Below are 72,089 nucleotides of genomic sequence, written 5' to 3'. Positions count from 1 at the left end.
CCTCGACCTCGAGACATCAAAAAAATCGCCACAGTTAGTGAGCATTCAATTGGTGTCAGATCCGGAAAGAATTAGAAGCAGGAAACACAGAGATAGAGAAAGAAAGAGAAGAGGAACAGGAGGTGGTCATTTGGGCCCACAGCATCATTCAACATGACAATGGCTAATCATCTATGTTGGTACACTATTCTCAGCTTCTTCTAATGTCCCATGACCTCGATGGCATTTGGAAATCTACTTCTTTGATAATGGAATGACTTTGGGTGAAGATACTTCTCCTAATCTTGCTTCTAAATGGCAGAACCATATCCTGACCTCTGGTTCTGGTCTCCCCCGCCATCGAGAACATCCATCCTGTTTCTGGTAGTCCCATTAGCATTTTAAAAGCTTCGGGTAAACCCCCCACCCCTAAACTTCTATAATCCAGTAAATCCAGCTAATAGACCTATGGAAGAACTGTGGATACAAAAGCAGAAAGACAGATTATTATCCAAACCTCAGAGTAAAAGAAGGAGATGAGTATATGAGGAGGAATTTCTTTAGCCAGAGGGTAATGAATCTGTGGAATTCATTGCCAAAGATGGCTATGGAGGCCATGGCTTTGGATATTTGTACAGTGGAGATTAACAGGTTTTTGATTAGTAAGGGTGTTAAGGGTTACAGAGAGAAGGTAGGAAAATAAGGTTGAGAGGGAAAGGTAGAACAGCCATGAAAGAAAGGCGGAGTAGATTCATTAGGCTGAACGGCTAAATTTTGCTCCTATGATTTATGAACTTAAGAACTACATAAGTTTCATACAGAATTACTTATTATTTTTTCCATTTTACTTTTTATCATTTTGATTCCTACCATCGGCAAGAAAGTGCAGGAGCTTGAAAACCTGACCACCAGGTTCAAGACCAGTTTCTTCCCGACAACTATCAGGCTCTTGTACACTACACAACACTAACCTCAGAAACTATGAACTTCTGTGGACTATGTTTTTGATAGCATTAAGAACTGTGGTTTTGCATTAGTATTACTGTGATTCATTTATTAATTTTTAAATAATTGTTATATATTATCTGTGTATATTTCATTTATGGGCCTGTTAAGCTATTGCAAGTAAGAATTTCATTATTCTGTTGTTGATTCATACAACAATTAAACAATCGTGATGTACAAAGATAATAGATCAAGTGAACAGTTTTTTTAACCAGAATGCCGCCTGGATTAGGAGGTTTCAGCTATAGTGCGAGGTTGGATAGAAACATAGAAACATAGAAATTAGGTGCAGGAGGAGCCCATTCGGCCCTTCGAGCCAGCACCGCCATTCATTTCGACACCTCCTCCTACCTTTCCTTGGATTAGTCATCAAACCCACTGACAAGAGAGGTGCTGTGGTAGTCTGGCGTGCTGACCTCTACCGGACCGAGGCCAGACGACAACTCTCAGACACCTCCTCCTACTTATCCTTGGACCATGACCCCATCGACGAACACCAGACTTTAATCATCAACACCATCACGGACCTCACCATTTCCGGCGATCTACCCTCCAATGCCTCCAAACTTATCGTTCCCCAGCCCCATACGGCCCGATTTTACCTTCTACCTAAAATCCATAAACAGAACTGTCCCGGCAGACCCATTGTTTCTGCCTGTTTATGTTCCACCAAACTTATTTCGATCTACCTTGACTCCATCCTATCCCCCCGGTCAAATCCCTCCCCACCTACATCCAAGACACCTCACATGCTCTCCGTCTCCGCGATAACTTCCGGTTTCCAGGCCCCCACTCCCTCATCTTTACCATGGATGTCCAGTCACTCTACACTTCCATCCCCCACAAGGATGGTCTTGAAGCCCTCCGTTTCTTTCTCGACCGTAGAACCAGCCAATCCCCATCTACTAACACTCTCCTCCATCTAGCAGAGCTGGTTTTTACCCTTAACAACTTCTCCTTTGACTCCTCCCACTTCCTCCAAACCAGAGGCGTAGCTATGGGCACTCGCATGGGCCCTAGCTATGCCTGCCTCTTTGTCGGGTACGTCGAACAATCCCTATTCCGGACGTACACTGGCCCCATCCCCGAACTCTACCTCCGCTACATCGACGACTGCATTGGTGCTACCTCTTGTACCCATGCAGAACTCACTGACTTCATACACTTCACTTCCAATTTCCATCCTGCTCTTAAATATACTTGGACTATCTTCGACATCTCCCTACCATTTCTGGACCTCACCATCTCCATCACAGGAGACAGACTAGTGACTGACATCTACTATAAATTCACTGACTCACACAGCAATTTGGACTACACTTCTTCCCACCCTGTCTCCTGCAAAAAAGTCTATCCCCTACTCCCAAATCCTCCGTCTACGCCGCATCTGCGCCCGGGATGAGGTGTTTCACACTAGGGCATCAGAGATGTCCTTATTCTTCAGGAAACGGGGCTTCCCCTCTTCCATTATAGATGAGACTCTCACTAGGGCCTCTTTAAAATCCCGCAGCTCCGCTCTTGCTCCCCCTCCCCCCATTCGTAACAAGGACAGAATCCCCCTCGTTCTCACCTTCCACCCCATCAGCCTGCGTATCCAACAAATCATCCTCCAACATTTCCGTCACCTCCAACTCTAGATAGTTCCTCTGTCCCTCTCTTCCCCTTCCCCTTCCCAGTTCTCCCTCTATCTTTCTGTCTCCACCTATATCCTTCCTTTGTCCCACCCCCTGACATCAGTCTGAAGAAGGGTCTTGACCCGAAACGTCACCCATTCCTTCTCCCCTGAGATGCTGCCTGACCTGCTGAGTTACTCCAGCAATTTGTGAATCAATACCTTCGATTTGTACCAGCATCTGCAGTTATTTTCTTACACCGCCATTCATTGTGATCATGGCTGATCATCCTCAATCAGTAACCCGTGCCTGCCTTCTCCCCATACCGCTTGATTTCACGAGCCCTAAGAGCTCTATCTAACTCTCTTTTAAATTCATCCAGTGAATTGGCCTCCACTGCCTTCTGTGACAGAGAATTCCACATATTCAGAACTCACTGGGTGATTCACAATTCTCTAGAATTTCACTGGAATGTTGCAGGTTGAGTGAGATGATAGAAGTATATAAAATTATGAAAGGCATAGAAAGGTTAGACAGGCAGAACCTGTTCCCAGAGTTGAAATGCCCAACACTCCAGGGAAGAGCCATAATGTGAAAGGGGGAATGTTTAGTGGGGATGTGCGGGGTAAGTTTTTTACAGAGAGGGTGGTGGGGTGGTGTCAGGGGTGGTGGTGGTGGTGGCAGATACAACAGTGGCATTTAAGAGGCATATAGATAGGCTGGGAATGGGGAGTTATGGATCATGTGCAGGCATTTGAGATCAGTTCATCTAGGAATCATGTTTGGCTTAGACATTGTGGGCTGAAGGCCAGGTCCAGTGCTGTACTGTTCTATGTTCTGTATTTCCTACAAGTACTGTAGATGAGTACTGTGATAATGCCAATATACAACCACAGTCCTAACTTTAGAGCGGATGACTAATTAACAGTGAAGCAATTAGGGTGGCACGGTTGGGCAGCGGTAGATTTGCTGCCTTACAACGCCAGAGACCCGGGTTCAATCCTTACTACAGGTACTTGCCTGCACAGTGTTTCTAGGTTCTCCCCGTGACCTGCACGGGTTTTCTCCGAGATCATCGGTTTCCTCCCACATTCCAAAGGCATCCAGGTTTGTAAGTTAATTGGCTTGGTATAAATGTAAATTGTCCCAGGTGCGTATAGGATAGTGTTAATGTGTGGGGATCACTGGTCGGCATGGACTCGGTGGGCCGAAGGGCATCTTTCCACGCCGCATCTCTAAAACTAAAAATCTAAAACAATGCTTATCTGCTTGAGGAAGCATTTGGAGATACTTAGCGAGATCCACTTTTCAAACATCACACCACTAGTTACAAAGTATTTATCCTTTCCTTTCTGGGGTTGTAGACAGGGCGAACCCTCGACTCACCGCAACAACATCAGTGCATTGTAAATGAGTTCCACCGCCTACATTTCCCATGTAGGGAGAGACTTGATGCATCAATCTACCAAATGGGAACAGTGTGCTCACTTGCCGCTGCTATTCTGTCTCCCCAACAAATATCTTGTACAAGATATTTTATCGCCATTATAAAGAGGGCATCTCAGCCTGCATTCCCAGGAGAAGGGAACAGGCAGCCACAGCAGACTTGCAATCAGCAGCATCAATGGAACCTTTTCTACTTCCTTTAGTAACATTTTTCATGATTTTATTCTCTGCTTCCAGTTTAGTTTAGTTTAGTTTAGAGATACAGAGCTCAGAGTCCGCACGGACCAGCGATCTCTGCACACTTACACTATCCTAAACACACTAGGAACAATTTACAATTGTACCGCCAATTAATATACAGTGTGGGAGGAAGAAACATAGAAACATAGAAACATAGAAAATAGGTGCAGGAGTAGGCCATTCAGCCCTTCGAGCCTGCACCGCCATTCAATATGACCATGGCTGATCATCCAGCTCAGTAACCTGTACCTGCCTTCTCTCCATACCCCCCTGATCCCTTTAGCCACAAGGGCCACATCTAACTCCCTCTTAAATATAGCCAATGAACTGGCCTCAACTAACTTCTGTGGCAGAGAATTCCACAGACTCACCACTCTCTGTGTAAAGAAATGTTTTCTCATCTCGGTCCTAAAAGACTTCCCCCTTATCCTTAAGCTGTGACCCCTGGTTCTGGACTTCCCCAACATCGGGAACAATCTTCCCGCATCTAGCCTCTCCAACCCCTTAAGAATTTTATATGTTTCAATAAGATCCCCCCTCTGTCTTCTAAATTCCAGCGAAGCCGGAGATCCCTGAGAAAACCCACCCAGGTCATGGGGAGAATGTACAAACTCCATACAGACAAGCACCCATAGTCGGGATCGAACCCAGGACTCTGGTGCTGTAAGGCAGCAGCTCTACTGCTGCGCCACCGTGCCACTCTCTCAGATTATCGTATTTTTTCTTCCTATGTCTTCTGCCTCTCTCTAGGATTGAAGGACCGCTCCAATTCTATCACAACAATAAATTATTTAGTTCAACAATTTTGCGTCAAGATTTATGTTTGACAGAACCTTTCTTACGCTCCCCTTTCTCCAACACAATTACCCAACCCTGCACCCCACCCAAGGCCCCCTGTCATCATGTGCTTATTTACATTCCGCTTGAATATATCTCTGCTATTTGACTCAACCACAAAAAGCAGAAGAATGTGTTCCATATTCTATCTATACTGTGACTGAAGAAGCTTGACTGGAATTTCCCCACAGGATTTGTTAGTGCCTATCTTTAACAGGTTCTGGTCTCCTCTAGAAGTAGAATTCTGATGCCCATCACTTTAGCTTACTTTGTGGTTTTAGAGACACAGCATGGAAACAGACCCTTCGGCCCACCAATGATCAAGTTCTATCCTACACCCCAGGGACAACTTACAGAAGCTAATTAACCTACAAACCACATCTTTGAAATGTAGGAAGAAACCGGAACACTTCAAGAAAGCCCTTGCGGACACGGGGAGAACGTACAAACTCCGAACAGACCGCACATGTAGTCAAGATCGAACCCGGGTCCCTGGCGCTGTGAGACAGCGACTCTACCATTGTGCCACTGAGCCGTTACACCCTTTTATAACCTCAATCAGTTGGCCCTATAAATGTCATCTTTTATAGAAAGATTATTCAGTCATTTTTGAAGTGGGGAGAAGTAAGAATTAATGTACTATAAACCCTCAGTTTATTGATGTTGTGGGAGATTAAGCTGTGCTGCATCAACATCAATATTCAGTGTAATTGGTTTCCTGGTAAATGATGCAAGTATCAGAGGCATATCTTTTGCGAAAGGGTTCTTAAATTGTGCACAGCCTATAATTACAAAAACAATAGCTGGGGCTACACAGAGAATGTGTTCTAGAATTCTCTTCTGCCGAAAAGGTGCAATTAACAGTTGCTGCAGACTGGGCCAGTGACTATTACAGTCACGTACCTGCAACGTAGGAATCCAGTGTTGCTGAACATCCATAGATGCTTATATAACTGAAGAAACCAGGCAAGAAGGAAGGGATTTCCTCAGGGAAGGGGGTGAGATAAATTCAGGCCAAGGCCACGTCAAGTGAGTTGCAGAGGATAGAAGCAAGAGTTTGAGGAGAGTTTGGACAGATCCGTTAGGATCATGGATCGAAAGTTGGGACTTCTGTGGAGGGAGAGTGGGTCACTGGAGGTAGAGTGGGTGAAGTGGGTCAGTGGAGGTGGTGGGTGAAGTGGGTCACTGGAGGTAGAGTGGGTGAAGTGGGTCACTGGAGGTAGAGTGGGTGAAGTGGGTCACTGGAGGTAGAGTGGGTGAAGTGGGTCACTGGAGGTAGAGTGGGTGAAGTGGGTCACTGGAGGTAGAGTGGGTGAAGTGGGTCACTGGAGGTAGAGTGGGTGAAGTGGGTCAGTGGAGGTAGAGTGGGTGATGCTGTGCATTCACCCATCAAAGAAGTGATGTGATGTGATGATGTTTCTATGTTTCTATGTTTCTATGTGGTGATCAATGGGTTAGAGTGGGGGACAATTAGTTGGTCAGGATCTTATAGAGTCATCGATCTAGACAGCATGGAAACAGGTCCCATGCCCCAAGTCCTCCATGTGGACCAAGTTGTCACACTGAGCTAGTCCCACTTGCCTACATTTAGCCCATATCCCTCTCAGCCCTCCCTAACCATATTTTTGTCCAGATGTATTTTAAAAGTTATAATTGTACCCACTTCTACAGCTTCCTCTGGCATCTCATTCCAGATACCGACTGTCTTCTGAGTGAAAAGGCCCCTGAGGTTTTGTCTTAAATTGCCCCCCTCTCCCCTTAAGTCTTTGCCCTCTACTTTTACCATCCTGGGGGAAAACACTGTGACTGCTCACTTTGTTTATGCCCCCGCAGATCTTGCACGCCTCAATAAGGTCACCCCTCAGTCTCCGACGCTCCAAAGAAAAAAAATCCCAGCCTATCCAACCTCTCCCGATAATTCAAGTCCACAAGCCCCGGAAACATCCTGGTGAATCTCTTCAACACCCTTTCAACTTAATGACATTAGTCAGGTGGAATGATTACTTGGTGGAAGAATTATATGATGACCAGTGACTGAGAACTTCTTGTGCCCAGTGTCTGGTGCCCAGTGTCTGATGCCCAGTGTCTAGTGCCCAGAGTCTGGTGCCCAGTGTCTGATGCCCAGTGTCTGATGCCCAGTGTCTGGTGCCCAGTGTCTAGTGCCCAGTGTCTGGTGCCCAGAGTCTGGTGCCCAGAGTCTGGTGCCCAGTGTCTGATGCCCAGTGTCTGGTGCCCAGTGTCTAGTGCCCAGTGTCTAGTGCCCAGTGTCTGGTGCTCAGTGCCTGGTGCCCAGTGTCTGATGCCCAGTGTCTGGTGCCCAGTGTCTGGTGCCCAGTGTCTGGTGCCCAGTGTCTGGTGCCCAGTGTCTGGTGCCCAGTGTCTAGTGCCCAGTGTCTGGTGCTCAGTGCCTTGTGCTCTGTGTCTGGGTGGTTGAATTCAGTATAGTTCAAAAGGAAGTCAGTAATCAAGGAAGGACAGGGATCCTGGAATATCCTCAGTGTTACACTGAACCAGGCACCACTGAAGAAACCTTCGCAAAGTTGGAATAAGTGGGGGATCATGGAATAAGTGGGGGAATCCCACAACAAATGAAAATCATGTCATCCAGATATGTGTTGCATGTGGATTGAGCCCTTTGAGCTTATCTGGTGTCTTCTGTGCTCCCTAGTCATTGCTTCTCCCCACTCCCATAACACAGAAGATACAGAAGCTTCAAAGCACAAACCACCAGACTCAGGAACAGCTACTCTGTTATCAGGCTTCTGAACGGTCCTTCCATAAGCTAGGATTTAGTCTGATTCTCCTCTATCTCTTTGCAGACATTGGGGGACATTGTCTCTGGAACTGTTAAGCTACAATGCTGAGAACTATAGTCTGCATATTTCCCTTTGCTCTACGTGAGTTTGGCTAGTTTGTATTTTTGTATAGTATTATCTGATTTAATTGGATAGCATGAAAAACAAAGTTTTGCACTGTACCTCAGAACAGGTGACAATAATAAACCTAAGTCACCCAAATTACCTACGTAGGCTTCACTTGTGAAGAGAATTGCCGATTGAATAGCAGGGTCTTTGTCCTAGATTTTTTTTTCTCATTGAAATTCAATTGCATTGTGCAAGAAAACGTCGTTTTATGTACTTTCTAAATAAGTGCAAGTAAAATAGTGACACCTAGTGGGGTATAGGACAGTTTAAGGGAAATAAGTTATCCCCTTTAACCAATAGATAATGAGAAATCTCCCTCTAAGATCTACCTGGAAAAGTATTTTTGTCCGTCAGAAGACGGTGGGTAAAAGTTTCTGATAGGATTTTTTCTCCCAGAGTAGGGGAATCAAGAACCAGATAGGTTTAAGGTGAGAGGAGAAAGATTTTAATAAGAATCTGAGTGGCAATTTTTTTCACACAGAGGGTGGTGGGTATATGGAATAAGCTGCCGGAGGATGTAGTTGGGGCAGAAAATATGACAACATCAAAAAGGCATTTGGACAGGTACATAGATAAGAAGGATTCAGAGGGATACGGGCCAAACGCATGCAGGTGGGACTAGTGTTGCTGTGCACCTACGTCAGCAAGGGCAAGCTGGGCCGAAGGGCCTGTTTCCGTGCTCGATGACTCTATGCCTCAAAGGGCCTGTTACCGCGTTGTATCTCTAAAATAAAAGAGCAAATTTGTTTCACAGAAAGTGAAGGAGAATACTCTATTTCCCTTTCCTCAGATGCTGCCTGACCTGCTAAGTCCCAGACATCCAGAATTATCTGGATATACCGACAATATATCAAACATTTCTGTGTTTTTGTCTTCATCTTGGAGCAAAGAGGTCCTTCTACAGTTGTACCGAGCCCTGGTGAGACCCCACCTGGAGTACTGTGTGCAGTTTTGGTCTCCAAATTTGAGGAAGGATATTCTTGCTATTGAGGGCGTGCAGCGTAGGTTCACTAGGTTAATTCCCGGAATGGCGGGACTGTCGTATGTTGAAAGGCTGGAGCAATTAGGCTTGTATACACTGGAATTTAGAAGGATGAGGGGGGATTTTATTGAAACATATAAGATAATTAGGGGATTGGACACATTAGAGGCAGGAAACATGTTCCCAATGTTGGGGGAGTCCAGAACAAGGGGCCACAGTTTAAAAATAAGGGGTAGGCCATTTAGAACGGAGATGAGGAAGAACTTTTTCAGTCAGAGAGTGGTGAAGGTGTGGAATTCTCTGCCTCAGAAGGCAGTGGAGGCCAGTTCGTTGGATGCTTTCCAGAGAGAGCTGGATAGAGCTCTTAAGGATAGCGGAGTGAGGGGGTATGGGGAGAAGGCAGGAACGGGGTACTGATTGAGAGTGATCAGCCATGATCGTATTGAATGGCGGTGCTGGCTCGAAGGGCTGAATGGCCTACTCCTGCACCTATTGTCTATTGTCTATCTTCTAGCATCTGCCCATTGAACATCAAATGCAATTTAAACTTGATAGAATATTGAGGAATGGAAGCGTTGTAGCAGTTGAATGTGTAATGGAGAAGACTGATACTAACATGCAAGGTGATATTGACGCTTTCTCTGTAGAGCTACCTGTCCAAGCTTTGCAATAATTTATTTTAAGCGCTTAATTCTCACTGCTATCAAACTTACTACATCATCACATAAGGTCATATGTGATAGGAGTAGAATTAGACCATTTAGCCCATCGTCTACTCTGCCATTCAATCATGGCTGATCTATTTCTCCCTCCTAACCCCATTCTCCTGCCTTCTCACCATAACCTCTGACATCTGTACTAATCAATAATGTATCTATCTCTGCCTTAAAAATATCCACTGACTTGGCCTCCACGGCCTTCTGTGGCAAATAATTCCACAGCTTCACCACCCTCTGACTAAAGAAATCTCTCCTCATCTCCTTCCTAAAATAACTTCCTTTAATTCTGAGGTCCTAGACTCTCCCACTAGTGGAAACATCCTCTCCACATCTACTCTATCCAAGCCTTTCACTATTCTGTATGTTTCAATGAGGTCCCCCCTCATTCTTCTAAACCTCAGACCAGTGCCGACAAATGCTCTCCATAGTTTAACCTACTCTTTCCTGGGATCATTCTTGTAAACCACCTCTGGACCCTCTCCATAGACAGCACATCCTTCCCCAGATATGGTGCCCAAAATAGCTCAGAATATTCCAAATGCAGCCTTACCAGCGACTTTTAGAGCATCAGGGGTTTACAAGCTCAACATGTGTGTTTAAATCCAATTCCAATAGCATTGTGAGGTATTTCAAGTATCAAATGTGAAGGATTCTCTCTTGAGATGGCAGCAGGGAGCTGGCAGATGTCCAACAGATGTGTGTGGGCAAACTGTTCAGAGGTCTCTTGGCCAACTTCTCATTCACACATCACTGCTGTGAAGTTTCTGCCAGAACTCATGGGGGCAAACATGGAAAACAGGTGAGAATACTCGAAGGACATCGAGAGCCAGCAAAATAAAAAGTCATCCAAAGGTGTTTCTACCAATTGCAACCGAGCAACAGTGGCTGCCAGGAATGCTGGTGCATTCAGACCGTGCTGGGTCATGCTGTTAGAATTCAGGTTATCAGTCTGCATCAATAGAATGATGAAAATCATTGAAGAGTGAAGCAGAGAATAAGGCCATTTGGCCCGTTAAGGCTATAATGGACAGCACAGTGGTGCTGCGGTCGAGTACAGCACCAGAGACCCGGGTTCGATCCTGACTACGGCTGCTGTCTATACGGAGTTTGCACGTTCTCTCCCTGTGACCACATGGGTTTTCTCCGGGTGCCCCAGTTTCCTCCCACACTCTGGGTGTGCAGGTTTCTAGGTTAATTGGTTTGTGTAAATTATCCCTATTGTGCAGGATAGAACTAATGTACAGGGTGATTGTTGATCGTCGTGGACTCGGTATGGCCTGTTTCCACACTATATTTCTAAACTAATCTAAACTAAACTATTTTGGTTCTATTGTAGAATAATCTACTTAGTCCCATTCTTGTGTTCTTTTTTCTATATCTCTAGATATCCTCCCCTCCCAATTGTTTAGCTAATTCCTTTTGAAGTCAACGAATAAACCAATGTCAGGCTGACATAATGCTGCTCAACAAAGATTTTCCAGTCATTTCTGGCCATCCTTCCATTTACAGATGATAGATATGCCCTCATGCTATCTATCTGTCAGGCCCTGGAGAGCATTTTCATTTTTTTACTCTATCTAAACCCTTCACGATATGAAACACCACGATTACATTTCCTCTTAGCTTTTTCTGCGCTAACTTCTTCAGCAAACTAAAATGGCAAATGCTGTTAATCTGAAATAAAATAGACTGAAAGGAGTCAGTAGATCAGGCAGTATCTGTGAGAAGAGTATACTCCTTCAACTGTGCTTTCACTTAAAATTAAATAATTTTCTTTTTTCTGTCTTTGATATGAAATGTTAACCCAGTATCCCTTCCCACAGATGCTGCATGACATGATAGTTTGATTGATTGAATGATTCAGCATGAAAACTGGCCCTTCAGCCCACCAAGTCCATGTCGGCCATCGATCATCCGTTTACACTAGCCCTATATATACAGAAGGAATTGCAGTTGCTGGAACAATGTGTATAACGCAAAGTGCTGCAGGAACTCAACTAGTCAAGCAGCATCTATGGAGGACATGGATGGCAACAATCCAGTCTGAAGAAGGGTCCTAACCTGAAACGTTGTCTATCAATGTCCTCCCGAGCCTGTAAGTTACTCCAGCACTTTGTGTTCTTCACGCTGGTTCTCTGTTATCCTCACTTTTACATTCACTCCCTAGTCAATAGGCACACATCTGACAAGGGGGGGTCACAGGAAATGTTCAAAAATGCCGACCTAAATTTAGTAATTTAATAATTTGTTCGCATATTTTGCAGAAACTATCAGTCCTCTGCATGAAAATTTCTTCTGACAGACACAAATTGAATCTTGGGCTGTGTCGAGCAAAGTATTGTAGCTTGCTCTCAATAAGAAACCTAATCATCTGAGATATTCCAAAACAAAAATATAAACAGAAACAGAATAGTTCATGTAATTTTAAAAACCAGGGAAGCATTAAAGTATTTTATCTGATCAATAATCTGCCATGGGCAGTATTCTTACTGCATTTAGAGCAAATGCCATTATGGTAGAAAGAATAGGAGAATGTTTTTATTGGCGACATTATAACAATGAATATGATAAGGAATACTTCCGGCAGGAGCTCCTCTCTCCTGTTTTACCACCACAGGTAGTTCTGCTATAACGTGATAGTTGTATTCTTAAGAAACCTCCTGATATGAACAATCACTTTATAAAGACAATGGGGTTAGGAGCTAGTAGACTCATAATGACGATTTGCCCTGCAGGATTTTCAAGAATAAAGAAAGGTCTTTTCAATAGCAATAAGTTGATTTTTATGATTTTTTGTTAGTTTATTTATTTTTAGTTTATAGATACAGCGCGGAACAGGCCCTTTGGCCCACCGAGTCTACGCCGACCAGCAATCCCCGCTCATTAACACTACACTACACACACACACTAGGGACAATTTTAATTTTTTTAAAATTCCAAGCCAGTCAACCCACAAACCTTTACGTCTTTGGAGTGTGGGACGAAACCGAAGAACTCAGAGAAAACCCATGCAGGTCACGGGGAGAAGGTCCAAACTCCGTACAGACAAGCAGCCATAGTCAGGATCGAACCTGGATCTCTGGTGCTGTAAGGCAGTAGCTCTACCACTACTCCACGGTGCCACCCAATAAATTAAGTTACTACAAGCGAAAAATATTAAAGACTGCTTGTTACATTATTTAAAAGAGTTTCATTGCACGACTGTCAATGGAAGCTATTGCTTATCTGGATCACCTGCAGGTAAATGAGATTAGTTGAGGTTGGCTTTATATTTGGCACAGATATTGTGGAACTAAAGCCCATTGCTGTGCCGTACTTTTTTATGTTCTACGTTCTTGTCAGTTTCAATGGCTACCCATGGTGAAAGTAGCAACTGTGGTCTTAAGAAAGATAGACACAAAAAGCTGGAGTAACTCAGCGGGTCAGACAGCATCTCTGGAGAAAAGGAATAGGTGACGTTTCGGGTCGAGACCCTTCTTCCGACCATTCTTGACCTGAAACATCACCTAGACCTTTTCTCCAGAGATGCTGTCTGACCCGCTGAGTTACTCCAGCTTTTTGTGTCTATCTTCAGTTTAAACCAGCATTTGCAGTGTGTTCCTACACACATGGTCTTAAGAAACAATGCTGTCTGATTTCTGGAGATTTTTTTTTACCTTATATTGTTTAAATCCAAGACAGCTTTTTTCCTGTTTCTCAATTTCCAAAGTAACGTTTAACTGTACTCCAGCTGCTGATTGAAATCATGTTATAACTAAATCGGCCAGCAGAATATAAATAGTATTCTCTGATTCATCAATTGCATTATTTCCAATTTGTTCTATGGAAGCAAGTTATAGCACTGATGCCTCTGTCTATTTGTGGAAATTAGATTTTCAACTTTTTTTGTGGACCAATGGTCAACCGCCTTGTCAAGATATTTGCACACTTGAGAAAAAGTGGATTATTTTACTGATTTGAGTGCTGGCACAAAGAAATAAGTATTTGTGCCCATATCATAGAATCTGAAAACAAATCAAATGAACGTATGCTGGATATTGTTATAAATAAATAGCTGCATTGTGGTGGGCTGAGCCACTTTGGTATTGAACCTTCGTTTGTCGGGCTTGAACTCTCGTGTGGACCGGGCGTGATCTGGGCCGACCAGTCACGCGGTCAGAGGGGCGGCAATCGTGTGCCAGGAGAACAAAGGATTTGGCAGTTGGGATTTGAACTCGGGCACACGCGGGTGAGTGATGGAACTCGGGCACGCGCGGGTGAGTGATGGAACTCGGGCATGCGCGGGTGAGTGATGGAACTCGGGCACGCGCGGGTGAGCGGTGGACACGGGAGCGGAGGTCATCGATTTGCCCCCATCAGGGGGCCGACACTCGTTCCAGTAAGAGGGGACCTTCTCTGGCCTCTGTCAATGGCAGCAACGACAGGACATAGGGAGTCCGCACGATCCCACGCACTTTTGGCGCCTGTCACTATACCAGGTCCTGGACTTTCACTATTGCTGGGCGTCGACTTCCCACCGGGCACACTCCCTGCTGGCTGACGTGAAGAGACAACGTCTCGTTCATTCTGAGACGTTCGAGTCGATCGCCTTGCGCCACGCTGACTGGACTACGCTGCATCTCAGCTCTGTGACTTCCTCCGTAACGAATAAGCCCGCATTTTGGCTGATATCGCCGACATCCTAACCCCCCCAGTTCACAACGGCCAGCCCAAAGCATGGGGCAGAGCACCATATTCCCACCACCGGACCGCCACTCCACGCACGTGCACGCAGGCTCCCGCCCACAAAGCTCCAACTGGCCTAGGACGTGTTCCGCAGGATGGAGGAAATGGGCAATGTGCCCGTGGGCATCTCCGCTTCACATGGTCCCAAAGCGTCTGGGGGCTGGAGGTCCTGTGGAGACTACCGCCGTCTCAACGACATCACAACGGACGACCGGTGCCCTGTCCATCACATCCAGGACTTTACGCCCCATGTGGACGGCGCCACGTTTTTTTTCCAAAATCTACCTGGTACGTGGCTACCATCAAATTCCAATCCCCCCGGCTGCTCTGCCAGCGGCTCAGCGAGCATGGCCTGGCCATCAACCTTGCCAAGTGTAAGTTTGGCCTCCCTTTGATCAGTTTCCTCGGCCACCACATCAATCGGCACGGCGTGCTCCCGCTCCCGCCAAGGTTGAGGCCATTCGCCAGTTTGCCAAACCCTCTATAGTGAGGGGACTCCAAGAGTTCGTCGGCATGGTGAATTTCTATCACCGTTTCGTGCCAGCAGCCGCCAGGATCATGCAACCACTGTTCAAGGTCCTAGCCAGCGAGCAGAGCGACCTCCTTTGGGACGATGAAGCCACGACCACTTTCAACAACGCCAAAGAGGTGCTGGCAAAGGCGACGATGCTGGTCCATCCCCAGGCTAACGCGCCGACCGATCTTACGGTTGCCGCATCTAGCACAGCCGTGGGCTGGGTGCTGGAACAGCCGATCGATGGTAGCATGCCTTTTTTAGTCGTCACCTGAGACCCCCCGAGCAGAGGTACAGAGCTTTTGACCAAGAGCTCCTCGCGCTCTACCTGGCCATCCGCCATTTCCGCCACTTCCTCGAGGGCAGGGATTTCACGGCTTTCACCGATCACAAGCCACTCACGTCTGCCTTTGCGAAAGTATCTGATCCCTGGTCATCCCGGCAGCAGCGTCACTTGGCCTACATCTCAGAGTACACGACTTGCGTTCAGCACATCGCGGGCAAGAGCAACCGGGTCGCAGATGCGTTGTCCCGCACCGCCATCAATGCCATCCATGTTTTGGCCCCAGGTGTCGACTACACGGCCCTGGCGGCCGCACAGCGAGAGGATGAGGAGACGCTAGCCTACCGAACCGCCATCTCAGGCCTGTTGTTGGAGGATGTGCGATTCGGGCCTGCTGACATGACGCTCCTTTGCAACGTGTCATGAGACATGGTTTGGATCACCCTTCCATACGGGCAACAACGTCTCTGGTGGCAGCCAAGTTCATGTGGCACGCGTTGTGCAAGCAGGTCGGCAACTGGGCCAGGGCGTGCATCCCCTGTCAGCCTTCAAAGGTTCAGCCTCACACCAAGGTGCTATTGCAGAATTTCAACCTGCCGCACTGGCGTTTTGACCACATCCACGTTGACACCGTGGGACCGCTGCCCCCATCCAGAGGTGTCACCCACCTTCTCACCATCGTGGACCGATTCACGAGATGGCCGGAAGCCGTCCCGCTCTCAGATACCTCCGCTGCGACGCGTGCACGTGCCCTCACTGCCTACTGGATCGCCCACTTTGGTGTGCCGGTGGACATCTCTGATAGAGGTGAGCAGTTCAACTCCGTGCTGTGGTCCGCAATGGCCCGGCTGCTTGGCGCTCAGCTGCACCACACCACGGCCTACCACCCGCAAGCCAACGGCCTAGTGGAGCGTTCTCACCGTCACCTGAAGGCGTCCTTAAAGGCACGGCTCAAAGCCCCAAACTGGATGGACGAGTTGCCGTGGGTACTGCTGGGAATACGCACTGCCCCGTACTGCTGGGAATACGCACCGCCGTGGGTACTGCTGGGAATACGCGGATCTGGCAACTTTCTCGGCCACTTACGGACACAGGAGGCTTCATCCGGCACCACGTGGACATCAGGAGCCACCCTCTACTGTGCTGACGTACTCCGCGAGAAGGTGGGCACGCTCTTTGCCGTCCCGATGTCCTGTCACGGACTCGCCCCCACGTACGAACCACCGGCCCTCACAAACTGCCAGTATGTTTTCGTTCGCCGCGATTCCCACCATACGCCACTGCAAAGGCCTTACGGGGGATCCTTACAGGTACTGCAACACGGTGCCACGACTTTTGTCATCGACATGGGCGGCAGGCACGAGACTGTCTCTATGGACCGTCTTAAGCCGGCACTCTTGGACATTGACCAACCAGCGCAGGTGGCATAACCCAGCCACAGAGGGCGTCCACTGTCACTACCGCACCCGGCCTCAACTCTGCCAGCTGTGACCCTGAACACAGGAGACGCGTACACGCGATCAGGCCGTCTTACTCGTCAGCCAAACCGCCTCCATTACTCCGGTGTCTGGGGGGGGGGGGGGGGGGGGGGGTCATGTGGCGGGCCAAGCCACTTTGGTATCGAACCTTCGTTTGTCAGGCTCGAACTCTCATGTGGACCGGGCGTGATCTGGGCCGATCAGTCACGCGGTCAGGTGGGGCGGCCGTCGTGTGCCAGAAGAACAAAGGAGTTGGCAGTTGGGATTTGAACTCGGGCACGCGCGGGTGAGTGACGGAACTGTATTCGGTCAATGATTAAACAGAGTGTTTACACGACGTGTGGACCTCCTCACCATCTTAATTGTTTGTTGTCTGCGAATCTGGGAGCCAAGCATGATAAATAATAGTCTGAAGAAGGGTCTCGACCCAAAACGTCACCCATTCCTTTGCTCCAGAGATGCTGCCTGTCCTGCTGAGTTACTCCAGCTTTTTGCGTCTATCTTTGGTTTAAACCAGCATCTGCAGTTCCTTCCTACACATGATAAATAATGATTGACCATGCACAATTTGCTTTGGTCAAAGTAATCTTAATAGATTTTTACTTAATATGTGATTACATCACTTCTGGTAAATGTATTCATCATGGAGGTTTTGTTATTGGTTTATATTTTATCACATATTTTGTGAAATTAAACCGATGTTTCACTCATTATCAAACAGCAAACTAATAGTGTAACTGTAACAGATAATCTAATAAAAATTGTCAATGAACATTTTGAAAAATATATTGCAATACATATTGAGAAGTGGCACAATTGTAAACTGGTAGAACTACAGTTTACTGCAGCACCAGAGACCCAGGTTTGATCCTGATCTCGGATGCTGTCTGTGTGGAGTTTGCACATCCTCCCTGGGACAGTATTGGTTTCCCAAAGATGTACGGGTTTGTAGGACCTCTGTAAAATGCCCCTAAGTGTGGTGGGAGTGGGTGCGAAAGAGGCATAACATAGAATTAGTGTGAACGGATGATCAATGGTCGGCGTGGACTCGGTGGGCTGAGGGCCTGTTTTCATGCTGTATCTTTCAATCAATTCAATCTATCAATGGGCCTACATTCCAAAGACAGCCTTACAAGATTGTCCATTCGAAATTGACAGACATGGTCCCACTATTTTTTCGTGCATGTTAAATATTAATGTATGTGAATACCCTCTCCATGGATTAAGGTGTGTAGTGTAGTCAACTCAATCTGACTTTATAAACAGCAGAGCAGATGGCACACAAGAAGTGCCTCCTAATCCACTCATGATGTTGATCATCTTAATAATCACACTGTTTTGCCATATCGTCACACTCAAAGGGTGTGGATTTGATGAGACAGCCCTTTCTCAAGCTATTTTCCTTACCAGCCCAAAGCCTGGCAATTTTCACAAAGGACAAATGCAACAGGGGACTCACCATAAAGCCTCAATATCGTGTACAGGCCATCCCCAGGATACAAACACCTGCTTTATGGACACCCCCGCATACAAACAAGCCCCCATCATAAATTTATTTCAAAAGTCTGATGGGAGTGCATATGTTAATTTCTTAGATCCCCAGAACTAATTTCCTCTGTCTTTATCTGTCTCTCTGCCTCTCTGCCTCTCTGTCTCTCTGTCTCTCTGTCTCTCTGTCTCTCTGTCTCCCTGTCTCTCTGTCTCTCTGTCTCTCTGTCTCTCTGTCTCCCTGTCTCTCTGTCTCTCTGTCTCTGCCTCTCTTTCTCTCTTTCTCTCTCTCTCTGTCTCTCTGTCTCTCTGTCTCTCTGTCTCTCTGTCTCTCTGTCTCTCTGTCTCTCTGTCTCTCTGTCTCCCTGTCTCTCTGTCTCTCTGTCTCTGCCTCTCTGTCTCTCTGCCTCTCTGTCTCTCTGTCTCTCTGTCTCTTTGTCTCTCTGACTCTCTGTCTGTCTCTCTGTCTCTCTGTCTCTCTGTCTCTCCGTCTGTCTCTCTGTCTGTCTCTCTGTCTCTCTGTCTCTCTGTCTCTCTGCCTTTCTCGCTGACTGCCTGTCTCTCTGTCTCTCTGTCTCTGTCTTTCTGTCTCTCTGTCTCTCTGTCTGTCTCTCTGTCTCTCTGTCTTTCTGTCTCTGCCTTTCTCTCTGACTGCCTGTCTCTCTGTCTCTCTGTCTCTCTGTCTCTGTCTCTCTGTCTCTCTGTCTCTGTCTCTCTGTCTCTCTGTCTCTTTCTCTCTGTCTCTCTGTCTCTCTGTCTCTCTGTCTCTCTGTCTCTTTGCCTCTGTCTCTCTGTCTTTCTGTCTCTCTGCCTTTCTCTCTGACTGCCTGTCTCTCTGTCTCTCTGTCTCTGTCTCTCTGTCTCTCTGTCTCTCTGTCTCTGTCTCTGTCTCTCTGTCTCTCTGTCTCTCTGTCTCTCTGTCTCTCTGTCTCTGTCTCTGTCTCTGTCTCTGTCTCTCTGTCTCTCTGTCTCTCTGTCTCTCTGTTTCTTTGTCTCTCTGTCTCCCTGTCTCTCTGTCTCTCTGTCTCTGCCTCTCTGTCTCTCTGCCTCTCTGTCTCTCTGTCTCTCTGTCTCTTTGTCTCTCTGACTCTCTGTCTGTCTCTCTGTCTCTCTGTCTCTCTGTCTCTCCGTCTGTCTCTCTGTCTGTCTCTCTGTCTCTCTGTCTCTCTGTCTCTCTGCCTTTCTCGCTGACTGCCTGTCTCTCTGTCTCTCTGTCTCTGTCTTTCTGTCTCTCTGTCTCTCTGTCTGTCTCTCTGTCTCTCTGTCTTTCTGTCTCTGCCTTTCTCTCTGACTGCCTGTCTCTCTGTCTCTCTGTCTCTCTGTCTCTGTCTCTCTGTCTCTCTGTCTCTGTCTCTCTGTCTCTCTGTCTCTTTCTCTCTGTCTCTCTGTCTCTCTGTCTCTCTGTCTCTCTGTCTCTTTGTCTCTGTCTCTCTGTCTTTCTGTCTCTCTGCCTTTCTCTCTGACTGCCTGTCTCTCTGTCTCTCTGTCTCTGTCTCTCTGTCTCTCTGTCTCTCTGTCTCTGTCTCTGTCTCTCTGTCTCTCTGTCTCTCTGTCTCTCTGTCTCTGTCTCTGTCTCTGTCTCTCTGTCTCTCTGTCTCTCTGTCTCTCTGTTTCTTTGTCTCTCTGTCTCCCTGTCTTTCTGTCTCTCTGTCTTTCTCTCTGACTGCCTGTCTCTCTGTCCCTTTCTTTGTTCTGCTTCTGATTCCTGGCCTATCTCCCCCACAATGAAAGCACACATTGTTCCAGCTGTAGGCTGCAGAAAAGGATTGGACCAAAATCCTACATGATGCCAGAGGTGTCAGATCAGAAGTGAACTTGTGATGTTTAGACAAAGTACTTAAATCCTGAAACCACCATTGGCACTTTTTGCCAGTGAGGTTTCGGAGCGGATGAGGAAGCACTTTAGGCAGTATCATCCTTAAATCATAACATGCTGCTCCTTGAAATGATTATTGTTTGGCATATAATTTTACCAAACTAAATATAACCTTCCATTCACCAATGACGTGATAGATAAAACACTTCCAATTCCATCATTGTAATCATGAGATTTCCCTTTATAATTTTAAGGTAGTGTTTTGAGACACATTTGCATCCCAATTAAACAAAGCAAAATTAATATAAACGCATCAATGAAAATGCGGGACATTCACGTTGACTTCGGCCATGAAATTACATCAATATTGTCAAAGCTCAAAATGTAATCAAAAATAATTTACTATCTATCATATTGTAAAACTCTGCAAAAGCTATAGGTATAGTTTTCAATTTAGTTATTTTCTGATTAATATACTTCAGAGAGTTATAGGTTTAGCAAGCCAATTAAATTATTGCTATAGGGGATTGGATTTAATTAGTTTTAGCACTAAAACGAACATGGCTTAGTTCTCGCCTCTTGTGTATTCTCGATTTTAATGTTGTGAAATTGGTGGCCATGCCCTCATCCGAACTCTGTATCCCTGCCCCACACCTCTCCCTCACACCAGTTCCCTTCCTCCTTTATATCATTAAGCTGAAAAGAGCTGGAAAGTGCAGCGAAAATTAACCAGTATGCTGCCAGGACTTAACCTGAGCTTTTGGGAGTGCTGGCAGGATAGGATTTTATTCCTTGGAGTGCAGGAGACTGATGTTATAGAGGTGTTTAATATCATACAATAACATTGACTTCTCCAACTTTAGATAGTTCCTCTGTCCCTCTCTTTCCCTCCCTCTCCCAGTTCTCCCTCTATCTTCCTGTCTCCACCTATATCCTTCCTTTGTCCCGCCCCCCTGACATCAGTCTGAAGAAGGGTCTCGACCCGAAACGTCATCCATTCCTTCTCTCCTGAGATGCTGCCTGACCCGCTGAGTTACTCCAGCATTTTGTGAATAAATGTGTTTAATATCATGAGAGGAACAGATAGCGTGAATGTGCGGAGTCTTTTTTACCCAGGATAGGGCAAATCTAGAACTAGAAGATATAGGTCTGAGGTGAGACGGGCAAGATTTAGCAGCAACTTTTTCATACAGAGGGTGGTGGGTATATCAAACAAGCTACCAGAGGAGGTAGTTGAAGCAGGTACTGGAAGAGTATTTAAAGACACTTAGAAAAGTACATTGATGGGAAAGATTTAGAGGGATATGGACCAAACAGATTCCTAGACCCACTAAGTCCACGCTGACCATTGATCACTTGTTCACACTAATTCTATGTTACCCCACTTTGACATCCACTCGTTGCACACAAGGGCCGATTTACCGGTCAGTTAACCCACAAACCCGCACATCTTTGGGATGTGGGAGGAAACCGGAACACCCGGAGGAAACCCATCGGGTCACAGGGAGAAAGTGCAAACTCCACACAGACAGCACCCGGGTTTGGGATCGAAGCTGGGTCTCTAGCCCGATGAAGCAGCAACTGCTTTGCTGCTCACCATTGAAACTTACAAAGATGAAACAAATTGTGTCAATTTATTTATACACAGCATGAAACACTTTACTTTATCTTGCTTCAAAGCAGATTGCTTGGTGAGGGTTAAAAAAAAAGAGCTAGTTCTTAGCAGAAGATGCTACTTGTGAGGCACATGCTTGAGAGAAGCACAGCTGTATGTAGAATCAGTCCATCAACCTCCAATGATGCCCCTGTTTCCTTTGTTCATTTACTGAAACCCTTCTGTGTTTCTTGCTATTAGAAGTGGCCTTTCACTCAGCTTTCTTTCAGATTCAGTTGCACAAGCAGGCTGTTGCTGGGGACAATGACAAATGAAGTCTTTCGGGAATTTCTTACCATCTTTCAATGCTAATCTAAAGCCCTCTGTGGCTCTTACGCCAATATTCAACATGCACCACTATATTTAGCCACGAGAAAACAAGCAACCCCAGAACAAAATATTGGAAAAGGTCAATTGCATTATGCGATTCCAAGACATGTTAATGCTCAAGTTAATCTTTTACAAAATGGAGTAAATTGTGTACTCGATGAATGTCTTCTTTATAACTAAAAAGCAATTTCACTGTGATACGGTTGAAATATTTGTAAGAGTCTAGATGATTCTTTCCTTTCAAAGAATCAATTTGAAGATGCTTCGCTCACTGCAAACTATTTAAAGAAAGGTAGTTTTCACCTCAGAATGTCCTTTGACGTGTGGTAGCAGTTGTGATGTAATGCAGGAACAGCACAGCAAAATTATGAACAACAGCACGAAAATGACGAGACAAAGGCCATGAAATTTGGTTCCGTGGGACCCTTTGTTTCAACTTGATGGGTTTTTCTTTTCCATTTGCTTCCAATTTGCTAAACAGTGTGCACGCATGCATTGTGGAGAGCATTGTGCAGTCTGCCACATTGCAAAAGAGCAGGAACAAATGCAACGCTTGGATTAAACGGAAACGATGCTTTGATGGACAGATAGTGATAGCTTAATTAGTGACCGTAATTTGTCCCTGGCGTGCAGGTGAGTGGTAGACTCATGTGAGATTTGATAGGAGTGTGGGGAAAATAAAGTGGGATTAGTATAGGATTAGTTTAATTGGATGCTAGATGGGGCATGGACAGGTAGTGCCAAAAGGCGTATTTCTGTCCAGTGTTCCTCTGAGACTCCAAATGAATAAACTGCTTTAGCCTTTAGAGATACAGTGTGGAAACAGTGTCCTTCAGCCTACCGAGTCTGTGGCGACCAGCGATCACCCCGCCCACCAACACTACCCTACACACGAGAGGCAATGTGCAATTTTACCGAAGCCAATTAACCTACAAACCTGTACTCTTTGGAGTGTGGGAGGAAACTGGAGCACCCGGAGAAAACCCACGCAGTCACAGAGAACAGCACCCACAGTCAGGATCGAACCTGAGTCTCTGGTGTGGTAAGGCAGTAACTCTACTGCTGTGCCACTGTGCTGCCCATGTGCTTTGGAAACACCTTGCCATATACAGCAGTGTTGCTACACAAACCTGTGGTGCTTAGTTCAAAGCACAATATTCTTGTGGTCTTTTCTGAGGAACAAAAGGAGGAAATAAATGTGTGCCCAAGAATGGTGGTGGAGGCAGATAGGATAGTGGCATTTAAGAGGCTTTTAGATAGGCACACGGATATGCAGGGAATGGAGAGGGATATGGATCATGTGCTGGCAGAGGTGATTAGTTTAACTTGGTATCATGTTTGGCAGGGACATTGTGGGCCAAATGGCCTGTTTCTGTGCTATGTTCTACATTCCAGAAGTGGGAAGCGGAGGAAAAGGAAGAGTTTGGGAAAGACGAGGAAGTGCGGAGACAATGTTAAAAGGTTAGTTATGTCTGAATATTCAGAAATTTAAAGGTTGGACTGCACTTTTAGCAATCACAAACCAAATTCTCTGACCCACAATGGTTTACCTTCCTCCAAGTTTGAAAATAAGAATAGAGACCAATATCAAATAACATTCTAAATCTTTGATCATTAATTCACATGCACACACACACAAAGAAATGACCTTTATACATTTTGTTGATGACTGCCTTTGCCAGACTTAATGATCCGGTGTTTCCCAAGTTTGCTACAGTAAGTCTGGTGCATATTGCTGTCTCGTAAAGAACCCGAGATGGCCTTAAAGTTCAACCAGAGACCGCCCTGAGGCTTTGCACTACTAATGATCTACCTGGCTGATGTGTAATTGTGTGGACCCTGGTGAAGTGACAAGGGTGTGATCGAGAATGTTGCAGGTTCATCTTCTACAGATCGAACACCAAAAGTCCTAGTCACAATGTTGGAGCACACATTAGGGCAGCACAATGGTGCAGTCCTCCATGTCCCCTTCCACCCATATCCCATCCTCTGATGTTACATTTCATCTTTCTCGTCTTTCCTTATATGACACCTTTTCACCTCTTGCCTTTGTCACTTTCTTCACCCATCTGCCATGTAGCCCCACCCCTCACCTGTATCTCCCTATCATTTGCTAGGCTTTGTCCCACTCCCACCTCTCATTTCCAGCTTTCTCCCCCCTCCCCGCTCCAATCAGTCTGAAGCAGGATCCCGAGCCAAAATGTTGACTGCCCATTCCTTCCACAGATGCTCCCTGACCCATTGAGTTCTTCCACCACTTTGTGTTTTGCTCAAGATTCCAGCATCTGCAGTTCCGTGTGTCTCCACTGATCTGTAGTTCTATGTGGATCAAGTGAAACCTGATTGATGACTTGTTTCCGAAAGGCTAGTGTGCAGGCACATAATAATTAGAGAATGTTCTTGTGTATTGTGATGGGAATTGAACGCAAAAGCAGGAAGGTTACCTATGGCATTGGTGACATTGTATCTGGAATCCAGTGGGCAGTCGAAATGTGTAGGAAGGAACTGCAGATGCTGGTTTACACCGAAGATACTCAAAATGCTGGAGTAACTCAGCGGGCCAGGCAGCATCTCTGGAGAGAAATGATAAGTGACGTTTTGGGTCGGGTCGGGCTGGTGATGTTTCGGGTCTGAAGAAGGGTCTCGACCCGAAATTTCACCCATTCCTTCTCAGCAGAGATGCTACCTGTCCCGATGAGTTGCTCCAGCATTTTGTGTCTAACCTATGGGCAGTATTGCCCTCTTAGAAGTATATTACTGCATTGGAAGCAGTTCAGAGACAGTTTACTTGACTAATACCTGGATTGAACAGATTGTCCTGTGAAGATTAGTTGGATAGTCCTGGCCTATATTATCTGGAGTTTAGAAAGATGAGAGGGGACTTGATTGATTCTGAGGACTATTGATGGATGTGGAAGAAGATGCTCCCTCGTGAAGGACATTCTGGAACAAGGGGGCCACTGTTTAAAAATAGGTGACCTATTTCAAGCAATGATGAAGTGATTTTTTTTCGTCTCAGAGAGTTTTGCGTCTCTGGAACACTTTTCCTCAATCGGTGGTGAAGCAGTCTTTTGAATATTTTTAAGGCAAAGCGAGATTGATTCTCAATAAACAAGTGCTGAAAGGTTGCTGCAGGGAAAAAGCACTTTTTTTGGTTACAATCTGATCGGCCACGACATCATTACACGTGAGAGAACGCTGGACGAGCCAAACAGCCTATTCCCGCTCTTAATATGTACGATGATCAGCCATGATTGATGGGGCAGACTCGCTGGGGTGTACAGTTTAGTTTAGTTTAGAGATACAATGCGGAAACAGCCCCTTTGGCCCACCGAGCCCGCGCCGACCAGCGATCCCTGTGCATTAACACTATCCTACACACACTAGGGACAATTCACTATTTTACCAAGCCAATTAACTGACAAAACTTGTACGTCTTTGGAGTGTGGGAGGAAACCAAAGATCTCGGAAAAAACCCAAGTGGTCACGGGGAGAACGTACAAACTCCATACAGACAGCGCCCGTTGTCGGGGTCGAACTCAGGTCTCTGGTGCTGTAAGTCAGCAACTCTACCACTGCACCATCGGGCCGCCCTGAATGGGGTGAATGGCCTAATTCTGCTCTTATGTCTAATGGTCTTACGATTGGGTCTAAAGTTTTGAAACGGTTCAATGTTTCAATCGTTCAATAGTATTTTATTGTCTCATGTGGCGAGGTACAGTGTAATTCACCCAAGGAAGGAAAGACTCCAGACTCAGTAGAAACCCTTATTCCCTGGATTGGGATAATGTTCTGACACAGGGGGAAGAGTGCTAACATTGAGACACAGTTGGCGCCATGACGAAAATGACTCACACTCTTCAATTACTTTACAATCTACCCAGCTCGCTGCCATGGCCTTTGTATTTGCACAGTAGTGAAATCAAACACACAACAGAAGTGAAACGCATTTGATAGATCAGCGTCAGGCTAAAATGAAAATATAAGATCAATCCTCCGCTCCCTTGCTGGTCAGCCCACTTAGTAGTGTCTGCAATAAATACAGAGAGCAGCAGCTTGGTTAGTCGCCAGTGTGGTCGGGTCAATGTAAAAGTTTAACAGCTGTGTACTGAAGGCAGGGAAAGGTTGGGGGTAGGAAGTGTGATTAATGACCACATAAGAAAACATCTGCGTGGACCAGTTCCAATCATCTCAGTTTAATGAAATGGAACTCAAGGGGGGCAGGGGTGCAACTGATTTTCGGTTGCACTGTCGTGGTTCATGGACATATTCCCATGACATTTGGGGGTCTGCTTCATGACATCTTGGAAGTTATAATTATTCCAGAAAATAACTCAAAAATTGTGAAAGACAATTGGGGCATTTGAGCCAGGCAGTTAGTTGTGTGTGTAAATGTTACCTGAAGTTGCGGTGCAATGGTGCCGCATAATTTCCACTGGCAAAGACTCTGTGGTCAGCAACAAAGCAAAGGGACTAACTACTGACCTCGAAGCAAGCTGCCAAGATGAAGTGATGCTATGGGCTGTGGTTTTCCCTCCTCCAGCAAGCGGTCGTGGTCTGTTCAGAAGGACACCGTCACACTCAGCAACAACGGTGACGTCAAATTGTTAAAGCAACCATTCACGCAAAGTAATTCCCTCAACCAGGTAAAAGTGCAATCATTATCTAACATTCTAAAGATGTCAGGTTGAAACCGAGACCAGAACATGCATATAAATATCATGATATTGTACATCAAATATCACGAAGAGATATATTGAAATATAATGAAATTACAAGAGCTATATTTAAGGGAATTAGAAACGACATTTTTTTAAATTAATTTTTAAGGACCAAGAAATGGTTTCATGGACCAGAACATTATAAATAATCTGTTTACACCTCAAGAAACAAACAAAATATTTTCCTGGTCCATGAGGGTAAGAATAGCTTGCTAGCTCACTCATATCCCTTCATGATGTCAGAGAATGAAGCAAGACACAGTGTTAGAGTATCCATGGAGACACAAGGAACTGGAATCCAGAGCAAAATACAAAGTGCTGGTGTAACTCAACAGCTTTGTTTGGGAAAGAGCTCAGCTTGGTTGGCAAACAGTCTCCACTTCACGCTGCCTCGGAAAAGCAGCCACCATAATAAAAGACGTCCCTTTCCGATCATTCCTTCTACTCCCTGCTCCCATCCAGCAGAAGGTACACAAGCTTTAAAGCGCACACCACCAGACTCAGGAACAGATTCTTCCCATCTGTTATCAGGCTTATGAACATTCTTTCCATAAGCTACTGTCCTTTCATAAGGATACTATTTTACTCCACCTCATTGAGGATATTGGACTTTATCCATAGATCTGATGAGCTTCAATGCACTACAATGCTGAGAGCTATATTCTGCATTTTGTATCTTCGTCTTTGGTCTACCTATAGCACTTAAATTTGAATTTATTGTATCTAAGGGCGGCGGTAGAGTTGCTGCCTTACACGCTTACAGCACCAGAGACCCGAGTTCGATCCTGACTACGGGTGCTGTCTGTAGGGTGTTTGTACATTCTCCCTGTGACCTGCATGGGTTTTCTCCGAGATCTTTGGATTTCAATAGACAATAGACAATAGACAATAGGTGCAGGAGTAGGCCATTCAGCCCTTCGAGCCAGCACCGCCATTCAATGCGATCATGGCTGATCACTCTCAATCAGTACCCCGTTCCTGCCTTCTCCCCATACCCCCTCACTCCGCTATCCTTAAGAGCTCTATCCAGCTCTCTCTTGAAAGCATCCAACGAACTGGCCTCCACTGCCTTCTGAGGCAGAGAATTCCACACCTTCACCACCCTCTGACTGAAAAAGTTCTTCCTCATCTCCGTTCTAAATGGCCTACCCCTTATTCTTAAACTGTGGCCCCTTGTTCTGGACTCCCCCAACATTGGGAACATGTTATCTGCCTCTAATGTGTCCAATCCCCTAATTATCTTATATGTTTCAATAAGATCCCCCCTCATCCTTCTAAATTCCAGTGTATACAAGCCCAATCGCTCCAGCCTTTCAAAAGACGTACAGTTGTAGGTTAATTGGCGTGGTATAAATGTAAGTTGTCCTTCATGTGTGTAGGATAGTGTTAATGTGCGGGGATCACTGGTCGGTGCGGACTCGGTGGGCCGAAGGGCCTGTTTCCGCGCCGTCTCTCGATACTAAACTGGACTATGTATGGTATATCTGATCTGTTTGGATAGCATGCAAAACAAAGCTTTTCACTGTACTTTGGTATGTGTGATACTCTTAAACCTAAACATAAACAAGGTCAGGGAGCGTCTGGGCAGGAAATGGACTGGTAATGAAACTATTTGTGACCTTTATTTCAAAGCCTGGTTGAACAGATGTTTCCCGATAATCACTGAATGTTTTGAGACATAATGGGAGCACCGCAGAAACTCAAACAAAATAAATTCCAGCTCTCAAATTCTGTTGAGGGTTTGAGTAGATTAATGAGGTTATGCATATTAGTTCTACACTGCTATTACTGCTCTTGGATTGCACACTAAAATTGGACCACCCTCCATTTTGGGAACACAATGGCCTAATTTTTCAAATTCAGGTCACCGCTGGTGAAGTCCCATGCTGCTAATAGGTCCTAGAATCTACTGCTGTAAAGGAGGATTTAACAGCGTGTTTTATAGCTCATTCCTTTCTTTTATGTGCACGAGTAACAGGATGGGCCGATATTGTACCAGAATTTATTGGATACAGATGTGTTGCGGTTAATAAGAAAGTGCTTGTGGAAGCGTTATCCCTTTTCAGATAATCTTAAAATGATCTCATTCATGGTTTTCACTGTTATCTGTTATCAAAAATATCACTATATAACCATTGCAATCTAAAATGGCAAATTAAGATAACAACAACAAACATTTCAGTCACAATGGAAAACAGAAGTGCGTAAAAAACTGTTGGCTACTCAAAAATGTTTGTAGTTCGACTTTGTGTAAACTCTCTACTCTATGTTCTTTGTGCCATCAAACATAAAAATAATATCAGTGGTACTATACTACCCAGATCCTTGTCAATTGAGATAGTTTAAAGGGCATGAATTTTTGTCACTAATATTTTTAATCACAATATCTCAGTGATTTGAGGATTAGCAACATTCATTGCAAATGTGCATTTTGTAACACTATTAACATTTATTTATATTTACCATGCTAGTCACAAGACAGTGTCATATCTATATACTAAAACTCTCGTTTGTTTGTTTATTTGTGATCGAACTACAGCCAAAACGGTACACGATAGCTTGACAATTTTAGGCCCACCTTACTCACCGTCGTCACCTTAATGGTAAAGCAAGTCGTTTTTATTAAAATCGGTGTTATATTTTTAAAGTTATTCACATTTTAAAGTTTAAATCTATCTCCTAGGGAGGGAGGAGGGAGGGGGTAAAGGGGAGGGAGGGAGGGTGGGGGGAAGAAGAGGGTTGAGGGGGAAGGGGAAGTGGGGTGGGGTGGGGAGGGGAGGGGGAGGGGGGAGGGGGGAGGAGAGGGTGCTGCACCAATGCAGGAGAGTTTTGGGCCCAACAGGTCCACTTGGTCTAGTGTGCAATAAAAGGGAACTGCAGGTGTTGGTTTACACCAAAAATAGACACAAAATGCTGGAATAACACAACGGGTCAGGCAGCATCTCTGGAGAAAAAGGCTAGCCGACATTTTGGTTCTTTAGACTGATTATTGGGAGGGGGGGGGGGGAAGGGATAAGGAGGGGGGGAACTCTCTCTACAGCTTTCCATTGAAAAGGCACCGTGGAACAGTGACAGCCAGAATTTCACTTTGGACTGTCTAGAATTGGAAACAAACTTCTTGCTACCAAATGTATAGCTGTCAAAATGGCTGGGGGAAAAAAAGCTTACAAAAATAGTACAGTGACAGAACGCCAGCCACACTGAGTGTTAGAATGCGGCAGCTGCTATTAGTGTGTCACCCTTATGCTGCTGTCCGTCAAACTTCAAGCACTTTCTCTTTACCTTGTAGAGGAAGATGGCGAGAGTCAGAGTTTGGATGTTTGCTTCAGCAGGCAAGTGTGTGTTGCATTGTCAGGATTTTCCATCAAGACTGGAAGTAACAGATTTATATATTAGAAAGTATATGTAAAAGCAAGTATGTTTTGTATACCAACGTGTATCTTTGCCATGTTGTCTACCATTATATCCTATTTTTGAACAATAGAGATTCAATATTGTCTTTCCTGAAATTCAGACCAAAGTCAAAGATACATTTGGTGTGTTATTTTCTTGTATTTAACATGAGTAAAGTATAGCTTGATTGATTTCTCTGTGAGCATAAGGCCAGGATGTGCCATAGGAAAAAAAGCCAGAAGTGTTTTTTTAATCAGCTGTTACTAAATTTCTGTTTTGCTAATATTGTGGCACATGTATTTTCAGCAATCCTTAAAAATGGGCTGCGAAAACTACAAGAGAAAAATAATGTAATTTTGCAACACAATTATGACTTTTATGTCTCTCGTGGTTTGAGATATCATATTAGTTAAATATGAAGCAGTTTGGAGCAACAAAGATGAACTAGTCACTGTGCATATAGATGGTCAAGCCCAAAGTATCCTAATCCTTTTTTTAAAAAAGGTGTTGGAATTTTCTTTCTTGAGTAATTGAGTAGTTCTATTCTTTTCAATGGAACTTGGACTTGGAACATGAATGGTACTGCTTTAGGCTGTTAATGGCAAGCCACCAAACAACTTTCCCCTGCTAAACACTGAAGCAGGTGAGAAAGTTTGGATTGGGAGATTGAGGGTTGCAGGGGAAAATGGATGAGGTTTGCAATCGTGGTGGGCTACCACATGAGAATTGATGGTAACGACCTGAAGTGCTAGGTATGTACATACATGAAGGGAGATCTTCCTTAGTTGAATTGCAGGCATTGGCCCGTGACCTTTTGTGGCCTCTTTCAAAATGTAGAGATCCTCTGAGAGAAAACATTTTACCTCATCTCTATCTGAAAATTGGTGACACCATGTAAACAAAAAATTATATCCCTAAGTCCCATATTCTGGTGCTGGTATTGGTATTGGCTTATTATTGTCATGTGTACCGAGATATAGTGAAAAGCTTTTGTTTGTGTGCTATTCAGTCCAACCAAGTCATATTGTGCAGAAATAAAGACCTGCAGATAGACACAAAGTGCTGGAGTAACTCAACAGCTCAGGCAGCATCTCTGGAGAATAAGGATGGGGAGACCCTGGCAGACCCATTGCTTCTCTGCTCCTGCCTGCCCCACTGAACCATACCTCACTTCTATCCTATCCCCCCCTTTGTCCAATCTCTTCCCTCCTACATCCGACACCTCGAAAATCATACGATACCTGAGTACCATCAAGCCATACACAAGTGCAACACTAGTGGAAAAAGAAAAGGGACCAGCATGCAGAATGTGGAGTTGTAACATTCTGATGTTACAGAGGAAAGGTCCAAGGACCTCAATGACCTCCCTCACCCACAAGGGGTGGCACGGTGGCACAGCGGTAGAGTTGCTGCCTTACAACACCAGGGACCTGCGTTCAATTCTGACTACGGGTGCTGTCTATACGGAGTTTGTACGTTCTCCCCGTGACCTGTGTGGGGTTTTTTGGGAGCTCCAGTTTCCTCCCACACTCCAAAACTTCAGGTTAGTAGGCTAATTGGCTTGGTATAATTGTAAATCGCACCTAGTGTGTAGGATAGTGTTAGCGTACGGGGACTTTTGGTTGGCACGGACTTGGTGGGCCGAGGTGCATGTTTCCGCGCTGTACCACTAAAATTAAAACTAAAAAGAGGAATCAACCTATTCTTGCTATTGAGGGCGTGCAGCGTAGGTTTACTAGGTTAATTCCCGGAATGGCGGGACTGTCATATGTTGAAAGACTGGAGCAACTAGACTTGTATGCACTGGAATTTAGAAGGATGAGAGGGGATCTTATCGAAAGGTATAAGATTATTAAGGGGTTGGACACGTTAGAGGCAGGAAACATGTTCCCAATGTTGGGGGAGTCCAGAACAAGGGGCCACAGTTTAAGAATAAGGGGTAGGCCATTTAGAATGGAGATGAGGAAAATCCTTTTCAGTCAGAGAGTTGTGAATCTATGGAATTCTCTGCCTCAGAAGGCAGTGGAGGCCAATTCTCTGAATGCATTCAAGAGAGAGCTAGATAGAGCTCTTAAGGATAGCAGAATCAGGGGGTATGGGGAGAAGGCAGGAACGAGGTACTGATTGAGAATGATCAGCCATGATCACATTGAATGGCGGTGCTGGCTCGAAGGGCCGAATGGCCTACTCCTATTGTCTATTGTCTATTGTCGATAACCTCTTCACATCCACCCTCCCAGAACCCCTCAGGACCTTACAACACATTTGTAACAACATATTTGTTTTAAGATTAAAAATATCTCACTGGTCAATGAGAGGTTACTGGAAGCAGATGGGAATGTGAAGTTAAGATTACGATCAGATTGGCCACGATTTTATTTAATGACGGATTAGGCCCAAGGGATTGATGGCTATTATGCTCCTGAGACATGATTGCAGTGCAGCATGTTATTCTGGCAAAACAGCTATTTCATTTATTTCTGACACATCAAGAGAGACCAAGTAGATATTATAGTTTATGTTAAATAACAGTACATTTGATAGCATAGTCTACATTTACAATGAACTAGAAATCTATACAAAATAAACGGTGGTGTTTGGTACGGCACGGTGGCACAGTGGTAGAGTTCCTGCTTTACAGCGCTTGCAGCGCCGGAGACCCAGGTTCGATTCCGACTACGGGTGCTGTCTGTATGGAGTTTTTACGTTCTCCATGTGACTGGGTGAGTTTTCTCCGAGATCTTCGGTTTCCTCCCATGCTCCAAAGATGTACACGTTTTTCGGTTAATTGGCTTGGTTTAAATGTAACTTGTTCTTAGTGTGTGTAGGATAGTGTTAATGTGTGGGGATCGCTGATCGGTGCGGACCTGGTGGGCCGAAGGGCCTGTTTCCGTGCTGTATCTCTAAACTAAACTAAACTAAACAAAACCAGCAGATGAAATAGCAATGCAGTGCTCAACAGATTTCATACCTTTAGCTGATTTTCAAACTAAAATAACAAATTATTTTGGAATGCTAAGATTGTACATTATGGCAACCAAAAAAGGGAAAGGAGTGTAGTAGAGGAGGTACATATATACCATTTAGGGTCTTAAAAAGTAAACATTTTTGTGAGATTTAAAGGTTCTGTATTGGCAGGAAGAGCAGCCCCAGCTTTCTTTGCCCCATTAGTGTATCTTGAGAAGGAGCTCAGTTGGCAAGGGTGGCATAGTGGTGCAGCGGTAGAGTTGCTGCCTTACAATGCCTGAGACCCGGGTTCCATCCTGACCGCGGGTGCTTTCTATACGGAGGTTGTCCATTCTCCCTGTGACCACATGCGTTTCCTCCGGGTGATCCGGTTTCCTCCCATACTCCAAAGACGTATAATATTCGGCTTCCGTAAATTATTCCTAATGTGTAAAATTGTGCTTGTGTACGGGGGGTAGTTGGTCGGTGTACACTCGGTGGGCTAAAGGGCCTGTTTAGTTTGGAGATACAATGTGGAAACTGACCCTTTGGCCCAGCGATCCCAGCACACCAACATTATCCGACAAAGTAGGGACAATTTACAATCTTTATCAAAGTCTTTGGAGCATGGGAAGAAACCGGGGCACCCATGGAAAACTGGCGCGGTCACGGGGAAAACATACAAACTCCATACAGACAGCACCCGTAGTTAGAATCGAATCCGGATCTCTGGCGCTTTGAGGCAGTAAATCTACTGCTGCACCACCGTGCCACATATGTAAAAAAAAATCTCGCCCCATACATCTTTAAGCAGTAGCCTTAAGGCTATGCCCTTAAAGCTTAAAGTTATCACCTTCCAGCTATGCCCCCTAGTCTTTGGCATTTCCACCCTGACTGTCTATCCTCTTTATGCCTCTCATAATTTTATATACCACATAATTTTATATACTGAATTAGTTTGAAGGGTCCCAACCTGAAATGTCATTTGTCCATTCCTTCCACAGATGCCAACTGACCCTCTGAGTTCCTCCAGCACGTTGTGTTTTGCTCATGATTCCAGCATCTGGAGTTCTGTAAACAGTTAATCTCTTTCCCGAAGCGCGCAGCCCAATATATTGAAATGATTTAAAATATGATCGCACATGGACAGCTAAACCGAAAAGAAATCAAAATCAAATTATACTGTCTTCTTCCTACAAAGCTTCACCTCGGGGGGGAAAAAAGAGGTTCCTGCTCTTGTGTTTATTGTCCAATTAAACTTTACATTATCACCTCAATCATTTTTATTTGTGCTGTTATTATAACATCATTAATGACAATATGCAAGAGCATTGAACAAAATCAAAATAAACTTCCCACAAGAGTGGCAGAAGTTGTTGTAACTCCCTTTCCTCACATGCCTCTCTGATGCTTCTTTTGTTTAACGTTAACTTGCAAATTTAAACTGCCACCTTGTGTAGTGTCAACTCAAACACTCAACCTTGTGTGAATTAATTGTGCCTTTCCCATGGCTTTGAATGCCAATCGTGAAAGATCCAAGAATCCATCCATAAGAACCTGCAGATGCTGGGATCTTGAACAAAACACATGGTGCTGGAGAAACTCCAGAAGGTCAGGACGCATAGAGTCATGGAGTAACACTGCATGGAAACAGGCCCTTCAGCCCAACTTGCCCATGCCGACCAAAGTGCCCCATCCACAATAGTGCTACCTGCCCGCGTTTGTCCTATATCCCTCTAAACCTTTCCTATCCATGTACCAGTCCAAATGTCTTTTAATGGTGTTATAATACCAGCCTCTACTATCCCCTCTGAGAGCTCATTCCATATACCCACACCCTCTGTGCCCTTCAGTTTCCTCTTAAATCTTTCCCCTCTCTCCTTAAGCACCTGTGGAGGGAATAGACAGATGACATTTTGGATCAGGACTTTCTTCAGACCTTTTTTGAGAAAGATCCCAGCATGAACTGATGTTTTTAGTTTTATTTTTAGCTTTTAGAGATACAGGGTGGAAATAGGCCCTTCGGCCCACCGAGTCCACACTGTTATCCCAGCACAACAGATATGTAAACGTATTACTCTGTAAAACCCATAATAAACAAAAATTGTTCAGTGTGTGTAATAAAAAACAGACAAATAAATAGACAATAGTTGTGCAAGGTCAAAAATAATGTCCCCAAGTCGATATAGTTTGGAGCCTATTTGGAGGTTGCCGTATTTAATAGCCTGATGGTTTCAGGGAAGAAGCTGCCCTGTAACAGTTTTCAGACTCCCATACCTTCTTCCTGATGGCAGGAGGGAAATGAGAGTGAAGCCAGGGTGGTGTGGGTCCTTGATGGCGGCCATTTTGAGGCAGCTCGTCCTGTAGATTCATTCAATGGGGGGGAAGTCAGTACGCATGATGGACTGGGCAGAATCCACTACTTTTTGTATTCGCCTTCATTCCTGGGCAATCGAGTTGATGAATCGTGCCGCGATGTGACCAGTCAATATCCTCTCTACTGTACACCTGTAGAATTTCAAACAAGAGAGTATTTGTCAACATACTGAATCGCCTCAATCTTCTAAGAAAGTAGAGGCAACGATGGGCTTTCTTTATGGTTGCATCAATGCACTTTAGACTTTGGACTTTAGAGATATGGCTTGGAAACAGGCCTTTTCCATGCCCTTTCGGCACCAAGTCCACGCCGACCAGCAAACACTGTACATGAGTAGTATTTTACACACTATGAGCAATTTACAATTTACAGAAACTGATTAATCTACAAATCACGACATCTTTGGAGTGTAGGAGGAAACTTGAACACCCAGTGAAAACCCACATGTTCACATGGAGAACGTATAAACTCCATACAGACAGTGCCCGTAGTTAGGATCGAACTCGGGTCTCTGGTGCTGTAAGGCAACACTTCTACAGCTGTGCCACCATGTCACCTGTGGGTCCAGGACAGATCTCCAGAAAGAAGTCAATTATTAGTATTATTAGTATTACAATAATCTCTTCATTACAAGTTTTCCAGCACAGTCGCCGACAATTTTATTAACACAAATTAAAGTTTATAGCAATTTCAAATAAAAATAACGATTGCAGATCACTCAAAAATAATTTGCAAAACGTGTGTTTGTTGCATTTATTTACATTATATATTTTGCTTTGCAGTGTTCCTGACCACGATATGTTCCACATTTGCTGATCCGAATGTGAATGCCATGGCAGAAGTCTTTTTTATACATGTACTAGAGAGGGACTTCTTTCAAGCAGGGTTTCGTTCGTTCCAAGAAGCAAGTGGTGAGGAAACCAATCTTACTATCTATTTACACACCCACTTTAGCATTAATATGGTGGTCCCTCTTTTGCGCTGATGCCGAATCAACTATATTCAGTTACCACAATCATTTTGGGATTGCAAGCTTGTTATCGGGAGAGGTTGAAAAGGCTGGAACTTTTTTCCTTTGAGCGTAGAAGGCCGAGGGTTGATATTATTGAAGTGTACAAGTCCATGAGGGGCATGGGTAAAGTGAACACTCACAGTCTTTTTCCTGCGGTAGAGGATTCTAAAACTAGAGGGCGTAGGCTTGAGGTGAGAGTAGAGAAGTTTAAGAGAGACCTTCCAACCCAGAGGGTAGTCCACAACTGGAATGAGCTGCCAGAGGAACCGATAGAAGTAGATACGATTGTGACTTTCAAAAGACATTTGGACAGATATGCGGATTGGAAGGGTCAAATGAGGACCAATGGGGACCCGCCCAATTTGCCAACTTTGTTGGCATGAACATGGTGGGCCGAAGGGCCTGTTTTGGTGCTGTACGACTCTCCGTGTCCACATAAATGCCAAAGAAGACACAACCTAACCGTCAAGCAAGGTAGCGTGCAATGAGAATACAATTCGGAGCAATATCAAAACTGGTTTGCAAAGTCTCTTTGGGATTGTAAACCCTATCTGACCTTAATTATAGAGCAAATATTTTCCTGAAATACATCTGTTTCTAACTTTGGGAAGAGGGCATTAATGATGCAGTGGTGAAGGCATGCACGGAGTACTCTCCAAAACAGGAATGCTATACTGCCAGCCAGACAGACAGAAAGCCTCGTAAATGAAGTTGTATCTGGCTGGAAATGCCAAATGCCAATGCTAATAGCTACAGTCTCAATCATCCTCTATGTGTGGTAGTCTAGATCAATTGAGAATTAAAGAATTATATTTTGAAAAGGATCGAGCCATGGAAAATGGTAATATGATACTAATATAATATTTTTATTCATATTTTCAATTTTGAAAAAATACATCTAGGGTTTCTGTGCTTATTTTTTAGAATAAAATCTCCCATGAATTTGCGCCTATCATTTCACAGCCTTATGGGCTAATTATGTTCTCAGGTTAGTTCCAAATAGTTAAACATTGGAGTAAATCATATCTTTAGAATAAAATGTAATGAACATTCTGTTCCCCAGAGTAAATATACTTGTGTGGTTATTCACAGTAGCATTCCCTGGGAGGGAACCAGAGACGGGTCGTGAAACTTAGCTCAAACCTAAATTAATGTAGGCAGTTAGAGGGAGTGGAAACAATCGGAAAATCCCAAGTTCATAAGGCCTTTTGGAAAAACTCAAATGAATTCATTGGGCAGTACAGTGGGGCAGCGGTAGTGTTGTTACCGTACTGCGCTCATCCTGACTACGGGTGCCACAAAATGTTAGAGTAACTCAGCGGGTCAGGCAGCATCTCAGGAGAGAAGGACTACGGGTGCTGTCTGTATGGAGTTTGTACCTTCTCCGTTTGACTACGTAGGTTTTCTCCAGGTACTTTGGTTTCCTCCCACACTCCAAAGATGTACAGGTTTGTCCGTTAATTGGCTCCAGTAAATTGTAGATTGTTCCTAGTGTGTCGGACAGTGATAGTGCACGGGGATTGTTGGAGGTGTATGAAGAGATGCGGGATGAAGCTCATGTGGAGTGTATATCTTAGCATGGGCCAGTTGGGACATATAGCCTGTTTACTAGGAGACATAAGGAACTGCAGATGCTGCAATCTTGAGCAAAACACTAAGCACTGGAGGAACTCAATGAGTCAGGCAGCCCCTGTGGAGGGAATGGGCAGGTGATGTTTTTTGACTTTGAAGTAGGGCCAAAACGTTATCTGTTCATTCCCTCCACAGATTCGATCTCACTCACTAAGTTGATTGATTGATACTTTGTATTGATTGATACTTTATTGTTGCATGTACTTGGGTGCAGTGAAATACTTGGCTTTGCACACAATACACAAGTATGCAAAGGGTCGCCACATATAGGGCACCGACAGTTCCTCCAGTGCTTTGTGTTTTTATCCTGTTTACTTGCTGTTCATTCCATGAACACAATAGACATTTTACAGTTATTATTCTGGAAGAGAAGTAAATCTCATTAATCATAAATAAAAACTGAAATTTCTGGAAAGCTCAGCAGGCCAAACAGAAACACGGCAGAGAGAAACAGAACTAACTTTGCAGGTGAATGAATTTTCAAGGCTGATCCAATCCTTTTAAGGCAAAACACAAGGGAAAGCAAATGCTGGAATCTTGAGTAAGACACAAAGTGGGTAACTCAGCGGGTCAGGCAGCTTCTGTGGAGGGAATAGACAGGCAACGTTTCAGATTGGGACCCTTCTTTAGACTGACCCGCTGAGTTACTCCAGCTCTTTGTGTTTTACTTGTTTAATGTAAAACTGCCATTCCCTTTTTATTTCACCTCTGCTCTCCACTTTAGGTATAATCACCAGTATCCCCATCACTTTCAACACCAACCTCCACGACCACCCTGACCGCCCTCGCTGGCTTCGTTTTATACAGCGGACTGCATACCATGACGGAATTCTTTATGGAACACCAACCATGAAAGATGTCGGACAGAAAATAATTGAAGTATAAAGTTTTCTCTCTGTTCAATTGACTGTACTTCAATATATTGATAATATCACTGTATACTCTCGTTGGAAAAATATTCACACCGCAATGTGTTTTATTTATAATCAAAGCTAGACACAAAATGCTGGAGTAACTCAGTGGGTCAGGCAGCATCTCTGGAGAAAAAGAATAGGTGACATTTTGGGTGGAAACCCTTCTTCAGACTGAAAGTAGAGTTGTGGGTGGGGGTTAAACTGGAAGCTGGAAAAGGCCAGAAACAATCAGGACCGGCAACAGATGACCACAAGGGTGGCTCAATGGTGGCTGGGAAGGTGTGATAACAAGAGGATGCAACCAGTGGAACTGATAGAACGACTAGGGTGGGGGAGGAGGGGGTAGGGAATGCAGGAGTTACTTGAAATTAAAGAAACCAATGTTTATACGGCTGGGTTGTAAGCTGCCCAAGCAAAATATGAGGTGCTGTTCCTCCAATTTGCGTGTGGCCTCACTCTGATAGTGGAGGAGGCCCAGGACAGAGAGGTCAGTATGTGAGTGAGAAGAGGAGTTGAAATATTTGACAACCGGAAGATCAGGTATGCCAAGGCGGACTGAGCGCGTGCGTGTTCAACCTTATAATCAATATTGGATTTATGATTCTAGCTCACTATTATTGTGCCCTGTAACACGTTTATTTGCACTGACAACAATATTGCACTATTCTCAATCTAACTTATTTTTTTAATGTTTCTTGCTTATAATTAATGCAAGAGAAAAATCCATTCATTTTCACATACCAATATCATTTCCCAATAATTTATATTTAAGGCAGTGCTTTTTTTTGTGACGTTATGCATGACTAAGACAAACTGGCACCTCTAAAAAGTTAAAAATCGATTTTCACCTTTTTAACTTGTTGAAATAAATACTTTTTAGCTGATTCGTTTAGCTAGATGTTGATTGGTCACAAAATCAAAATGTATATTGATAGAAAAAAATTGTTGATAAATGTAACTTCGTTTTTAATTTATTGAATGAAAGATACAGCATGTAAACAGGCCCTTCAGCCCACTGAGTACATGCCGATCATTGCTCACCCGTTCCCACTAGTTCTATGTTATCCCACATTCGGACCCACTCCCTACTTGTGAGGGCAATTTATAGAGGCCAACTAACCTACAATCCCCTATGTCTTTGAGATGTGGGAGGAGACTGGAGCACCTGGAGGAAACTCACACCACAGTCACAGGGAAAATGTGCAAACTCCACACAAGACAGCACCTGAGATCAGGATCAAACCCGTGTCTCTGACGCTGTGAGGCAGCAACACCTCCAGCTTCGTCACTGTGCTGCCAAATGGATTTGCCTAACGGCATCTTTTTGTCTGCAAAAAAACCCCACTGATTTCAGAAAACATTCAACTAAAGGAGAAAAACTGGTAATGTGTATTTCATGTGTTGTGAATTGACTAAAAAATAATTGATGTACATGCATAAAATCTGAAATTAATTCTGTTTATCATTTGTTTAGGTTACTGCTGTTAATAGGAAGACATTTGAGACATCAAGGCAAAACGTCATCATTAATATTGAAGAACCAGTAGGTGAGATGCCATATTTGCTCCGAGCGTGAGCAGTGATTGAATTGAAACCATTTTTCTTGTGTTTATGAAGCGCCTTTCATGTCCCTCTCAGGACATCCCAAACCCTAAACGTGAAATTTAGTTCATTTCTAATTGTGTTTTTTTTGTGTGTGTTTGTCTGAGTCTTTGTGCCTCTGCAAGAAGGATTCTTCATTGGACCTGTACCTCACAGTTCTCCCTGCTTGTGAACCTGGCTTGTTTTCAAGATAATGAAGCACTTCTTGAAGTGTGGTCACCCATGCAATGTAGGAGTCAATTTACACAGAAGAAACGTCCATAAACAGTAACAGGACAATGACTAAAAAAACTTGTTTTTGGAAACATTGATTGATTGAGAAATATTGGCCAGAATACTGGGGGAAACTCTGCTGCTATCCTGGGAATTAAAGCCATTCAAGCTATTGTGTTGATGTGAGGAAGTAGATGTGACCTTGGTTTCAAGCCACATCCACAGAGGCACCTCTGAATATGTGGCAGTCACTCAGTGCTTGACATTTTGTGCTCAAGTCTCTGGAGGGAGGCTTGAACCTGCAACCTCTGACTTGGCGAAGAGTGCCACCGTTGCTGGGATTTTTCTTTACAGAAACTAGCGTTTTCTCTTCCTTTCTTTCATGTGATGCATGTTATACAGTAAATGTACACTGCTACTTGGGTTTCTCAACAAAGTCATGCAGTGATCTTGCAAGATTTAGTTTATCCATTGAGTTAAGACAAATGTGGAACCCTTGAAGACAGAAACAGGTGAATTTATTATGGGGAACAAGGAAGTGGCAGACGGGTTGAGGAAGTACTTTGGTTCTGTCTTCACTAAGGAAGACGCAAACAATCTCCCAGATGTATTAGGGGAGAGAGGACCTAGGGTGATGAAGGAACTAAAGGAAATTCACATTAGTCAGGAAATGGTGTTGGGTAGTCTGATGGGACTGAAGACTGATAATTCCCCAGGGCCTGGTGGTCTGCATCCCAAGGTACTCAAGGAGGTGGCTCTAGAAATCGTGAATGCATTGGTGATCATTTTCCAATGTTCTATAGATTCTGGCTCAGTTCCTATGGATTGGAGGGTAGCTAATGTTATCCCACTTTTTAAGAAAGGAGGGAGAGAGAAAGTAGGGAATTATAGACCATTTAGCCTTACATCGGTGGTGGGGTAGATGCTGGAGTTGATTCTCAAAGATGTAATAGCGGTGCATTTCGATAGCAGTAACCAGATCGGTCCAAGACAGCATGGATTTACGAAGGGGAAATCATGCTTGATAAATCTTCTGGAATTTTTTGAGGATGTAACAAGTAAAATGGACAAGGGAGAGCCAGTGGATGTCGTGTACCTGGACTTTAGAAAGCATTTGATAAGGTCCCACACAGGAGATTAGTGGGCAAAATTAGAGCACATGATATTGGGGGTAGGCATTGACATGGATAGAAAATTGGTTGGCAGACAGGAAACAAAGAGTAGGGATTAACGGGTCCCTTTCAGAATGGCAGGTAGTGACTCGTGGGGTGCCGCAAGGCTCGGTGCTGGGACCGCAGCTATTTACAATATACATTAATGATTTAGATGAAGAGATTAAAGGTAACATTAGCAATTTACAGATGACTCAAAGCTGGGTGGCAGTGTGAACTGTGAAGAGGATGCAGGGTGACTTGGACAGGTTGGGTGAGGGGACAGATGCATGGCAGATGCAGTATCATGTGGATACAGGTGAGGTGATCCACTTTGGTGGCAAGAATAGGAAGGCAGATTATTATCTGAATGGTATCAGGTTAGGAAAAGGGGAAATTCAATGAGACCTAGGTATCCTTGTACATCAGTCACTGAAAGTAATCATGCAGGTGCAGCAGTGAAGAAAGCTAATGGCATGTTTTTGCCTTCATAACGAGAGTTGAGTATTGGAGCAAAGAGGTCCTTCTGCAGTTGTACAGGGCCTGGTGAGACCACACCTGGAGTATTGTGTGCAGTTTTGTTCTCCTCATTTGAGGAAGGACATTTGTGCTATTGAGGGAGTGCAGCGTTGGTTTACGAGGTTAACTCCCGGGATGGTGGGACTGTCATATGATGAAAGAATGGAGCGACCGGGCTTGTATTCACTAGAATTTAAAAGGATGAGAGGGGATCTTATAGAAACAAATAAAATTATTAAGTGATCGGACACGCTAGATGCAGGAAACATGTTCCCAATGTTGTGGGAGTCCAGAACCAGGGGCCACAGTTTAAGAATAAGGATTAGGCCATTTAGAACTGAGATGAGGAAAATATTTTTCACATAGAGAGTTGTGAATTTGTGGAATTCTCTGCCTCAGAAGGCAGTGGAGGCAGATTCACTGGATGCATTCGAAAGAGAGTTAGATAGACATCTTGGGGCTAGCAGAATCAAGGGATATGGGGAGAAGGCAGGAACGGGGTACTGATTGTGGATGATCAGCCATGATCACATTAAATGGTGGTGCTGGCTCGAAGGGCTGAATGGCCTACTCCTGCACCTATTGTCTATGTATCTATGTATCTATGTATCTATGTATGTGGCAGTGAGGGCACGTCAAATTGTTGGTGCAGAGTGCTGATTTTCCTTTTACTGATGGCCAGGGTGGCACAGAGTTGCAGCTGGTAGAGCTGCTGCCTCATAGCCATAGAGACCCAACGTCTATCCTGACCGGCTGCTGTCTGTGTTCTCCTTGTGACCACGTGGGTTTCCTCCAGGCTCTCCAATTTCCTTCCTGTGAAGTTGCCCCTAATGTGTAGGGAAAAGTGGGATAATATAGATCTCATGTGAATGGGTGATGAATGGTCAGCGTGGACTCACTGGGCCAAAGGACCTGAGTCTGTTCCCTTGTTGCACCTCTTAAACTAAACTAAACTAAATTAAACTAAACTAATCATGCTCCCCATTACTGTTGCCTATTCATTAATTAATCCCCAAAATGACTGACTATTCAATCATGGTTAATTGCATTTTGAGGCAACATTTTACTCTGACTCTTGGTGCCAGACAATTTGAACAACATTAACATTTCTCTCAGGGTGAGTGGGACTCAGGGGTAGGAGTAGGGGTTGGAGGAAGGATCATAGTATTGGTTGTCTTGAATAAACTACAACATATAACTAATGTGAATCGCTTTGTCTGGAGACACAAGAGACTGCAGAGATACTGTTTGGATTTCAGTTTGAGCTTATTTTGTCCATTTAGTTTGTCTGTTTGAATATCAGAATTGATTGAATTTGAAGAAACTCAGCCGTCTTTGACAACTCAGTGACACACACTCCAAAACATCTCGGAGCAAAATGAATGGCCACTGCCAGAGTAATCGGGAAATGAATGCTCTCTCTATAACTGGCCACACAAGCATGCATGTGTGGGACATAGCAGACAGCAGGGTTAAGCTGGTCAATTAAGGCCACACTTTGAGAGAAGCTGAAAAATGTTTTTTTACCACAAGATTCATTTAAAAGTTCAGAGCCATGAACAGGAAGAGCAAAGCCATGGCCAATGAGAAAGGGAATGTTTGTCCGGATAAATGTTCTTTTAGCTGTTAGGATATATTCAGATTGTCAGCTGTTTGCTTTCAACTTGTAATGGTTTAATTCGAACACGATACATGAAGACGTAAATGGTCCGATTGATGAAATCCAATTGAATTCAGAATCATGTCCGAAGCATGACTCATTACATAGTAATGAGATGGTGCATGAAGAAGCTCAAAGCGATAGGGGAAGGAAATGGGATTAAAATGGTGAGTGACCATTCAATTCTTCAACTTCTGACTGATGCCAGTACATGTCCTCACACCTGACTCATAGCGTCTCGATGCACTTTGTCACTGAGTTGGGCCAAAGGGCCTGTTTCCGTGCAGTATGATTCTATTATCTGGTTATTAGCACATTGTTGAGTGTTTGCAATTCTCACATTGCCTGCCAAATTTAAGGGTCTCGACCTGAAACGTCACCCATTCCTTCTCTCCAGAGATGCTGCCTGTCCCGCTGAGTTACTCCAGCTGTTTGTGTCTATCTCCCACTTTTTTAAGGTGACCAATCTTCCAAATGCAATTTAATTGCCTGTGGGATGTCCTCGGGTCAAACATGCCCATTAACTGCAAGTCGTCCTGTTTCGCTCTTGTACTTTATCCTCTTGAATTAGTGAAATCAACATGTATTGCAGCAACTTTCTGCAAAAACACTGTTATTTGCCCTTTGGGCAGACCTCTATTTTATATTATTTTGACAAATATGTACAAGCAAAGAGTGAAAGGCAATATCTATTCACCTAATAAACACTAGGGAATTTTACTTTTATTGGCTGAATTGAGATATATTTTTCTTGCTTTAGGGTTGAAATTGTCATACCATGTTGAGTTCTACGTGAAAAACAGAAATGTGGAGGAAGTATTGCCCTTGGAAATGCAACAATATTTCCAGGACAGAGCGACGAGCATTTGGGGATCAGACCATTTGACCATGATCAACATCACTTCAGCGCTGGACAGAGGGGGCCGGGTTCCACTGCCCATTGAAGGAAGGAAAGAGGGGTGAGAAGTGATAGTTAATAATGTTGGAGGTGAAATCAATCAAGTGCTTATACATATGTGTTTTCTTTTGGATTAAAAATGCACCAAACAATGAAATATTGTCCTTGAACTAAACGACCTGTTGCTCAGTACTAATTGACTTTAAATGGAACAGATGGGTGGCATGGTGGCACAGTGGTACAGTGGTAGAGCTACTGCCTGACAGCGCCAGAGACCCGGGTTCGATCCTGACTACTGGTGCTTGTCTGTACGGAGTTTGTACGTTCTCCCCGTGACCTCCGTGAAGCTCCGGTTTCTTCCCACACTCCAAAGACATGCAGATTTGTAGGCTAATTGGCTTTGTATACATCTGTAAATGTAAATTGTCCCCAGCGTGCGTAGGATGGTGTTATTGTGTGAGGATCGCTGGTCGGCACAAACTCGGTGGGCCCACGGGCCTGTTTCTGCTCTGTATCTCTAAACTAAACACAACTTAACTAAGATATAGTCCTGTCCTAATCTCCCTTGAATGGGACAAGTATTGGGCAGCCTTCATTGCTCTTGAATAAAATATTCCTCTTGCCTCTATCATGGGGCAGTTCAGAATCAGCCAAATTTCAGTCTTTCTTCCCAAAAAGACATTGGTAAAGCAAATAAGTTTTTATGATAAATGTATTCAAATGTATACAGTGAATTCAAATTCCCAATTAGGCTTGGTAAACACTGCACTTGTGTCTCTGAAACATTTGTGTAAGGTTAAAGTTGCTAATCCACTATGCTATGATGTCCTGGTACAACTGGAGGTGAGAAGGGCAGGGAGAGAGGTTTACTGAATGGTCAAAGTAACTGGAACGGGAACATTTTTTTGGTCTCACTATTAGTAACAGTCTTCAATCATAAACGGCAAAAAAAAATCCAAGACGATTTATGTTTTAAAAAAACAGGAATTACACTTAACACCTTCCTCTGGTTGATGTTATCACCACCTGCATTTTATGAATGGCAATTCTGACAATTCCTTGCATTGTCTGTTCCTGTTTCTTTGTTGGGCGCTTCTTGCTGTGTGCGTAGCAACCAATTTCGATGGGTGATATGTGTGGGAAGGAATTGCAGATGCTGGTGTATACCGAAGATAGCCACAAAAAGCTGGAGTAACTCAGCGGGTCAGACTGCATCTCTGGAGAAAAGGAATCGGTAACGTTTCGGGTCGGAACCCTTCTTGAGACTGGATCGGTCTGAAGAAGGGTCTCGACCCGAAATGACACCTATTGATTTTCTCCAGAGATGCTGCCTGACCCGTTGAGTTGATGCAGCGTTTTGTGTCTTGCGATGGGGGATATCTCTCAATTCAATCCAGCGACTTCACTGATGTATTGTGCCAATCCACATTTCTCCAGTTAGATTTGGGGATGTAAGGCAAAATGGGAAGTGTTAAAAATTCAAACTCTTTCCCTGAATGGGTGGTGGAAATAGAATCCATGAGTACTTCGAAAAGTCACAGCCATGAGGTGAACAATTTGCAGGGCTATGGGGAAAGATTAGGGAAACAAGAATTATAGGATGGCCCCACATATACAGCAGATATCTGATCTGCCAAGCGCCACATCCTGGAGTGTAACATCTCAATAATTTATCCCTACGAGCTGCTTAATTGTCTTGTGTATGATGACTTTTAAATGATGCCCTCACGCTAAAAAGCTTCAATAAACAAGAAATCGAGTTATACACAAACCCAGCACAATACTGCTGTGTTAGACAGTGTTCATGGCACTACACAGAATGATATTTTGAAGGACCACTGTGTACCTAAAATCAAGTATTATATGAAACAAACACAGCTCTCTGCAAACATTGAATTCTTATTTCCAGGAAAACACTGGTTCCTTCACTGAATTAAAAACCTCATCAAACCTAGCCAGTAATTAGAGTGCTCATCTATTTATATAGATAGCTCTGCAAGAAGCAAATGAGTGGAAGTATATTGCATTACATTTCACTGTCGATGGTAGCTTTGAGTATTGTTGCTGTGCATGGAGACTATTTTTAATTTGTTGCAATCAAGTACAGAATGAAATCTGGCAGTGGACAATATTTACCATGGCAACCATAACCTGTGTGAAGAACCCAGTTACTGTTGAGAATTAACCTCCTGCCACATATATTAGATCTGGCTTTTCAAACATAGCACAGCTTCATTCAGAATTACCTCTCTGCAGATGGGTTGCTGATACTGACATTAGTAGCTTCATTGTTGCTTCTTCACGTGGTTGTCCATAGTTTCCAATACATAGAACGTTGAACAGTACAACACAGGAACAGCCCCTTCCGCCCACAAAGTCTGTGTTGAACATGATGTCAAGACCAACTCTTATCTGCCTGCACATGATCCATATCCTTCCATTCACTGCATATCCATATGCCTATGCAAAAGTCTCTTAAATGCCACTATTGAATTTGCCTCCACCACACAAAGCAGCAATTGCCAGGCTCAGTGTAAAAAAACGTGCTCCTCACATCTCCTTCAAGCTTTTCCCCTCTCGCCTTAAAGGTATTCCCTGCAGCGTTTGATATGTCCATCCTGAAGAATAGGTTCTGGCTGTCTACCTCCTCTGTCTATGCCTCTCGTAATTGAATATACTTCCACCAGGTCTCCCCTCAACCTCCTGCAGCCCAGAGAAGACAATCCAAGTTTGTCAGAGGTAGATAAATTGATCTCTGCAGAATGATGCTGATCCACTCAGTAGAGTCTGCAGTGAAACAATATGAACTGATTGTTTATATATGTTGATAATACATCAAAGCAGGTTTAAGGTAAGAGGAAGGAGTTTCAAAGGAGAAAGCTTTTTCTTACACAGAGAGTGGTTGATGTCTGAAATTTGCTGCCAAAGGAGGTGATGGATTTGGTTGCAATGGCTAGGATTTGGAGGCGTATGGAGCCATACAGCACGGAAACAGGCCCTGCAGCCCAACTCGGCCAAGCTGACCAAGATGTCCCATCTAAGATCATCCCATGTGCCTACATTTGACCCATATCCTTCTAAACATTTCCTATCCATTAACCTGTCAAATGTCCTGCCTCAACTACCTCCTCTGGCAGATCGTTCCATATACCTCTGTGTAAAAATGTTGCCCCTCCATTTTCCCATTAAATATTTCCCCTCTCATCATGGTCTTGATTCCCTTCTCTGGGAAAAAGACTATACATTCACCTAATCTATTCCCCTCATCATTTTAAATACTTCTATGAGGTCATCCCTCAGCTGCAACAAATAAAGTCCGAACCTGTCCAACCTCTCCCTGTAGCTCAGACCCTTGAATCCTGGCAACTTTCCCGAAAATCTTCTCTGCACTTTTCCCACCATTTGGAGAGGGGCTTGAAAAGGAAGGAGATGGACAATGCAGGCAAATGAGATTAGTATAGATAGAAATGAAGACAGACATGGATATGTAGGCCAAAGGCCCATTTCTGTGCTACACAACTCTGTTACTCTATGTCTCTATGTCTCTATTGAAGATAATATATAGTTATTAACGCCACATTCAAGATGTTTGTTACATCAAATCTTTGAAGTAACAAATTACTAAAGAGATCTATTGCCCATTACTTCTTCTACTAAATGCCATGAAAATCCCAGTTGTTTTGGCAATTGGATGGGAGAATCCCTGAGGAAATCTGCCCAGTGCTAAAAGATGCAATACACTTTTCAAAGAGTTGCTCAGCCAGCATAGTGTCCTTGCACAGCTTTAAGGAGAGAGGGACAACGTTTAAAGGAGATATGTGGAGCAAGTGTTTTACACAGAGTGGTGGGTGCCTGGAACGCGCTGCCAGGGGTGGTGATGGAGACAGTTACGGTAGTGGCATTTAAGAGGCTTTTCATGAGGCATGTGGATGTGGGTGGGGGGTGGGTGGGGGGGGGTGGGGGGTCACGTGCAGGCAGAGGAGATTGTTATCTTGGTATCATTGTGTGCCAAAGGGCCTGTTCCTGTGCTGCCCTTGTTTTGCACTGTGACTCTCTGTTCAACAAATGTTATCTGTCTAGTTGCTTTTTTATCATTTTACTGAAAGAGGCTCTGCCTTAGGAATAAACTGTTGCAAACACAATGCCTCTGACGGATACAAATTGAGTAATATAATAATGTCAAAAGAATTGGAAAATCCGCCTAAACTATTTCCATGCTTGTACTCAGATGAACATAAAAAGAGCATGAAAGTCAAAAACAAACTGCAGATGAAATGTGCAGGAAGGAACTGCAGATGCTGATTTAAAAACCGAAGATGGACACAGAAAGCTGGAGTAACTCAATGGGTCAGACAGCATCTCTGGAGAAAAGGAATAGGTTAGGGTCCAGACGGTTTCCAGACCTCCACCCTGAAGAAGGGTCTCGACCCGAAACGTCACCTATTCCTTTTCTCATGTGATGCTGTCTGACCCGCTGAGTTAATCCAGCTTTTTTTGTCTAACAATCTACAGATGCTGAAAATCTGAAATAAAAGCAGAAAATGCAGGAAAGACTCAATGGGTCAGGCAGCATCGACAAAAAGAGAAAAAAATAGTTAATGTTTCAGATGGAAGGGGTCCTTTATTCATTTAAGAAGGGGATTGATTGTATAGATTCATACTTATGTTGAATTGAAAACTGACTGATACATTAAATAGAAAATTCGCGAGGAAGATAACGATGAAGCAATTGGTTAGAAGGAGAAACTTGTTAAAGAAATTTGGACATGTGTACAGGAGTGAAAGGAATATATTTCTATGTACTTCACAACTGTATTTAAGACACCTGCCAGTAACGTTCAAGAATTTGCTACCCATTTTCTCAAGTATGGTGCATATACCTGCATACATCTCTATTTACAATACAATACAATACAATACAATATATCTTTATTGTCATTGTACAGGGGTACAACGAGATTGGGAATGCGCCTCCCATACGATGCAATAATTTAGTTAATTTAACCAACAGCAACCCAACGAAACAAATTGTAACAGTTTTAAGACAGAATAAAGTGCAAGTAGATCTGTGCCGGATCACTGTGCGATGTGACCATCCGGCTCAGCAGGACCGGTTCATAGCAGCTATGGCCCTGGGGATGAAGCTGTTCCTGAGTCTGGAGGTGCGGGCGTAGAAGGCCTTGTATCGCCTGCCCGATGGAAGGAGTTCGAGCAGACTGTTGCAGGGGTGTGAAGAGTCTTTGTGGATGCTGGTGGCTTTTCTGAGGCATCGTGTGTTGTAGATGCCCTCCAAGTCTGGTTGCTGTGTTCCGATGGTCCTCTGAGCTCTATGGACTACCCGCTGCTTTCCTTTCTGCCTCCATGCAGCTGAGGTACCACACAGGGATGCCATGCGTTAGGATACTCTCTATGGTGCAGCGGTAGAATGTCGTCAGCAGCTGTTGGGGTAGACCAGACTTTTTCAGTGTTCTTAGGTAGAACAGTCATTGCTGTGCCTTCTTGACCAGCGCAGCAGTGTTATTGGACCATGTTAGGTCCTCCGAAATGTGAGTGCCCAGAAACTTGAAGCTGGACACTCTCTCCACACTGTCCACACTGTTCACCCAGATTGTGGGGAAACAGGGAAGAGCAATGGTCCTAACACCCTGCGACCAGTCATGAGGCAGATTCATGTCCTCCTTTCTCAGTAACAATGTCAGTTCCTTGTTCAACCCAACAAGCAACAGCAGATGAGATTGGTTTAGTTTGACACCATGTCCAGCACAGGCATTGTGGGCTGAAGGGCCTGTTCCTGTGCCACAATGTTCTGTGCAATTTGTTCTAAAACAGTTTAAACTTATTTGGGAACTATTTCTGTGGTACCTTGTTAAGAGCTTTATATATTTATGGCCAAGATCATCAACACAGAGTGCTTTAATAGAGCCCCTAACATTATTTTTAATCTGTAGATGCTAGAAACAAACATAAAATACTGGAAACAATCAGAAGTATAAACAAGAACTGAAGGAGAAAAAGAGAATCAATATTTTTTGGATTTTAGACCTGTCTTCATAACATACATCCATGGCATCTGACTTATCTATAAGGAATTGCTTTAGGTTTGAAGGTTCCACGATTAAATCCTTCTCCCGTTACATGTAAATCTGTAGGCAAGGTCAGTTGTCATTGTAGAAGGTTGATATGGAAGGAAGATCTTAAACTAACTTTGCTCTGTCGTATCTTCTCTTTCTCACATCGGGCAAATGTTAATCAAATTTTGATTATTGAAATAAACTTCAGGCAAATGCACGAGTTTTCAGATTTTACAATACCTGCAGAAGAATTGGTAATAGACAATAGACAATAGACAATAAACAATAGGTGCAGGAGGAGGCCATTCGGCCCTTCGAGTCAGCACCGCCATTCAATGTGATCATGGCTGATCATTCTCAATCAGTACCCCTTTCCTGCCTTCTCCCCATATCCCCTGACTCCGCTATCCTTAAGAGCTCTATCTAGCTCTCTCTTTAAATGCATTCAAAGAATTGGCCTCCACTGCCTTCTGAGTCAGAGAATTCCACAGATTCACAACTCTCTGACTGAAAAAGTTGTTCCTCATCTCAGTTCTAAATGGCCTACCCCTTATTCTTAAACTGTGGCCCCTAGTTCTGGACTCCCCCAACATTGGGAACATGTTTCCTGCCTCTAACGTGTCCAACCCCTTAATAATCTTATACGTAATGTGATATAGGAGTTCTACCTGCTGCACCACTGTTATGGATACCTTGTATGAATTATTCAGAAGGAGTGATGTGATGTGATTTGTACGGCCTGCCCTGACACTGGGAGAACATTGATAGATTTTTCTTAACGATGTCACTTTTAGTACCAGTAGGTGGCACACATATAAAGGAAAATGAATTCTACGTGATTTTGTCAAACTTCATTTCTTTGAAGCTGATTAACATTGCAAACTGAAAAGATCACTCAAAGGGCACATTTCCCACCTGAGCTCACGAAACATTAATAATAATTATCCAGTCAATTTCTAAAGTCTATTGAAACCTTTCCCACCACAAACAACTGTAAATTCTGCCCCAAATTCCAGCCTGCATTTGGCTCAACCAGAACTTAAAATTGGGGCAATTAAACAAGCTGATTCATGTGAATTATTTTATTTTGCACGGATCTATGCCTGGAAACAGGCCCTGCGGCCCATCAAGCTCACACTGACCATCGATCACCCGTTCACACTAGTTCTGAGTTATCCCATTTTCTCACCCACTCAATACACACTAGGGACAATTTACAGAGACCGATTAACTTACAAATCTTCACGTCTTTGGGATATGGGAGGAAAACGGAGCACCCGGAGGAAACCCTTGTGGTCACAGGGAGAACGTGAAAACTTTACACAGGCAGCACTCGAGGTCAGGATTGAACCCGGGTCTCTAGCGCTGTGGGGCAGCAGCTCTACCAGCTGCATCATTGTGAGTTCCTCGAGCACTTTGTGTTTTGCTCAAGGTTCCAAAATCTGCAATCTCTTGCGTCTGAAATTTTAACCCATCACTGTTGATGATGTCAGTTCAGTTCAGTTTAGTTTATTGTCACATGTACCGTGGTACAGTGAAAAGCTTCTGTTGCATGCTATCCAGTCAGCGGAAAGACAATGCATGATTACAATTGAGCCATTATAGCGTATAGATACATGATAAGGGAATAATGTTTAGTGCATGGTTAAGCCAGCAAAGTCCAATCAAGCATAGTCCGAGGGTCACCAATGAGGTAGATAGTAATTCAGCACTGCTCTCTGGTTGTGGTAGGATGATTCAGTTGCCTGATAACAGCTGGGAAGAAACTGTTCCCGAATCTGGAGGTGTGCATTTTCACACTTCTATACCTTTTGCCTGATGGCAGAGGGGAGAAGAGGAACTGGCCAGGGTGCGACTCGTTCTTGATTATGCTGCTGACCTTGTCGAGACAGCGTGAGGTATAAATGGAACCAACAGAAGGGAGGTTGGTTTATGTGATGGTCTGGGCTGCGTCCACAATTCGCTGTGATTTCTTGCGGTCTTGGATGGAGCTGTTCCCAAACCAAGCTGGGATGCATCCTGATAAAATGCTTTCTATGGTGCATCTGTAGAATTTGGTGAGAGTTGTAGGGGACATGCCGAACTTCCTAAGCCGTCTTAGGAAGTAGAGCTGTTGGTTTGCTTTCTTGGTCATTTCTTCAATATGGCTGGTCCAGGAGAGGTTGATGGTGATATTGACTGCTAGAAATTAGAAGTTCTCAACCATCTCTTCTTAAGCACCATCATTGCAAACTGGGGTATGTGCACCTTTTCACTTCCTGAAGTCGATCACTATCTCCTTTGTCTTGCTGACATTGAGAGAAAGATTGTTGTCCCAATACCAGGACACAAGGTTCTCAATCTCCTTTCTGTGCTCCATCTCATCATTATTTGATATCCGGCCTACAATGGTGGTGTAGGCTGTGAATTTGAAAATTGAATTGGATTTGCACATGGCTGCACAGTCGTGGGTGTGTGGCTGCAAGGGTCTCGGCCAGAAACATCACCTATCCCTGTTCTCCAGAGATGCTGCCTGACGTGCTGAGTTACTCCAGCACTTTGTGTCATAAGGTACTCCAAGGGTGCTTTAAATTAGAATAATGAGGACCACACAAAGAGTGAGTTACAATGAAAATGTAAGTAGTGGATATTGGCAAGCTAAGACTTTGTGAAAATGGAATATCTCCAGCCTGAAGATTCAAGCTGGAAACAGCTATTTGGAAAGTTTAACCCAGTGTTTGGTTCTGGCTGTGGGTGGCATAGTGGCATAGCTACTAGAGCTGTTACATCACATCTACTGAGATCTGGCTTCAAACTTGATGTCCGGTGCTCTCTCTCTATGTTGACTACGTACATTCGCCCTGTGATCGCGTGGTTTTCCCCATAATCTCTGCTCTCAACTCACCTCACAAAGGCAGGAAAGTTTGAGTTTCTGTTTAAGTTTAGAGATACAGCGTGGAAACGAGGCCCTTGTTTGGTCTGGGCTGACCATTGACCACCTGGCCACACTAGCCCCATGTTATCCCACTTTCTGTATGACTCTGTGACTCTATGCATCATTCTCTGTTGTCCTTCACTATGATATTAAGGGAAACACACAAATCCCATATACAACTGTGTGTGCAAATGGGGTCTTAAGAAAAGATACTGTCTGGGCTGCCACGTGACCATCTAGAGGCTAACCATAAGACACACACCCTGCAGTGGGCCTGCCTCGACTGAGGGTGTCTTGTGATAAAAGGCCGAAACACCCAGTGACGTTGAGGTACACAACTGAAGATGTGTCTGAATGGTAGCAACATCACCTAGTGGTCACCCCCAAGAACAACACCAGTTAATTGTAGTGCAAACCTTAGAGATTGCAACATCTAGTCCTACTAATCAATCAGAGGTATTGGTACATCTTGTTGTGTTGGGATTAGTGATGAAGCTTTTGATTATTGTCCTGTGCTGCATCACCGGATATCTTTCTAAATTTGCAACTGTGCATCCACTCTCTGAACTCCAGCACTATCCTATGGCGCAGTATTGTCACCAAAGATACTAGAGGAGCAAGATGAACCACTCCGTCGAAATCGCCTATACTGAAGTGTAGTTCGCTAAGGAGCGTAATGTCCGCCATTTTAGTAAGCAAAACCCGCCTCTCGCAGTGTAATCAGTGTTTTGGTGGGACAGTATGTGTGATGATACCATTAAAATGCAGAAAATTTCTCAGCTATCAATTCACAGATTTGTGTTATTTTTCTTTTAAAATGTTTCTGCAAGTTTCTGCCTACTAAAATGGCGCCATGACATACTACGGTTTTTAGGGTCGAGTGGTCTATCTTGCTCTGCTCTATTATCTTTGATTGTCACCATTAAATTTGGATAACTAGCCCAAGACCTTGACAGTTGATGCTTAGATGTGAGCTCAATTTCCACTGCGGCCGCTTGGGAATTAAAATCGAGGTAATAAAAAAAAATCAAGAATAAGAGAAGACCAATAAAAATGGTTGTGAATCTATTGCAGGGGTTATAGATTGTGGAATGTTTAGATCATAGCGTTATTCTGCCCCAAAACAGGTTACCTGGCCCATTGAGTCCATGCCGACCTTCAAGCAATCATCCACATTAATCCTACATTAATCCCAGGGATGGGTATGTGCAATAATCAAAAGCTTACAGTTTGATCTATGTGTAATTCTAGACCCACTAATGAGTTGGCTGCCATTTTAAATGGTTTAGCAAGCTGCTGAGGCTTGGATGGACAACAATGTATACACCCCCTGAACAACGTTGGTATACTTTAACGTCATACTGACAGTAACTGCATGGTTATTTATTGTTCCGCAGTTCAATATCCATAAATGTCTGATATTTTGTGACATTCTAAGATAACAGCAGCAGCTTGTTGTTGTGGATAACTGCTTAGAGCATATTTTTAATGCAAATAATAGAAATATTCTGAGGTTTTACCAAATGACGTCTAATTTTGCCTGTGCCTTTGCCAATTGAACGAGGAGTACACTTTCACAAATGTGCAGTTTAAAATATGCCTTGCATTATATATCTCATTGAGAAATGCGTAACTTGATGTGCTTGCTTTGCAGTGTGTATGTAAAGGTTGGTTCCAACATGCCCTTCCCTTCTTGCCTGGAGGAGGAAGTATTTGGAGGAGAACAATGCAGCGACCAATTTGGACCCAACAACTGTGAAGACACGTTCAGTCCTCAGTTCATTGTTGATTGGTGCAATATCTCATTGGTACGTTTTGTTATTGTAGAGTAACATTTTGATTAGTTATGGGGGTCAGGGGTTATGGGGAGAAGGCAGGAGAATGGGGTTAGGAGGGAGAGGTAGATCTGCCGTGATTGAATGGCGGAGTAGACTTGATGGGCTGAATGGCCTAATTCTGCTCCTATCACATATGATCTTATGACATGAACATTTTGTAAAAGTTATCAATAACACTGAAAAGCACTGCAAATACTTGCTCTGTTTCTCCTTGCATAAGAGTTACAGTACAGTATGGTTTAGTTTAATGTCACGTGTACCGAGGTACAATGAAAAGCTTTCGTTGCGTGCTATCCAGTCAGCGAAAAGACAATGGTTACAATTGAGCCATTTACTGTGTATAGAATAGAGATTTAAGAGTGTGGAACGATTGTAATATGTGATTGTAGATCTGCTTCTGCGGCTAGCACGCAAATAGTCTGCTGGGGTGGGCGCCATCTTGGAAGCACCAAATTTCTGGTTGTAAAGAATCCAAGTTCTAAAGAATCACTGGAAATCGAGCCTGCATAAATGTTTTTGTGTAAAATCTTGACTGGAAAAGAAGTGAGTGCAGAATTGTATTCCTAGTTATGATACCTTGATGAAATTTTGCAGTGGGCATTGAACAAAAGGACATGAAATGTTGTAGTGAGCAGTGAACAAACGGCGTGGAATTTGGCGACACTGCATGTTGCTCTGCTGATCATCCAGGCAGCAGGGGGCTCCTCTCAGCTGATCATCCAGGCAGCAGGGGGCTCCTCTCAGCTGATCATCCAGGCAGCAGGGGGCTCCTCTCAGCTGATCATCCAGGCAGCAGGGGGCTCTTGGCATGCCGCCTGGTTACTGCACAAGTGGGTGAAAACCATTCATCCGCAGATGGTGGAAGTCTGAAGTGAATGCAGAAATTGCTGAAAACGCAGACGGGCATTTGTGGAAAGAGAAAAAGAAACCCTTCAGGTCGATGACTCTTTGTCAAAACTGGGAAAAGGAGAAAATAAACGAAGGTTAAATTACCGTTCGTTGGTGGAGGATGGATGCAATAAAGGGAATATCTCTGAGGGGAAATGGTCACGGTTGCCATGGGGAGTGGTTGTTGATGATTTAACCTGGATAATTGTTTAATATAAGTTGTTTTGTCTGAGTGCTCCAGCTTACTCCCGTAGATGTGTTGGAAGGTTCACTGGCTGTTATACAGTCCACTCAATGCAGGTCAATGGAAAATAGGGGAACTGATGGGCAAGTGTTAGAGGGAATGAGTCGCAGGGAATTACAGAGAGGGAGAATGGGACAAATGGGGGTTGATTGCCATGGAGCCAGCATGTTCTGGATGGTCTGAATAGCCCCCTTCTGTGATGTTATAGGTCGGAGATCGTAACATTAAACAAGTCCGAGGCGGGATTTTCGCAGATGTTCAATTCCATTTACTGCTTCTCTGTAAATGGTGATTTCCAGACCTGCAAGGGACAAGATATAATTCAAGGCATCATTCAGGCACAGGCTGGGAAGTGGCAGGCATCTTTCAAACCATGAAAACCCACGGAAGGAATGTGGCTTTCACGGTTCAAATGATCAACAAAAGAAAGTCTTTTTGACATTCAAATAAATTACTATTCCCATCATCAACATCCTAGGGATCAACACTGATCAGTGACTCAAAAGGAAGATTACATCCATACAGTGACTTCAAGACCAGGCCATTTATTGGATATCCTGCAATGAATGCCTCATCTCCAGGCAACTTAAAGAATTTCCACTCTCTACAAGGCAAATGTTAGAAGCATAAAGAAATATTCTTATTTGATTGGTAACTCAACCACTACCACTGGATATTCATTCTTCACACCACGGGTGCGTGACACCTACAGAATGCAGTCACTCATCCAACCAACTCCACTGGCACCTCTCGGATCAGTAACTCCACCACCAAGAAGGGAATGGGCGGCAGGTTCATGGGAACACCACTACTTGCAGGTTCTCCTCCAAATCACACAACTTTGTAAATATATTGCTGATCTTTCATCATTTCTATGTCTACATTTTGGAACTCTTGGAACTGCACAGCTGTGGAGGCCAAGGCAATGGGTATTTTTAAGGTGGAGATTGATAATTTCTTGATTAACGTGGGTGTCAGGGGTAATGGGGAGATGGCAGGAGAATGGGGTTGAGAGGGAAAGATAGATCAGCCATGACTGAATGGCAGAGTACACTTGATGGGCCGAATGGCCTAATTCTGCTCCTATCGCTTGTGAAGTAATGAACTACCTCCGCAACACCACTGTGAAAGTAGAAACAAGGAACTGCACTTGCAGGTTTACAAAACAAGACACAGAGTGCTGGAGTAGCTCAACAGGCCAGGCAGCATCTCAGGAAAACATGGATAGGTGATATTTTGGGTCTAGAAGAAGGGTCCGACCCGAAACATTGCCTATTCATGTTCCCCTGAGATGTTGTCTGTCCTGCAGAACTAATCCAGCACTCTGTCTTCAAATGTAAAAATACCTTCACCGAAGGACTCTATTAGTACAAGGGGGTGGTTCACCGTTGCCAACTCAAGTTCAGGGCCATTCATGCTGGCCTCGTGAGTAATTCACAGATCCCAAAAAGTGAATATTTCTATAAATGACTTCAAATTAGGAACTGAGATTGAAATAAAGTGCTTAAGTGGATTATTGGTATTGGTTTATTATTGTCATCTAGACTGAGATATGGTGAAATGCTAATGTGATTGACATAGCTGGTAGAGCTACGACCTCGCAGTGCCAGAGACCCAGGTCGATCCTGACCTCAGGTGCTGTCTGTGTGGAGTTTGCATGTTCTCCCTGCGACCGTGTGATTTTCCTACAGAAGCTCTGGTTTCCTCCCACATGCTAAAGACGTGCAGGGTTCATAGGTTAATTGGCTAATGTCAATTGCCCCTTGTGTGTTGGGAGCGGATGAGAAAGTGGGATAACATAGAACTAGTGCGAATGGGTGATCGATGTTGGGCCTGGATCCACTGGGCCGAAGGGGCCAGTTTCCATGCTGTATCTGTAAACTAAAAGGTTTACGAAGGAGTGATAGAAGTCATCAAGGAAAATTCACACATATACAGTCGTAGAGTCATACAGCGTGAAAACAGGACCAACTCGCCCACGCGGACCAACATGCCCCATCTCCACCAGTCCCACCTGACTGCGTTTGGCCCATATCCTTCTAAACCTATCCTGTCCACGTACCTGTCTAAATGTTTCTTAAAAGTTGAACGTAAAACATTTCTTAAATGAAATATAACATATTAATATCCCTTTGTTTATAACGCAGACACATTAAGTAATCCATCTTATATTTTTCTTGACAGATTGATAAATCCAAACCAGATTCACCAGAGGTCACGGTGGTTCCTGGGGACGGTGTCCTTACACATAGTGGAGAATACGATCCTCCTCCAGATTTCCTTGAAGCCAGGGACTACTACATGGACTATGTGGTCACAATAACAGTTCCTTTAGCAATTGGTCTATTTCTGAGTCTCATCCTTGCTTACATAATGTGCTGCCGTCGAGAGGGAGTGTAAGTTTTCTTTTAAGAATGTACATCTTGGGGAAACATAAGCCTTACGAGGTGACCTTAAAATGTTATGATAGAAGTCAAATTGATGAAGAGGATCCTTTCTGATGTTAAATTAGGCACTTTTGACTGGATTGACTAAATTGTCTTGACTAAATTACAAGTGAAAAACTGATTTCAATGTGGTGTTCAGAATGGGTTTCTCCTCATTTTGATTTCAGTTGAACTTCCAATGATTTCCCCTTTCCTTTATTCAAAGTACTATTGACACCTTTTTGTTTTGTGAAATTGCAGGGAAAAACGAGATGGAAAGACTTCGGAGTAAGTTGACTTTTCTCTTCTTTCATATTATTTTGAACAATGGGTATTTTGAAGACATTGTATCAACTGTATTAATTTGCAGAAACATTAATTTGCAATGCAAAATGTTCACTGTTTAATCACCAATGATAAGACGTTAACTGAAGTATTTACAGGAATACATCAGAAGAGAAATAATTGTAAAGAGGATGCATATTGGCAATTTTCAGAGATGAGAAAGCCATTAGTGATCGATGCTGGCTACAGTTTGTGACAGTTCCAGTGAAATTAAAGTTGGTGATGGCTTTGAAATCTAATTTACAAGGGTTGGAGGCAGCTGCTAATGTAGTCTTTAAACAGGCCTTCATGATCTCCCAGTTGCCAGACATTTTAACTCCCCCTCCCATTCCCACATAGACCTTTCTGTCCTGGGCCTCCTCCACTGTCAGAGTGAGGCCAAACGCAAATTGGAGGAACAACACCTCATATTTAGCTTGGGCAGCTTACCACCCAGTGGTATGAATATTGATTTCCCTAATTTCAAGTAACCCTTGCATCCCCTCTCTCCGTCCCTCCCCCACCCTAGTCGTCCTGCTAGTTTCACTGTTCTTATCCCTTTGTTTTTACCTCTTCCGCAGCTTACAATCGACGATTGTGAGCTCTTTCATCGTTGTCTCCTTTGTTCCATACCTTTTCACACATCTAGTTTCCCTCTGCCCTGTCTCTCAGTCTGAAGAAGGGTCTCGACCCGAAGCATCATCCTTTCTCCCTTTCTCCAGAGATGCTGCCTGACCCTCTGAGTTCCTCCAGCTTTTTGTGTCGGTCTTTAATGTGGCAGGGACTATTGATTGCAGACAAGCACATTACTGCTTTCATTTTGTCTGCAATGAGTTAGTCTAGAATAGTAATGAATACCCCCTTCATCGTGCTCCATTACCCTCCAAGCAGATTTACAAGCTTATTTAATGTCTCCTTTTCAGTTCTAATGATAGGTCTCCGACCTGACACACAGACACTGTTTCTCCTCCATCAGGTGCAGCCCGCTCAGCTGCGTGTTGCCAACATTTATATGTTTGGTTTTAGATATCTTCGTGTCAGCAGCTTTGTTTCTCAAATAGTAATTAATGCATTGGCTCATGTGTTAAAGCAGGTACTGAAGCATTGGTTGCCATGGTAAACAACATTGTCTGCTTTTCTACCGTTCTATTCGTAGAGCCAACGGCATGGATATCGTTTCAATATATAGTGCTTAATTTGAAGAACCATCTGGGTCACTGTTACATTTTTGTGGCTATTTAGGGAACAGACTTATCCTGTACCAACACTTCCTCCTTAACCACTGTATGATTTGGTGCAAACACTTCACTGGTTTTACACTTCAGCATGCACGTGGTTGTGCTCGTGATTGAAAAACGTTAATCTATTGTGAAGGTTCAACTTCAAAGATTACAATTATGAAATATCCTGTTGGTGAAAATAACATAGTGGGGTGGCACGGTGGCGAAGTGGTAGAGTTGCTGCCTTACATTGCTTTCAGCACCAGAGACCCGGTTCGATACCGACTACCGGTGCTGTCTGTACGGAGTTTGTACGTTCTCCCCGTGACCGCGTAGGTTTTCTCCGAGATCTTCGGTTTCCTCCCACATTCTAAAGACGTATAGGTTTGTAGGTTAATTGGTTTTCCATAAAGGTAAATTGTCCTTAGTGTGTGTAGGGTAATATTAATGTGCAGGGATCGCTAATCGGCACGGACAGGGTGTGCATACTGGTACAATCTAAAATTAAAAGCTTGGGATAGAAGGTTTAATTCCATACACGGAAAAAGCAGTTTGGCTGTGACAAGATGAGGCACAAACTGGGGAAGAGTCAGGCAGAGGTGGTACGTTTAAGTTTCACTCCAGTCTACAGAGGCTGTGTTAAACAGATGGTATGAGGTGTCCTTCCATTCAGGTAGCAGAAGGGGGGGGGAGGAAATAACGGCAGATCCTGGGATGTTGGATCTACGAAGCACTTTGCAATTAGGATTACATACCAAGCTCATGGCTGCTGTGTGAATGGCCATGTTAATGCCTTTGTGGGATGAGAAAAAATGAGGACAACATGCACCAAAAGTAGAATGGCATTAGCTCCATGCTCAGCAAAATCCCTGGATGCAGTTTATTCTAATACACTGATGCTTTTAAAGACAACGAAATGTAATGTCGCCTCTTCTGTAGGAGACCAGAGAAAATACTTTTGGGGTTCACTTCAGTTTGAATCTATTTCCTTGTTTTATGTGCAATCTTGTAACATTATTTTGATGTATTATGTATGGATACACAGTTATAGAGTTATGCAGCACAGAAACAGGCCCGATGGACCATCGTCCATGCCGACCATTGATCACTCGTTCACTTTAGTTCCATGTGCAGGAGCTAATTAACCTTAGAGGCTCGAAGGACCAAATGGCCTACTCCGGCACCTATTGTCTATTGTATTGTGTACACATACAAAATGATGGTCGTAGTCATAGTGTGTAGGAAAATAACTGCAGATGCTGGTTCAAATTGAAGGTAGACACAAAATGCTGGAGTATCTCAGCGGGTCAGGCAGCATCTCAGGAGAGAAGGCATGGGTGACATTTCGGGTCGAGACCCTTCTTCAGACTGATGTCATGGAAGGGGGCGGGACAAAGATAGGTTAGAGTAGGAGACAGGAAGACAGTGGGAGAACTGGGAAGGGGAGGGGAAAGAGAGGGACAGAGGAACTATCGGAAGTTAGAGAAGTCAATGTTCATACCGCTGGGGTGTAGCAGAGAACACAGGTTTTTTGGCCCAACTTGTCTATGTCGACCATGTTCCCAAACTGAGTTTAGTTTAGATTAGAGATACAGCGTGGAAACAGGCCCTTCGGCCCATCCAGTCTGCGCAGACTAGCAAACACCCCCTACACTAGCATTATCCTACACTCTAGGGGGAATTTACAATTTTACCAAAGCCAATTAAGCTACAAACCTGTACGTCTTTGGAGTGTGGGAGGAAACTGTAGATCTCGGAGAAAACCCACGCAGGTCACGGGGAGAACGTACAAACTCCGTACAGACGGCGCCCGTAGTCGGGATCGACCCCGGGTCTCCAGTGCTGCGTTCCCTGTAAGGCAGCAACTCTACCGCTGCGCCACAATGCCACCCTTGATTCTCCATATAAAAATAGCATCTTACACTCATAATTTCAATTCCAGTAACCACATTAAATGAACATAGTCCACTCATTAGCAAAGTATTTCCATCTGGCAAGTATGACCAATTGTTTAAAATTATTTACATTTAAGCTGGTAGTAAATGTTATCAGTATGGAAATGACCCATAGTTTGAAAACTGCTGGACTTCATAGGTCAATGGTCTCGTAATTTATGTCATAGAGTCCTATAGTCATAGAGTCAAAGAGTCTTACAGTGTGTAAACAGGCCCTTCGGCCCAACTTGCCCGTCCAACATGTCCCATTTACACTAGTCCCACCTGCCTGCACTTGGCCCATATCCCTCTAAACCTATCCTATCCATGTACCTCTCTAAATGTTGCTTAAATGTTGTGAAAGTACCTGGCTCTCCTACCTCCTCCGGCAGCTCGATCCGTACACTCACCACCTTTTACATGAAAAGGTTACCCCTCAGGTTCCCAATAAATCTTTCCCTCCTCACATTAAACCTATGTCCTCTGGTTCTCGATTCGCCTACACTGGGCAATAGACTCTGTGCATCTACCCGATCCATTTCTCTCATGATTTTGTACACCTCTATAAGATCACCCCTCATCCTCCTGTGCTCCAAGGAATAGAGTCTTAGCTTGCTTAACCTGTCTCTATAGCTCTATTATGTGTAAAGCTGCATACTGTTGCAATAGATATTTAAATACATAAATTAAAGTGTTTGAGTATAATAACTTTGTAAATAACTCTTCCAGATTGATCCTCAAAGCCTTAAATGGGCCCTTTTCTAAAGAAAGTAATTTTCAAAATCCTCAACACTTCATGGATGACCTTGACAACACGACAGCCTTATCGGCTTGTACTTGCTGGAATTTAGAAGATTGAGCGGAGATCTTATAGAAACTTACAAAATTCTTAAGGGGTTGGACAGGCTAGATGCAGGAAGATTGTTCCCGATGTTGGGGAAGTCCAGAACAAGGGGTCACAGTTTAAGGATAAGGGGGAAGTCTTTTAGGACCAAGATGAAAACGTTTTTTTTCACACAGAGTGGTGAATCTGTGGAATTCTCTGCCACAGAAGGTAGTTGATGCCAGTTCATTGGCTATATTTAAGAGGGAGTTAGATGTGGCCCTTGTGGCTAAAGGGATCAGGGGGTATAGAGAGAAGGCAGGTACGGGATACTGAGTTGGATGATCAACCATGATCATATTGAATGGCGGTGCAGGCTCGAAGGGCCGAATCGCCTACTCCTGCAACTATTTTCTATGTTTCTATGACAGCAATCTTACCTAGAAAACACAATCTTACCTACTCAACCACCCCATTCCCAGGCTACTGTGGGCACATCCGAGTTTGAGTTTGTGATGGAGTTTCGTGTTTGCTCGTTGTGTATGTGTTTATGTTAAAACAATATTTAAAAGATATTCGGACCTGTACATGGATAGGAAAGGTTTAGAGGGATATGGGACAAACACGGGCAGATGGGACTGTTGTAGATGGGGCATCTTGGTCAGCATGGGCAAGTTGGGCCGAAGGGCTGGTGTCCGTGCGCTATGACTCTATGCCTGTATGACCCTGACTCTCATGAAGGAACTTCATGAGAGTCAGGATCAGAAACGTCCAAGATTCTCAGCTGAATGAGATTCCCGTTCTAGCAGTTAAAACAAATGTTGTTTTCAGTCAATTTAATATAAATACAAGTAAAAAATAAAAATTATTATTATTGATCTTTTTCCTTTTCTTTTCAGTATTCAACTTGTCCATCACCATTCGATTCAGCATGATACCAATGAACTCAGGGACTTGGCTAAATGCAGGGATGGCTTGCGACCTCTATCCACTCTCCCCATGTTTAATGCAAGGACTAGGGAAAGAGTCCCTCCACAAATCCCTTTTCATTCTGACACTTCCCGAATTCCTCTTATCATGGACCAACAGTAAGTTCCCATTGTTTAAAAGGAACGTGTGGCCTGTGAAATATACAAAGCATTGCGAAAAATTAGTGCATTGCTTGCATGAAGAATTAGTGCATCTTTCCACATCATATATTCTACGTCAATAGTTTGTTTGCTGAATGAGGATGCTATATCTAAATTATCTTTCAAATCAAGTCAACTGGAACTAACAATTAATTTAATCGCAATGCGTACTGTGAATATTAATTTGGTGTCTTGGATAAGTAACTACAATGAGAAGCCAGACACTGCAACATTCTCACTTCACTGACATTTAAAACATTGAGAAGTTTATTCATGAAATTAGCAAATTGTGTGGATTTAAAAATTAGTTTGACTCCAGACTGGAGTTAGATTGCGACTAACAGTAACTAACATTCATTTAAAGTACATTGAATATTGTAAACTAAATTCCAATATTGGACTTGAAGCCACATGGGTGATAGACTAGAAGCAGCAAAGAGCCAAGTGCTGTCAAAGAGGGAGGTATTAGAGATACATCATTAACCTCACAGAGCCAGAGAGGATAAAGGAGAGAATTGTGGATTGAAGAAATGCAGCAGGGTCAGTAATTAAAAGAGGACCGGACAAGGCAACCGGCCATGAAGCTTTCTTCACTGCCTGCTGTACCTATATGCTTACTTTCAGTGACTGATGTACAAGCACACCCAGGTCTCGTTGCACCTCCCCTTTTCCTAATCTAACACCATTCAGATAATAATCTGCCTTCCTGTTCTTGCCACCAAAGTGGATAACCTCACATTTATTCACATAATACTGCATCTGCCATGCATCTTCCCACTCACCCAACCTATCCATCACCCTGCAGCCTCATAGCATCCTCATTGCAGCTCACACTGCCACCCAGCTTTGTATCATCCGCAAACTTGGAGATGTCACATTTAATTCCCTCGTCTAAATCATTAATATATATTGTAAATATATATTACCGCACCGATCCAAGAGGCACTATACTAGTCACCGGCTGCCATTCTGAAAAAGACCCGTTAATTCCTACTCTTTGCATCCTGTCTATCAACCAGTTCTCTACCATGTCAATACCCTACCCCCAATACCATGTGCTCTAATTTTGCACACTAATCTCTTGTGTGAGATGTTGTCAAAGGCTCTTTGAAAGTCCAGATACACCACATCCACTGGCTCTCCCTTATCCATTCTACTTGTTACAACCTCAAAATATTTCCAGAACATTGGTCAAGCATGACTTCCCCTTCGTAAATCCATGCTGACTGACCGATCCTGTCACTGCTTTCCAAATACGCTGCTATAACATCTTTAACAATCAACTCAAAAATCTTCCCCACTAACGATGTAAGGCTAAATGGTCCAAAATTCCCTGTTTTCTCTCTCCCTCCTTTCTTAAAAAGTGGGGTTACATTGGCTACCCTCCAGTCCACAGGAACTGATCCAGAGTCGAGAGAACATTGGAAAATAATCACCAGTGCATCCACGATTTCTAGGGCCACCGCCTTGAGTACTCTGGGTTGCAGACCATCAGACCCTGGGGATTTATCTGCCTTCAGTCCCAACAGTTTACCTAACATAATTTCTTGACTAATGTGGATTCCCTTCAGTTCCTCCCTTGGTCCCCTGGTATTTCTGGGAGATTGTTTGTGTTTTCCTTAGTGAAGACAGAACCAAAGTACTCGTTTAACTGTTATGCCATTTCCTTGTTTTCCATTATAAATTCACCTGTCTCTGATTGTAAGGGACCTACATTTGTCTTCACAAATTGAGTTTACAAAAGGTGCAAAAGATCTTCACAAAAGGCAGAGTTGCTGGCTTTACTGCGCCCGAGACCCGAGTTCAATCCTGTCTACGGGTGCTGTCTGTACAGAGTTTGTGCGTTTTCCCTGTGAACTTCATGGATTTTCTTCAGGATTTCCAGTTTTCTCCCACACTCCAAAGTCGTACAAATTTGTCGATTAATTAGCTTGGTATAATTGGAAATTGTCCCTATAGTGTGTGTAGGATAGTGTTGGTATGTGGGAATCGCTGGTCGGCGGGGTCTTGTTGGGCCGAAGGGCCTGTTTCCCTGCTATCAAACTAAATTAAACTAAATCAAAACGTTTCTCATTGTATCTCGGTACAAGGGACAATTATAAATCAATGCCAATACTAATTCAAAATCTCAATGGCAGAAATTTCTCAAAGGGATCTTAATACAAGTGCGAACACAAACCTTTCATGTTTTTTTCTATCAGGGAACCACACAGTGATCCTTATCCCAGGTAATTATGCTTAATTTATTACCATATTGAAATGTTTTAAAATTTTGTTTACTACCTTTAAGTTGTTAAGAGATTTAATTTTTCAATTGGGTTAAATATTTTTTTTAAGTCATCCAGTGATTTAGCTTGCGAAGCACAATGCAGTGGTAAACTTGGTCACCTAAAACAGATCATTCTCACCACCTAGAGTTCAATGCATGATATTGCAACAATAATCCAATCATCCAACAACATAACTATATTTATGATTTTGTTCTTTGCAGAATCCAGCCAAAGGCTCAACAGCAAAAAGTTATTGGTTAGTATTCAGTAATTAAAGATATAACTGAATGCACTGTTTGGAATGTTTGGAATATATATGTTTAAAATATATGTAACATATTTAATATGCATGATTTAAAAAAAAAAAAGAACTGGATTGGCTATTTGCATCTTGAGCTGATTCAATTAGTTCACAGCCGATGTATTTTTTTAAAGCTGTGTTTACATATTAGCTTTGTATCGATAGAACCTTCCCAACAAAATATATCAGTCTAAAGAAAAGTGATCATCGGGCTGGCTTTGATTTTGTTCTTTGCCTTACTTTCATTCATTTGTTCTTTGTTCCTTTTCATATCTTTAATTTACCTCTTCCCTGACTTTCAGTCTGAAGAAGGGACTCGACCCGAAATGTCACCTATTCCTTTTCTCCAAAGATGCTGCCTGATCCACCGAGTTACTCCAGCATTTGGTGTCTTTCTTCAGAGCTGTGTTTTTTTAAAGGAGTCAAAAGAGAGGTATTGCAGCCTGAAGAAGGATCCTGACCTGAAATGTCACCTATCCATTCCCTCCACAGATGCTGCCTGACCCACTGAGTTAATCGGCACTATATTTATGACTCAAAATGTCAGCATCTTCAGTTCCTTGTGATTACAAATTATATCAGTGCAGTTTGAAAGTTTCAAGCTATCTCAGCTACCTTTAGTGGATAGATCTGGATTTGCACCATGCTTTGTGTGAAGAAGTGCTAGCTGACATCTATAATACTAAAACTCTTGTTTGTTTGTTTGTTTGTTTGTTTGTTTGTTTGTTCCTGAACTACAGCCAAAATGGTGCACGATAGCACGGTGATTTTAGGTCCACCTTACTCACCGTTGTCCCCTTGGTGCTAATGGAAGAAGTTTCATTGACATCGGGGTTATATTTTTTAAGTTATTCACATTTTAAAGTTTAAATCTATCTCCTAGGGAGGAAGAGGGAGGGAGGGAGGGGGGTTGAGGGTGATGGGAGGGGAGGGGAAGGGGGAGGGGGGGATGGGGAGGAAGGGGAGGGGATGGAGGAGGGAGGGTAGAGGGGGGGAGGGAAGGGGGGAGGGGGAGGGGGGGAGGGGGAGAGGGGGGTGGAGAGGGGAGGGGACGGGGGAAAGGAGAGAGTGCTGTACCATTGCAGGAGAGGTTTGGGCCCAACGGGTCCGCTTGGTCTAGTTATCCTTAAATATCGCAGATCTAATACGATGCTCCCTGCATCTCCCAGAAGCGGAAACAATTTCCATCTGCCTTAAGAAATTGTTTCATTATTATGAGCACCACAATTTAGTTATTACTGGATAGGCTATAATCAACTATAATAACAATGCCATGTCTGTGTAGCATTTTCTTGTAATTTACCTCCTTTACTCCTATGTTAGTTTAATAGATCTAAGCTGCACTCGGTCTGAGATTTTGGCCCAAAAATGAATAGTACGTTGATGGAGATTTAATTTCACCTTCATTGTCATTAACGTCACCAATTGTCATCAGACTTGTTTTATATTCCAGCCCCTTTGCAATAAAAGCCAATAATCATTATAGATTTTAATTACTTTCTGTACCCATACCTTGGTGTCTGTAATTCCGTAGATAGACCCTTGAACATCTCCAATTGTCCAGTTTCCAGGACTATCAATGCCACTTTGCATCCATCAATGCTACTGACTCTATTACCTAACCTGCAGTATCAGTGAAACTCAGTTAAAAGCTCATTTTATTAGAAAAAAGCTCTCATTCTTTCAAGCAAGTTATTTAAAAATGTAATGAAAAGTTGAATTTGCACTGGAGATATTTTGGGGACAACACCATCAATTAGAATATGGATCCATTAGCTAAGTGGGTAAGAACTTAAAATGTTGAATGGTATCCAGTTGGACCTTCACTGATTAAGAGTGGTAGGAAGTAGACATGCTCATCACATTTAAAAAGTACTTGGATATGCACTGATATTTCAAAAGGAAAAACACAATGAGTTTTATTTTGCTACAGTCACCCTACTGCTGCACGGCTCTTTTTGACCATCACAGACTCAGTGGGCAGAATGGCCTCCCTCTAGAAATATATCCTGATGATGTGCAGCAAAAATGTTCAAGCTATTGTTGAATAATATACCATTGTTGTATGATACCATTTAGCTCTGAGGCCCGCCATGTCCCTTTTTAATGATTACTAGACCAAGTGGACCCGTTGGGCCCATACCTCTCCTGCATTGGTGCAGCACCCTCTCCTCCCCCCCTCCCCTCCCTCCCTCTCCCCCTCCCTCTTCCCCTCCCTCTCCTCCCCCCAGCTCCCCCCCTTCCCCTCCCCCCCTTCCCCCCCCACTCCATCCCCCTCAACACCCCTTATCTTCCCTCCCCCCCATCCCTCCACCTCCCTCCCTCCCTCCCCCCCTCCCTCCTTAGGAGATAGATATAAACTTTAAAATGTGAATAACTTTAAATATATAACACTGATTTCAATTAAACTTCTTCCATTAGCACCAAAGGGGCGACGGTGAGCAAGGTGGCCCTAAAATTGTTGCGCTATCGTGTACCGTTTTGGCTGTAATTCAGGAACAAACACACAAACAAACGAGAGTTTTAGTATATAGATATATCCCATATATTTGTATTTTGCTATAACCAATGGTTCAAATCTTCTGTTTTTAAAGTCTGCACTTCAGGTACAATAATGCTATGTTTTGCTCTCTAATTGTGCACAGGTTTGGGGCTCCCTTCAGGGCATGAGCAAACTTGCTGAAGTTCTGCACACACGCTCCCTGCTGACGAGATCACTGCACTCCAATGCTGGAGTCCGGTGACGAAACACAAACTTCCACAGGTTCCTGGTACTCATACTGGGAGATCAATCCTGAACAAACCGCAAAGTGCTGGTGCAACTCAGTGGGCCGGGCAGCATCTGTGGAGAGAATGGACAGATGTCAGACCTCAAATCCAATCCCATCGTCCGTCCATTCCCACCACAGATGCTGCCTGTTCCACTGAGTTCCTCCAGCACTGTTTTGCTCAAGATTCCAGCATCTGCAGTTCCATTTGTCTCTGTTCTTCTTGAGCTGGGACTAACGTTGTAGAGGATTATTAAACCCATGTATTAGAACATTGATGAATGAAAGGCAAGGGATGAAAGGCAAGGGTGTAAGGTAACACTTTTTTTAATGAGTTAATTTGGATCTTTTGTTTGCTTGTGTTTTAAATAACTATTTAGAAAAAAATTAAACCATGTTTATTATAATGGTTAATTTGTATCGTGTTTTGCATGGCTTATACATCGATCAGCCAAAACATTATGACCACTGACAGGCAAAGTGAATGATATTGATTATCTTGTTACAATGGCACCTGTCAGGGGGTGGGATATATTCGGTAGCAACTGAACAGTCAGTTCTTGAAGTTGATGTGTTGGATGCAGGAGAAGTGGGCAGGAGTAAAGACCTGAGCGACTTTGACAAGGGCCAAATTGTTATGGCCAGACAACTGGGTCAGAGCATCTCTGAAACGGCAAGGCTTGTGGGGTGCTCCTGGTCAGCAGTGGTGAGTACCTACCGACAGTGGTCCGAGGAGGGACAAACCACAAACCGGCGACAGGGTGTTGGGCGCCCAAGGCTCAACAATGCGCGAGGGCAATGAAGGCTGTCCCGTCTGGTCCGAACCGACAGAAGGTCTACTGTGGCACAAGTCACAGAAATTTTTAATGGTGGTCACGGGAGGAATGTGTCACAATACACAGTGTATTGAACCCTGCTACGTATGGGGCTGCACATGGAGAACCAACAGCATATTAAGTAGGTGGTCATAATGTTTTGGCTCATCAGGTCATAATGCTTTGGCGGATCGGTGTATGTTTGTGGATGTTTAGGGACTTTCGCAACCATTAAATCTCTGACAACGTCTAACATCTGGAGAGCGTCTTAACCCTCCCTTGAGTATGTCCGATAGTGCAAATTCTTCCAGGGAACTTGTTCTAACCTGACTGAAGCCTGAGGAGGGTTATAATTATTACCTTGAACCAGGTCCGAACCCTACTCAGGAGACTTGGAAAATTGTGTGCAGTTCTGATCACTGCACTATAGGCAGGATGTGGTAGCGCTAGAAAGTCCTCAGAAGACTTAGGAAAAGGGAAAGTACAATGAGATCTGGGTGTCCTAGTGCATCAGTCACTGAAAGGAAGCATGCAGGTACAGCAGGCAGTGAAGAAAGCCAATGGAATGTTGGCCTTCATAACAAGAGGAGTTGAGTATAGGAGCAAAGAGGTCCTTCTGCAGTTGTACAAGGCCCTAGTGAGAACGCACCTGGAGTACTGTGTGCAGTTTTGGTCTCAAAATTTGAGGAAGGATATTCTTGCTATTGAGGGCGTGCAGCGTAGGTTTACTGGGTTAATTCCCGGAATGGCGGGACTGTCATATGTTGAAAGACTGGAGCGACTAGGCTTGTATACACTGGAATTTAGAAGGATGAGAGGGGATCTTATCGGAACGTATAAGATTATTAAGGGGTTGGACACGTTAGAGGCAGGAAACATGTTCCCAATGTTGGGGGAGTCCAGAACAAGGGGCCACAGTTTAAGAATAAGGGGTAGGCCATTTAGAACGGAGATGAGGAAAAACTTTTTCAGTCAGAGAGTTGTGAATCTGTGGAATTCTCTGCCTCAGAAGGCAGTGGAGGCCAATTCTCTGAATGCATTCAAGAGAGAGC

The 72,089-nt window shown here is 43.8% G+C and overlaps 1 protein-coding gene across 1 annotated transcript; it reads left to right on the top strand.

The window, feature by feature from the left end:
* Nucleotides 1-30,049: 30,049 nt before the first annotated feature.
* On the top strand, nucleotides 30,050-67,414 carry LOC144607598 (epsilon-sarcoglycan-like). The gene is made up of 11 exons (XM_078424521.1): nucleotides 30,050-30,086; nucleotides 36,253-36,381; nucleotides 38,839-38,993; nucleotides 40,503-40,575; nucleotides 44,934-45,132; nucleotides 55,711-55,864; nucleotides 59,211-59,422; nucleotides 59,714-59,740; nucleotides 64,653-64,841; nucleotides 67,085-67,111; nucleotides 67,375-67,414. The coding sequence occupies exons 1-11, from the start codon at nucleotides 30,050-30,052 to the stop codon at nucleotides 67,412-67,414; spliced, it is 1,242 nt and encodes a 413-aa protein (XP_078280647.1).
* The last annotated feature ends 4,675 nt before the right edge of the window (nucleotides 67,415-72,089 follow it).

The sequence above is a fragment of the Rhinoraja longicauda genome, chromosome 29 (genome assembly GCF_053455715.1).
Source record: "Rhinoraja longicauda isolate Sanriku21f chromosome 29, sRhiLon1.1, whole genome shotgun sequence".
NCBI lineage: Eukaryota > Metazoa > Chordata > Chondrichthyes > Rajiformes > Arhynchobatidae > Rhinoraja > Rhinoraja longicauda.
This window is presented reverse-complemented; position numbering and strand designations above follow the sequence as displayed.

Coding starts and splice junctions, on each gene's coding strand:
- LOC144607598 (XM_078424521.1), top strand. CDS start 30,050: ATGGCGAGAGTCAGAGTTTGGATGTTTGCTTCAGCAG. Junction 36,382..38,838: donor TTCGTTCCAAGAAGCAAGTG/GTGAGGAAACCA, acceptor TCTCCACTTTAG/GTATAATCACCAGTATCCCC. Junction 38,994..40,502: donor TCGGACAGAAAATAATTGAA/GTATAAAGTTTT, acceptor TCATTTGTTTAG/GTTACTGCTGTTAATAGGAA.